Raw genomic sequence first — 68,234 nt, 5'->3', positions numbered from 1 at the left:
TCAGCATCCTAGTCTTGTAGGAGCACAACCAGCTCCAACAGTTCCACACAACTGCCAGATCCCTCCATCCTTCCCAAAATCTGGAGATGCTTTCAGAGTCCTATCCGGTGGGTGTTTCCCCCCACCTAGGGCTCCTGAGGTTCCCATTTACCTGCTGGTCTTTGCAAGTTAACTTGAGATATATTTTGAAGTTAAATAGGATTGTTTGATGTCAGGACCTGCCCCAGCTCTTGGGGGACCTCCAGGGAGTTTGGGAAGTCTTAGGAGGTCTGCTCACCCCAAAAAGGCCAGATCTCAGCTCTCCATTCAGCCCAAGAGGCAGCGAAGGTGCAGAAGAGCTTCATGGAAGTAGAAACTGCGGGAGGTTTCTGTGGCCATTGGCAGCCCACAGCCCTCAGCCCTGTGAAATCTGGGAGCATGTTCTTCCCCTGACACAGCTGGGGACAGGGACTCCTGCCAAACCCCCAAGCCATGGCAGGACAGGGAGGAGCTCCATCCCACACAGAACCATGCACTAGGAACACATCTGGATGCACTGGGAGCCCCGAGTGTCACATCCCCTGGTGGCACCTGCCCCAGGAGAAACTGAGCTGGGGGGCTGGGCAGGAGGAAGCTGGGAGCAAAGCCAGGGCCTTGGGGGACTGCTGAGAGCACCCAGAATCCACCCAGGACTCGGTCCTTGGCCACCAATTCCCTGCAGAACAGGGGGGCTGGAGCTGGAGCTTTCAGCCCGATTAAGTCACATTCAGCACTCCCACATGAATAAATAAATCATGTAAGAAGCATTAAGGCAGCTTAGTCTCCCCAGGAAATTGCCCTGGAGTTCTGCCTTTTGGGGGCTGAGGGATGCCCCCATGGATTGGGGGTGGGGATGGCTCAGCCATACAGCACAGGCAAGGGGGAAAGGGAGCTACAGGCAGGAGCATCCCTGGAGCATCCCTGCCAAGGGGTTTGCCCTGGGCAGGCACATCCTCTGCCTGCCCCATGTCTGGATCTGCACCAGATGCACATTCCCAGCCTGTCCCTTTGAATCCCATGCCGACACAGCGGCATCCAGCTGCCACTGTGCCCTGAGAGGGTGCAGAGTGCCGCCTGCCCAGCTGCCATCCATCCCAGCCTCACCAGGCAGCGCATCTCCCAGCCCGGCTGCACGCAGGGGACACAACTGATGAGCCTGGGTGCCCAATCCTGCCCTCAAAGAAGGGGTTCTCCCAGAAATCTAGCTTGCATCCCATTCCCAATGGGGTCTGAGACACTGCAGGAAGGTCCTGGGCAAAAGATCTCACAGAGAAGGAGGAAGAGGATGGGACAGACCTATGGAATGACTCCACACAGTGTCCTGGGGAGAGACCCGCGCGTCCTGGTCCCACTTACCTGGTACATGCACATCCTGGAATTAATCCCATTGGGCAGGTGAGCACCTTTGGATTTGCTTCCCGTATTCATGCCGAGCCCTCATGTCCGAGGGTGAGCACGGGGGGCACCGGGGGCCACCGTGCCCGGGCGTGGAGCCCCCTGCCCGCGCAGGGACTGCGGGAGGCAGCGGAAACTCCGGGGAATTCCCCATGGGATCCGCCCCAGTCACATCCCGGGGCCGGAGGGGCCAGAGGCGGCCCCAGCCAGGCACCCAGCGGGTCCCTGTGTGCTGACCCAGATCGCTCCGAGCACACCCCGAGGCTCCGAGGGCCCGTCCCCGGAGCGGGAGCGGAGGCTAAATCCGCGCATCCGCTAATCCGGGAGGCTGTTGGTGGGGCGGGCAGAGCGGCAGGGTGACCTGGCTTGCTCTCTCCAGAGCGGGGAGCAGAGGGACCGAGCCCCCAGCACAGGGAGGTGGTGCTGGGACTGGATGCACCCAACACCCGGGTACGTCTCAGCAAATCTCTCAGGAAGGTAGAAACTCATCCAGAGGAATCCCAGGAGCTCCTGGGAAGCACTGTTGGATGTTTTGCTCTCAGCATCTTGGGCAGAGGCAGGACCAGCCCAGCTCCGTGTATGGAGCAGCTGTTCCCAAGCTCTTTCCTCCATCCAGACAAGGCAGGGATACAGAGAGGTGGCCAGCCAACAGCCTAGGCTGTGTCCTAGCTCATGCTACCAGTTTTGACCCATTTCCCATCTCTCCAAGGTGCTCCAAACCCCAGCACCCAGGCAAGGAGGATCTCAGGTTGCAGCACGGCGGAGTTGGAACTGATACAAACATTCAGAGCCTCCCGCTTGCCTTGGCTGTTGCGTTCCTCCCACACCATACCCACAACGGAGCAGAGCAACAGCCCCTCAAAATCCCTGTTCCCCCAAGGCTCAGCCCTGGGACACTGTGCTGTCCCACAAGACCCCACAGGGATGGGTGGGCAGCTCAGATTCATCCTGCACAGCCCTGTGACACTGGGTTCATCCACCTCACCCTCTTCTGGCCTGAACATCTTTTTGGAAATCAAGTCCAGGCCTCTGGAGTACCTGGAGAGGGTTCTGCAGGTGGAGGAATCAGGAGCAGAGCACCAGAAATAGCCCCAAGGCAAGCCCTCATTCCCCAAGCCCTGGGCTGCTCACTGAGCACAGACCTCTGGCAGCCTCATTGTTCTCTGCCCCTCTGCTCCCTGAGATGTCCCAGTCCCCACCCTGCACCAGCTCTGCCTCCAGAGTCCCCTCTCAGGACCAAGATTCAGACACTGGGGAATGGGGCTGATGGAAAGGAGCCCTCTTGGCCGGGGAAGGGGCAGCAGTGGGGCTGCTCTGCACAGCGGGGAAGGAAAGTGATGAATGGTTAATGGGCTAATGCCCCCATCTAATGTGCCAGTGCGGGCTCAGCACTTCCTAATATCCCAAGCTGACTGGAGGCGGCAAGCCAGATGTGCTGCCTGAAATGAGCTATCTGCTCCCCAGGTGCTGTCCCCCAACAGACTGGCTGTCCCCATGGGGAGTGAAGGCTCTGCATCTACCTTGCTCTGACCCTGGGGTGTCCTTGGGGTGGTTTTGACCCTTCTCCAAATCCATTCCCCTGTGGACAGGGGGGATAGCACTCTTACCCCTCCTCACAGACCAGCAAGGGTACAGAGGAAAAGGGGAGATGTTCAAGCTGGTTGTGGCTTAGCCTGAGGGAACCTACAGGATTTGCTGTTGACATGAGGCGCGACACTCAAAGCAGCATCACCACTGTCACACCAAGCCAACCCTCCCAGAGCCATGAGCTGAACCCCACACCCAATCCCCCTCCTGTGCCTCAGGGCAGGCCCTGCTCATGCCAGGGGGCAGCTCCTCACCTGTGGGAGCGCCGAGTTCAGCTGCCTCTGGAGCTGGTCCCGCTCCCGGAGCGTCTCCTGCAGGCGGCTCTGGGTGACAGCGAGCGTCTCGCGCGTCTCCCGCAGGGTGTCCAGCAGCTTGTCCCTCTCGTCCAGCATGTTCACCATCAGCTGCTCGAAGTCAGCATCTGCCTCTGAGCCCTGGGGGGGGCCCAGGGGGTCCCCCTCGCTGATGGTGGGCATCACCTCGCACATCATGGCTGGGCTGGCTGGGGGAGGCTCCCGACGGGGCTGGGGGTGTGCTGAGCACAGCTCACATCACTCTGGGCTCCCGGGGGTCAGGGGAGCCAGCACGGGAGGGGACAATGGCGTGCTCAAGGAGGAGGACTCCCCATCCCTTCCTCCTGGGTGCTAAGCAGCAGCTGGCATCACTCCAGCAGGGTGCAGGGATGTCCTGGGCATCAACAGGGTCCTCGCAGTCACCAGTGGCCCACTGCTGGCTCCCGCTGTCACCTCTCCTGGGTCCTGTGTGTCACCTCTCCCGGGTCCTGTGTATCACCTCTCCAAGGTCCCGTGTGTCACCTCCCTGACGCCTTTCCGAGGGGCTGCAGCATCCACGACCCACAGGCTGTTCAGAGGGGGACAAAACAACCCTTGAGGATTTGTCCCAGTGGAGAGCCCAAGCCAAGAGCAGCACAGGGAGGGTCCAGGGAATGTTTGGGCTGCCTGGGCATGCTGAGGGGGGCTCTGGTGAGGATGGGCTGTTGTCCCTAAAGCTGGATGAGGTTTCACTGCTGATGTGGAAGTGTGTCTCTGTCGGGCATCACAGTTCTTCAAACACCCAGCAGTGGCCTGCGGCAGAGGGGACAGAGATCAGATCCCTCCTGCTGCCCCCAAAATGCCCAGAGACCTGCCCAGCCCTCTCTGCCCCCCATCAAACCCTTGAGAGCTGCACCAGGTGGGCTCAGCACCCACATGAATGGGCTGTGCCGGGTTGTACCTTATGCACCCACTACGCCGAGCCAAGGATGGTAACAAGCTGCAGGAAACAGCAACCCTGGCACCCCAAATCCTGCAACTGCCTTTGGCATTCACATATTCTGGGCCAGAATCCCATCCCAATCCCATTTGTGGAACTCCTGGCTGCGCAGGGCCCCTGTGGTCCCCAGTGTTCCCCAGCCTCAGGGAATCTGCAGAAAATCAGGCTCCAACCTGAGTTTGGCCCAAACCTGGCATGAAGTCACAGCAACAAATGAGTTGAATGATTGGATTAATGTTCCCCTCTCCTCTAGACAGATGTGCAGGGCCCAGCTGTTCAGTGACAACTGAACTCCAGCACATCCTCCCTTGGTCAAACTCTCCCAGGAGATGGAGGCAGCAGCATCCCCAAATTCCTGCGCAAGCACAAGCACCAGGAATGAGAGGCTGGAGGGGAGAGGCAGAGCTGGCATTTGGGCAATATATAGGCTGGCTTAAAGTATGGCTGGACCTGAGGACCCAGCCCAGGGGTGATGCTGGAACCCACAGCCCCACCTTCCCATTTGCAGCCCCAAACCATCCCAGACAAAGTGCCAGGTGGGGATTCACAGTCCTGTAGGGAAACTTCAGCCCTCTGCAGCCGGGTGAGAGTCCCCAGCAGCAAGGGTGAGTGTGACACTGCCACCCCAGCCACCAGGGTCACCGTCTGTGCCGGGGGACAAACCATGGGCAGGGCCCAAACTAAGCAGCAAAATGTGGCAGGCCCAGGTTGAGGAGTGCTGGTCTAGTGCTGCTTCCAAGGCAGGCCCCGCTCCAGTTTTAAACTTTCCAGATGAAACGCTCAAGGATAGGTCTGAATATTCTGAGTCTGTGGATGCATCTGAGGCTGTGGCTGCCCCATCCCTGGAAGTGTTCAAGGCCAAGTTGGACAGGGCTTGGACTGGATGAGCTTTAAGGTCCCTTCCAGCCCACACCAGCTGTGATTCTGTGTCACTTCCCCTTCAAACTCCCCCTCACACACACGGATAAAAAGGACCTCCACACAGGCCTGGGCCACAGCATCTTGTTCTGGCCCTTTGGGCTGGGATGAAAGCTCATGTGTCCAACAGCTCACTGGCACAGCAGGGACTTGCCCTGATGAAAGGTGACACCGGTGAAGAGGTGTCTTTGTCACACCAGACACTGCCAGGGTGGGGGAATGAGAACTCTGCTCTTTGGATGACATTGGCTCATCAGCTGAGGGGAAGTTTGACACAAAAAACTCTCTAAAAATAGAGAAGCTCTGGCAAAAGCAGCAGCCCCTCTCTGTGCATCCTGTGTGATGCTGAGAGCTGACACAGGGACATAGGACAGGGCTGTCCCACAAGTGGTGTTCTCCCCTCCCTTCACGGATTGGATCCTCAAATGGGATAAAACCTGTTGTGGACATGTAACACTGTCCTGAAGCTTTGAGGGTTGTTCACGCTCCATCCTGGACGTTAGGACTTGGATGATCAGGATAACTGTGGATTCGTGGGGTAACTGCACTGATTCCTGCAGCATCCCACAAAAACAAGGCTGGTGGAGGAAAAGGTGTGGAGTGAGGGACCATCCCAGCCCCTGCCCACCTTGGGTTGAGTTGGACATGAGCCTCATCCCTGTAATTAAGCAGTGAAAATGCTTTCCAGTTCTCCTGCCCCTAATGAACAGCTCCAGGAGTACTCACAGGCATGTGGCTGTCAGCTTTCCTGGGGAGAAGATATCCCAGACTCCAGGAAAATCCAGGGCCAAGAAGAGCAGAAACCAGTCCTACCCCAGGGCCAAGCCCTGTTAATTTGGCTGCAAAGCCTAAATGAGGTGACTTTCATGCCCCCTCCTCTGCTGTGCCTCAGCTTGAGGGATGAGCATGGAGAAGGAATATCCAGGCTGGGGAAAGTCTGGCAGTTCCTGAGCACGACTTGCATGGCAAAATGAGCTGCTGGTGGGGAACTGGGAGAAATTGGCAGATAAATTAAGAGATATTAATCAAGACCTGGAGGGAAGAGCCCTGCAAGCCCTCAGTGAAGGGAAATGCTGCAGGGAATGACCAAGACATAAATTTGACCAGAGCGATGATGGGATAGAAATTTATCCTAGCTACAAAGGTCTCCTTTACCATGAGGAGACTCTACAGATGCCAATTCCAGCAAGGCTGTGGTAGCTTCCTGCACCCCATGGAGGTCATCCAAGGGGCTGGACACACACAGTGCAAGAGCAGGCACAGATTAACAGCCAAGAGCTGCTTTTCTTTCTGCTTCTCCCACGGCTGAGCTCACACACGGGTCATTCTGGAGGGGTTTTGTTTCAGTGCAAACCTGCTCCTGCCCACAGTCGCATCCTGTTATCCCTGTGTGCTTGTGAGGGAGATGGGGAGATGAGCACAGCCAGTACCCAGCCTGGGGAGGGTGATCACAGCATCACAGGGATCTTACACAGCACTGGTGCTGGTCCAGGATGAACTCATCCCATTCCACTGGGCCCCAAAAGCCTCTGTGCCCTGTCCCGGAGGATGCTCAATGAAGCATCAAACTGTCCTGGACAAGGCAATGTTGGTGACCCAAAGCTCCTCTGTGCCCAGGGTTTGGGGCTGTCTCCACTGAGGAAGGTCACATTCCCACCTTGTCCCGGCCCCCAGGGACACACACAGAGGTGTAAGGCAGAAGCTCCTACAACCCCCTGCAGCTGGAGCGGCCCTTTGAGCAGGGTGAGACCTCCCACCACCGCAGGGAGCAGCCAAGGCTCCCCTGACCTGGCCTGAAACCCCCAGGCAGGTGGGGACGGCCAGCCCAGGGCCCTCGGGGCTCTCGGTGCCTCCCAGGATGCTGCTGCACCATGAGAATCCCTGAGCCGAAGGGTCCCCAGCAGGGAAGTCCAAGGGGATGCTCTGCCACTTCCAAGTGTGGCTCTGGACACAATCCAGCCCCATGTGCCCATCCTGGCTGGAGCCATGGCAAAGTCCAAGAGTGGAAAATTCCCTGCACTGCAGGGGGACTGTCCACATCCATGGACAGACACTGAGCTGCCTCCAGCATCCCCATCATGGATCCATTCCTTCAACAACCACAGGAACTCTCCTACCCCATGGATTTTTAAGTGATCATTTCTTGATTCAACCACTGCAGCTTTCACAGCAACACCACGAGCCCCAGGAGTGGCCCAGGCTCTGGGAAGGGCCAACACTCAGAGTCAGGGCAGCTGCAAAGAGTTTATTTGGGATGTCACGGAAGGAGCCAGGACCAGACTGGGTTTGATCCCTGCTGTCTTCAAGGCCTGTGGAGCAGGAAGTGAGTTCAGTAACCAACAGGCACAGGTGAGTGTGTAGGGATGTGCACACAGGGAAAGGGATACAGCAACACCCACATATCCAGGGATGTGCACACGAGCAGGAATGTGCAGGAAGTTCCTTTCCAGGGTCAACTCCCCTCATTTCCGTCCCACCTCAAACCTTGGGCTTTTCTCCATTCTCCAAAAGCAAGAGAATCTCACCCATTCCCAGGTGCCTCTCCCAGGAAGCCCAGCTGGAGGTGGCACACACGGGTTCTGTCCCTACCCAGCAAAGCTCAGCAGTTCCCAGGCGCACCCACACATGCCAGCGGTCACTTTGAAGGACCTTGCACGTGTCGGTGTGGGTGACACCCCACACACCCCCGCACTCTGCTGTGACTGCAGCACTAGCGAGGGCACACCCAGAGCAGCTCTTGGCTGCTGCAGGTCAGAGGGGCCTGAGCTCCCTCCCAATTAGTGCCTGTAAATCTCAGCCTTCCACAGGTCTCTGGGAGAACTCCCTAAATGCTCCTGCCTGGATTTAGAGGGCCTTAAATGCTGGGATAATCATCGGGTAGAGCTGTGAGGCTACGAGGAGACAGCTGGGAGCTGAGCAAACAGACACTGCACAGCTCCAGCCCTTGCTGGGTATTTTTAGTCCCGTGGGGCTGCCAGGCACAGGCTTGCTGGGAGCAGGTTTCTTGCCAGGGAAAATGTGCTTGCTTTATTATCCCTCCCCCCTCCACCCCAAAATGATTCTTACCCCCCTTTTCAGGAGGGCAAACGGCACAGTCACATGTTGCCTGCTCAGAGACGCCACTTCCCCACGATGATGCCCGGACATGGAGCAGCTGAAGGGGAGCAGAAGGGGTTTTTGCCCTGGAGCTGATGATTTGCTCAGCACAGCTCAGCTGTGAGTCAGGCTGCCCGTGGAATGCTGGGTCCCAGGGAGCACCCTGGCTTTCCCTTCCCAGCGAGGGTGAGAAGCACCCACCGCTTTACCCACACATGGAGGATGGAGACAGCCTTGTGTTTGCTCTCTGAACAGCTCCCATCCCAGCCCTGACAAGAGGAAGAGAAAAGTCCCGGTGGCTCTGTCAGCAGGACCATCACCCAGCAGGCAGCTGGCAAAGAGGCTTTAACACACTCCTTGGAGGCAACAAGCTCTCAGAGATTGATCATCCCATAAAAACGTCACTCTGATCTTTTCTGCTCCTGGAAAATCCTCGGCTGCCCAGCTTGGCCTCGGAAGCGCAGAGTTGGAGTGGCAGAGCCCACACCAGCATCCCTCACTGCCAGCTCCCTGGCACAGGAACAGCCTCCCCTCCACCCAACCAGCCAAACCTGGGGTCTAGCACCCACACTGACCCTTCCCTGCCAGATCCAGGAGGGACCAGAGTCTGATGCCCTTTTGCTGTTAGTTTTACTTTTCAGGAACTCTTTTTATGCATGATAATAAACGTGACCCCAGGACAGGCGGCAAGTGTCGTATCCTGGCATTCCCAGCAAGCTCATCCCAAACTCTGCCCCTGAAGACAGAGGCACATCCCAGGACAAGCCCTGCCCCCCCTCACTGAAGTCAGACACCACTTGGAAAAGCAGCCAGGACACGTTGAGACACCAATCCCCCCTTGCGTACCCCAGGGAAGGTCAGTAGCGACCCGCTGAGCAGTGGGATGGCAGAGTGGGAACATCCTCACCATCTCTTCCAAGCCACAGAGCCCGTTTCTCCTACCCACAGTGAGAGATGTGATAATCAGAAGTTGGAAAAAGGCAGATTAGTCCACACACAAGACAAAGGGGATGCTGAAGAGCCCAGGCTTGACAGTAGAAATCGCTGATTCAAGTGTAGGACCTGGAAATATTTGCCTGCAGCAAGTCTTGGAGCAGCCTTTGCCACATGCTCCGGCTGTGGGCTGGGATTCCCCCTCCCAGGAGCCCTGAGACCTCAGGAGAGGTGCTGTTCATGCACAATGTCCAAAGCAGACACTAGCTGAGTTCCACATGTGCCAGGAGCTACTTGGATCCCTCTGGACAGCCCCACAGCCCCCACGGGCCCCTCTCCATCCATCCTTCCTTCCCTCCCTCTGTCCCTGTGCCCAGACACAGACCCCTTTGCACACACTCCACAGGTTTCTTAGAGTTTTACAAGCCTGGACTGGAGCAGTCCTGTTGTGAGGTGAAGCATCCTGACTTCTCCATTCTGGGTGATACCTGGGGGAAAAAGCTGCTTTTCATGAAGAAAACAAAGCAGCAGATACAGCCTCATCACAGCTTTTCTCCCAAGTCCCCTCATTTATTCCCAGGATACCCTGTGGGCTCTTGGGACCTCCAGTCCCCTGAGAGGGACAAGAAAGATCCAGTTTTCCGTGGGGCCCATATGGTGACAGTGCTCCTGCATTCCTTAGGGCAGCCTCGCCGCTGGCAGGGAGGTGCACAGATGGTCCCTGGCTGGTGCCAGGGGCTGCCTGTGGCCAGGACACCCAGGGATAACAAGGGAAATGAGGCATTCTGGCTGGAAATAAGACGCCAGTTTTTAGCAGCAGAGGGTTGGATTCCCATTCCAAAAGGTGAGATGGATTTGCCAAGATCGGGGCTGAGAATGTAGTGAGAAAAGATGCAGCAGTGCCTCCTCTACTATCCAGGTCTGAGAGGTCTCCTGGGGTCCCCACACCTGAACCAGTGTGTCCTTTGCCCCCAAGGGGACAATGTCCAACTTGTCCCTTGTTGGAGATGCAGCAGTGGCAGAACAGGACATTTGGGCAGCATCTCCAGGGTTTGGAGCTGTCTCAGGTGTTATGAAGCCCTGGGTGCCCCTAAACAGGGACAGGGGACACTGCAAGCAATAAAAAGCAGCTACTCCCAATATCTTACCTTAAAGGACACATTTCTGCCCAAAGACTTGCTCCAAACCCTGAAGCAGTTCCCACTTCAACCCTTGCTCACTCAAGTTGCTAAACCAGAGGAGAATCTGTGAGGAAAAATGTTCAGATCTGACAGTTTCTTTGCAGAGAGCAGTAAACGCTAGCATTGTACTGGTATTTATACTTCCCAGTGGGAGGGGAGGCATTACACACCACTTCCAGAGGGTATTTTCAGACAGCCACCTGCTCCTCATTGTGCAGAGACACAATTGTTCCTCAGCAAAACCTTGTCAGACGAGGAGCCAAAATCTGCACCAGGCCCTGGGGGGGAGAAGGGATCTGAAACCCCAGGGCTGGCACCCAAACACAGTCACACAGACATCTGCAGGTACCCACAGGACTCTGTCACCTTGGGAGGTGTTGTGGGGGTCATGTCGGGGATCCTGACTCAGTTTCCCCGTTTCCAAAGTGGACCACGTGTCCTCCCCTGACCCCAGAGAAAGGCAGGATCTCAGGGTATTCCAGGGAGGAATGTGGCAGGGGCAGAACTGCTGGGCTAGAGCCACACCAACCTTCCGCCCTTGCACCTTGGGGTGATGTGACAGACAGAAATGGGTCTTGGAGGGCTCCAGCCTGGATGATCCCTCTGACAAGTGGGATCCCCAAGCCTGGCCAAGAGATTCTGCAAGCCCAGGCTCACCTTGAGGCTTCATCCCTGGGTTTGCAACAGCCAAAGGCATGGCTGGGAGGAGAGAGCACCACAGGTCTGAGGATGCTGCTGAAGCCCGAGGATCCCAGGAGCCCATGTGGTGGCACAGGGAATGTGGTTGCTGGAACACAAGCTGGATTACACTCTGTGGCACAGCTGCCCCAGCTGGCATGAGGGGTTCACCCAAACCAGCAAAAACACAAATCCCCCAAATCCTGTAATCACATCCATTCCAGTTACTGGCACCCAGCAGCATCACTGAAAGACAGGACTGTGGAAATCCTGGAGAAATCCCAATTCCTTTGGTGCACGAGAGGTTGGAAAGCACCATGTGCCCTGGAAGGGAGGAGATGGATGCACCTGATCTGTGAGACCAAGCTCACATCCCTCTTCTAGGATGTGGTCTGCACTCAGATCCATCCACAGGGACGAGGAAAGGTTTCAGCAGCCACCAAACCAACACAAACCCGCCACAATTCCAGTTACAACCATTTCCTTTTCCAGTTGCTGCTCTGCTGTGTGTAGACATGGCGCATCCATCCTTTTGTTCTGTAACTTTGCAGCCAAACCCCCTGTCCTTTGCTCTGTTAGGCCAAAGTCACAGAATCCCAGAAGCCCAGAATAGTTGGGGTTGGAAGGGATCTCTGAAGATCATCTAGTCCAAAATCCTTTCAAGGTAGGGTCAAAGCCCAAGCATGTGACACAGGGATATATGCAGGTGAGTTTGGAATGTCTCCAGGCAGGGAGACTCCACGCCCTCCCCAGGCAGGCGTTCTGGTGTTCTGCCCTCCTTCACGGAAAGAAGTTCTTCCTCCTCTTGAGGTGTTGAGAATCTTTGATTTCTCTCTCAAGGAAGGTTACTTTGAACAGCAGCAGAAGGAAATGCAATCCCTACAGAAGCAGCACATCGAGGTGAACCAGCCCCTGGGTGACTCTGCCAGGGAAGGCAGCACTGGGATCCATCCCAGCAGTCAGGCTGCTTTCCAGCCCAAGATGGATGCAGACTCCTCCGACAGGGAACAAAGCACAGGGAACTGATCCACAACCACTGGGAGAAAAATCTTGTGTTTGTCACAGAGGGGGCATCATTGCAAAGTCCCCTTACCTTTGGGAAAGTGAGGGTTTGTGCCTCAGTTTCCCCACAAGCAGGGCACAGCTTCAATCCTTGCTGAGACACAGAGGAATGGCTGGTGATTTTCCATGATTTCACTAGAGGTTTTGCCATGGGTACATTCCTCCTGACACTTCTGCTGAGGAGTTATCTCATCTGGGAGCCTGCCAGGCTGGAGCGGGGGGCCTCCCCCTCACTGCAAAACCAGTGCCTGCCCTGCTTTAGTCACACCCCGTGAGCACTTGTGGTGTTAATTTATTCAGCGACGAGGGAAGAGTCATCAGCTCCAAGGGGGCCTGAGGAAATCTGTGCCACGGGTGCCCCCCAGCTCTGCCAAATGCCCTAGAAGTGCCTCTTCACTCACCCAGCCCATGCCCAGGGCACAGGGGAGGCTGCTGCTTGTAAAGAAACCCCAGGGCAAACCTCGCATGCACCTGAGGAGCTTCCATGCCTGGTCTGCCCAAGATCAGGGTTTCCCCCACACCACCCATCCCACTGGAGTCTCTTCCACACCCTCAGCGGGCCCTCCCTGCCACCAGCCTCGGCAGAGACAACCACTCCCACACAACAGCTGCACCTCTGCCCAGCTCCCGGTGTAAAATTCGGCCACCAGCTCCATGACTGGTGAAAAGACAAAGTGGCTCAGTGAGCTCCCCGGGGCCCAGAGCAAAATCCCACTCCCTGCCCTGCTTGGGCAGGTCTCCAGAATTCTGCCACCACAGAGTCACGGAATGGTTTGCTTTGGAAGGAACCTTGAAAGCTCAAACCAGTTCCACCCCCTGTTGTGGGCAGGGACACCTTCCATGAGACCAGGATGCTCCAAGCCCTGTCCAACCTGGCCAACCATTCTTCACCAGACTCTAAATTAGGAGTGGGCTTGAGGAAGAGCCTAGGGAGGGAGTTTGGAGTCAGGGAAGAGGCAGATGGGGCTTTCAGTGAAGTTCGGGAAGTGTTAGAGAGTGTTAAGAGCCACAGTGGACAGAGCAGGGATGTGTCCAGTGCTGTTGGCTCCAGGTTGGACCATAGCAGGCTCAGGAACACATCCCTGCATCACACTTTGGGGTTTTGCAGGCACCACAACATGCAAGGGAACACCAATGGTCCTGGAGCACGACCCTGGCCCTGGGGAGGCCTCCAGAGCTCAGCAATTCACCACCAACCACCCCAACAGACAAACAGAGACAGGGCCCAAGACAGGGCCAGAGACAAGACTTTGCCCCAGGTTTCCCTTGTGCTCCTCATTCCACCTGCAGACAATCCAGGCAGGGCCCCCCTTTCCTCCATCCTCCCAAAGCACAAAAGGTTTTAGTCCTTCCTGTTCCAGAAGAGTGGTAACATCATGGCTTGGGCACTGGATGACCCCAGCCAGAGGTGACTGGGATGGTTTCAGTAACTCAGGTGATGTGGGGTGGGGAAGATTCCCCCTTGTTTTCATCCCTTCTGTTGCTCCTTGCCTATGCTAAGGGACTTTAGCAATTACTTAGTCCCTTTGCTGATAGCACAGCTAGTTCCTAAAGAGCTTTTGCCCAGATGCAGTGCTGGGCAGTGGGACATCAGTGGGATCAGTTCTGGACACTCAGGCTTTGAGGATGAGCAGATCCAGCACCAGGACAGCTCTGCAACAGCTGGCAAGGAAACCTCACAGGATTTACCAAAAGCATCTCCACTTCTACTGGGACATGTGGGTGCTCAGCTCCACACAGGACAAGGCAGGACCGCGGGGTTAAATCCCTGCCTGACTGAAACCTGCTCTTCCTTCTCAACACCCTCACATCACAGATAACCACAGCCCTCCCTTGCCAAGCCGGGCTCCTCTGGCACCCTGGCTGTCCCTCACTGGTTTGGAAGGGGTGGATGAATCCCAGCAAGGCGCAGGCAGAGATGCAGACAAACAGCCCCTTCCACCCCCAATCCAGGCTGGAATGACCCCAGTGCTGTTTCCACAGTACCCATGCTGGGGAGGGCCCAAGGCAGCGTCAGCTCCTGATGTCTCATCCCTGACAGCGACAGGACGTGGCAGCAGCAGCCATGTGGGGACATCTGAGGACAGTGACATTAAAGGGTGGCTGGGGGCAAGGCTCAGGCACTGGAGCCCTGTCTGCTCTGTCTAAATCCACATCGAGCAGAGTCACATCTTCAACCCACACTCTTCAGGTGCAAAGTGAGCCCCCAAAATGAGCCCCAGCCAAAGCCCACCTGGCACACTTGGCACATCCGGTACATCTGGCATAGGCAAAGCCACAGTGCTGCAGAAAGGACTCATCCTACTCCTGTCTGGCATTTTAAGCCTTGTTTCATGCAAAAAGGACTTTCTGGTGGAGTCTCTGTCCTGCACATCCCAACTCCTGATGCAGGGAAGCATGTGCCCAGTCACCGCACCAGCAAGGCAGAGGGCCTGGAGATGCTGTGCTTTAGAAAAAAAATCCAAGTTGTTCCTCTTTAGGAGAATTGTGGGATTAGCTCAGACCTTATTAAGCATCAGAGGAACCACAGAAAGCACCTCAAAAATAGCGTGCCATGGAAAACCTCCATCTGCAGCTCATTCCTCCTGGATGTAGGCCACAAGGAAGATATACATGATGTAAAAGTCCAGCTCCCTCCAGAAGTCCCAAGTACTGGAAAAGATCAGGAAGAATAAATCAAGGTTTGCATGAATGTGACAAGCTGTGCTGGATCTAGCAGGGAGTTCTAAGCAGAGCCACTGAGGGCTTCAGCCAGCATGGGATGAGCAGAGAAAGGGACCAGAGGAAACACCACGTCCCACCACTGCTCCCCTCTTTTGGGGATTGGAGAAAACAGAGAAAGCTTCCAATTGAGGGAAGCAACACCAAGTTGCTCCAGAAAGTGTGGGGAGAGTGGTGGTTTGCCGAGGGGTGGCAGCCCTCCCCCATTGCAGCAGAGCTCTCATCTGGGCATGTATCATCTCAAAATCCAGCACTGGGCATTCGTTCAACTCAATTTCTAACTTGCTCCCTCTCAAAATGTCAGCTCCGTGGAGCCCAGCTAATGCTTGGTGTCCCCAGGCACTGCCCTGCCTGGCATGAGAGCCCCAGGAGCTCTGCCCTTGTCCTCACTGTGCTCCCCACAGGCTCCCATGGCCATCCCAGTTCACCCAAGGGGGAGCCCCACCCATGGCATCATCGAGCCTGACCCCTGCTTCCATCCATCACTCCCAAAGGGCACCCAAAAACACTAAACCTGTTTCACCCTTTGGCCCAAAGCTCCTGGGAACAGCACTCTGCTACCCCCAGTACTCTGGGGGCTCCTGCATACGCTGAGTTCACAGGATCCCAGACTGGTTGGGGTGGGAAGAGACCTTTAAGCCCATCCTGTTCCACCCCTTGCCAAGGGACACCTCCCACTATACCATGTTGCTCCAAGCCCCATTCAACCCAGCACCAGGAACAATCCCCTGAACCACCCCAGGAGGTTAGAGCAGGATTTGGCCAATCCAAGAAACATCACCAGGAGAGGAGGGACACATGTGCAGCTCAGCAGGCTTTCAAAGGAATGAAATGTGGGTAATTAGACTGGTACACCACTGGTGGGAAGAGTTGCAGGTAGGGTGGTTTCCTACATAGTCCCTCTGTTTGCTTCTGTGGACACTCAGAAATGTGGGGGCCAAGACACCTTAAACTCCCTTGGGGGAGAATGAAGGAAAGGGGATATCCCAATGCCTTGGAAAACATCTGCTGCCTGAGCTGAGGATGTTGTGTGCTCTCTATTAAAAGCCAAGAGCATCAAAGCTCACAAGGCTTTGCAGCTGAGCAATGCTTTCCAGAGGGTTTAGTGACCATTTCTGCAGACAGCTTTAAATTCCTGGCTCTTTTACAACACAGTTTTGGACCCTGTGCACCCCCCAGTGCCTGTTCCTGAAGGTGTGGGAGCAGGCAGAGCCCAGCTCCAGCAGCACTGGCTGGGGGTGGTTCAGGCCGTCCCTGAGCCCCAGCACTCAGCAGGGCCAGGCTGTGCTGCTGCAGAGCTGCAGCCCCTCCAGGGCAGCACAGGCAGAAAACCCAGCATGTGTCAGGACTGGTGCAATGCTCACCCGAGCAGAAGTGGCTCCCTGCCCAGCCTTGTGTGCCCTCCTCCCACCTCCCCAAGTTCAGAGCTGCCTCGCAGGCACCAGCCCACCTGAGGTGACCTTCACCTGTCGTGCAAATCCGGGGACATTCTCTGAGTGATGCTCACATGTGAACACCTGATAGACAGAGTTCCCTGACCTTGCCTCCTCTGGGTAAATGCACCAATTTATCTTCACCAGCTCTGGAGGGTGCCTGGTCTGGACAGCTACAATCACTTCCCTGCCGAAACACAGCGATTCCAGGCCAGCTCACCTGAGTGATGATTGATGCTGGGTTCCACCTTGACACCACCATGAGAGGACCTTCAGCCCATGCAGACACAGCAGCAACACTGCCCTGGTGCAGGAATGCACCCAGTGCAGGCGCTCAGAAGGATGGAATTCACCCTGCATCGTACCGGTTTGTAACTGGAGGTGGGATTTTTGTGCCTTGCCCTTTGCAAAGTGTTTGGCCCTGCTGAAGAACATGGTGGACTCTGAGAACGTGATGGACTCTGAAGAAGGCGGTGGACTCTGGTCTTGACAGGCAAAGCACTCCCGGAAGCCCTGGGAATGCACATTAACACCCACCCTGCAGACCTCCCATCCTCATGGCACAGCGTGAGGTGCTGTCCAAAGGCCCTTTCTCCTCTCCAACATCACAACCACAGTTGTTGGTCACCATCGTTCAGCTCAGCAGAGCCACCTTCACCTGCCTGGCCCTGCTCAGAGCTGACAGGGAGCTCCAGGACTGGGCTCACGTTCAGCAGTGCTTGGCATCCTTACAGGCCATAAAGCCTCTCCCAGAGTGCTCCCACCCTGGATGCAGAGTGAACCTGAACAGAATTCATCTCTCCCTACAGCCAAAAGCCACCTTCCTCCCAGGCACTGGATACCTTTGGCACCTTTGCATGTCCAAATCCTTCCACGCATAGAGCAGGGATGGATCTGAGCCCACCTTGCTCCTTGCTCTCAGGGACTTCTGAAGAGCATCAGCCAGTTCTGAAGGCTGAAATGAGATGAGGGCCTAAATATTCCAGGGTTGAGGTGGAATCTAGTTCCTGAAGCTCAAGAACCAAACACCCTCCCAAACTGGGTCTCACCATCTTCTCTGCCCTTTGCAAAGTATGTGCCTCCTCCAGCTGTGTCTGGTCCGGGAAACACGGGACAGGGCAAGGCAAGAGGGTTTCTGGGTCAGTCTGAGTCTCCTGAGGGGAAACAGATGGGTTTTCTGGTGGGGACTGTTGTCCTGAAAAGCAATTACACATAAAGACATCCCCAACAGACTCTCCTCTGCTCTGGCCCAGAGCCCAAGTCATCCTGGGTTCGGATTTTAATTAGTCCCGTTTTGGTATCTGCTCTCTCTTCCCTACAGATAATGATTTAATTATTACAGACATGTCTTCAAATTAGCAGCTCCTTCAGTGGATTATTCAGATCTCCTCAATTACAGCGCCCAACTCACCACCATCACAAGAGAGGCTGGGGAGGACAAAGGAAGCCCAAAATGCGTCCTGGAAAGAGGAACCACGCAAGCACCCATACAAGCAGCGGCCACTGCCAAGCCCTTCTCCATTGATCCAGGTCTCTCTCACAGCTGGACAGAAAACCTCGCTCCAAACCACATCCAAAGAGCTGCATCATGTGTGACCACGGCCCCATCTTCCCACCAGGCCTTCGTACTCAGCAGAGCACAAGCAAGGTGAAAAGGACGCAGGATGACCTGGGACGTGGAGCCACCTCTGTGCATCCCCCTCTAATGGAATCACAAATTTTGGGGATCCCCCAGCAGAAGGGACACTGTGGGGACCTGGTGAGGACCCACTGCCAGACTCCAAGTGCCCTTGTGCCAGGTGTCACCCAGTAAGCTCCTCACCTTGGGAGGGACCACAAGTGAGGTGTGATCAGGGAACAGGGACCTGGAGGTAGGAATGGCAAGTCCAGTCTCCTCCAGCAGTGGGCCTGGGGTTTGTCCAGGCCACTGACCTGAGGGATGCTGGTTGAAGAGAAATCAGCAGAACAGGCTGTCAAAATAAACACCAGAGGTAAATGCAAAGTGAAGGAAGGGGGAAATCCTCACAGTGCAGCTCTGGAGCAGATTTGGTGCCAAGGAGCAGGAATTCACCTGCACAGGAGAGAAGTCCCCAGCTGAACTGCCAGGCAGACATGTTGCTCCCTCACTGTGAGGTGTGGGCAGAGCATCTCCAGGCTACACGAATTCCCAGCGAACTCTCCTCCCCAGCCTGGCACAGACTCAGAGTATTCTGAGTTGGAAGGGGAGATCCCTGTGCCCAGGCTGCGCTGGGACAGGAAGGGACACACTCAAGAGATGCCCCATCCCTTGCTGCAAAGGGCAACAAGCTCCAAGGACATCCCAAGAAGCACCTTGGTCCACTGACACACTTGAGCTCCTGACTCCACATCGTGCTTCTCCCAGGACCCCCAAGATTTCCCTCACCAGCACTGCCACAATCCCCACATTACTACCAATGGAACCAGATTTTGCAGAAGCCTCTGGGAAAGCTCAACTGCCTCTCCCTGCTGTAGCATGGGCAGGAGCAGAAAATCTCCTCTGGCTCCCCTGTCACTGCAGTTTACACTCCAGGAGATCAGCTTAACGCAGCTGCAGCTCCTGCTGCTGCAGGAAAAGCCCTTGAGCACAGCCACATGTGAGTCTGCACCTGCAAACACAGCCCAGGCCTCCCAGATCCCGGGCTAACCCTGCATTTGTGAGGCTGGACCCTCCTCTGGATCCCTTCCTGAGCTCAGCAATAGCAGCTGCACAGCACAAATAGCCTGGTGCTGTGGCCTGTTATCCCAGCTCATGGGCTGGGGGATACAGCCCTGCTGTCCCTCATATTCCTGGTGGGATTCACAGCCCTGTTCTCCGGGCAATAAGCACCAGCCCTGCACCACTGGCCCCATGTCCCACATCCCTCTGGGGTGTCCCCTGGCTCTGTCCTCTCAAACGGTCATCACAAACCTTTGAGCCTTCCAAGCTCTCCACTCCATCAGAGACCAACACCCTCAAGAGCAAGCAGGGGGAGAGAAAAGGCCAAGATGCAACAAGGCTTTTTGGTTTAATTTCCTTAAGAAACCAGGTTACAGAAGATGGGAGTGGAAGCGACACACAAAAAAAAAACCAAAAGGATTTTCATTAACCTGATCAAACTTCCTGGAATATGATAACAGAGGCAATAACAAACACCTCCCCTCTGGCCAAGGACAAAGAACGGCTTCCTAGTTATGAAGACGATGAAGAAAATTGGAGTAGAACAAAGGAAATTACTCAAAAAGGGCTGAAATGTCAGCTATTATTAAAAAGCCTTCACCTGGAGAGAAATAATGAGTGCTAAGAACAGGGATATGATGGGGGAAGCTGAACAGACAAAACAAGTTGGGTAGCAACCACTTGAGAATGGCTCTGAAAGCCACGCTGGTGACTGCAGGGGTGGGCTGACCTCCAGAGCTGTGCCTGGGGTGACCTGTGAGGAATTTGGGGTCCTAGGAGGCTGTGCCTGTCAGGAGGGTGATAGCACTGCCGGTGACAGCAGCCCCGGGATAACCCCCATCCCCGACGAGCGAGTCCCAAAGAGACACGGTTAAATCCCGCCGGATTTCGAAGCATCCTTCCAGAGGCGCTGATCCCGCTCTTCTGTCACCCCTACCACGCCGTTCCTGCTGTGCCCGCTCGAGGACAGGGACAGGGACGCTCCTGCTTCCCTCTGGGGCACCTGCAGCGCCAGCAGCATGGCCGGGGATGCAGCCGCCGGAATCCCGAATGGAAAAGCAGCTGGCATCCCCCAGGAGGGGAAAGCTATCCCTGTGAGCCCCCAGGAACCCCCCCCCGCCGCTCAGCCGGGGCGGCCGCGGCCCCGCACGGCCTCGGCGCTGCTGGGAGGGAGGGGAGCGTCGGGGCTGTGTCACTGTCACTGTCACTGTCACGCAGCACTGCGGGGCCGCTCTCTCCCGCTCCCAGCCACGGCAGCTCCATCCCCGCCGGGAGCTCGGGCCGGAGCCGCGCTGCCCCCGCTCTCCCGGCGCGGACACAAAGCCGTCCCTGCGGCCATCCCGCTGATCCCTCCGGCATTGTCACAGCTGCCGCGCCGGGAATTCTGCAGCAGGAGCCGCTCGCATTCCCGGCGGCATCCTCCTCCCTTGGCATCTCCCTCCAACGCCTTCCAAGCGCTGCGTTTGTGGACGGACACACGGCTCCGCCCCGGGCACGGCTCCGGCTCCCCCAGCCCAGCCTTGCTCTGCCCACATTCACACCCACGGTGTGCCCAGAGTCCTCCGAATCTGACAAGATTCGCTTTTTGGGAAGCAAGGAGTGAGAGTCAAACCTCACACATTTCCTGCCAGAGTAAGGTCGAGGGCAGCAGGGACTTGGGAGCTGTGCCTGCACAGAGGTTGGACTTCTTCAAACCCAGATCGTCACCTTCAGAAGAAAATACAGAGGCAGTACAGGAATCCCGGTGGCCACTGTCACCTTCAGCATCCTCTTCCCACCACGAGTCTGGACCAGCTCTCCCCTGCCAGCCTGCTCTTGTTACTGGTCTCATCAGCACCTGTCCTGGGCTTGGAAGTCTCCTCATATTTACAGAAGTTTTGGGTACCACCATGTGCACTCAGCAGCTGCATCAGGATGATCAGCCTCAATTCATGCCAGGGGAACAGATGGGGCAAAAGGAAACCATGAAGGTCCAGCTGCCCCGGGGACTGGTTAAACTGCGTGCTCACAAGCAGATTCTGATCATGGTTTAGTGGCTATGGTGGCATAAGTCTAAAGTTGGACTTGATGATCTTGGAAGTCTTTTCCAACCTTAATGATTCTACGAGTCTTTGATTCCATGATTTGGGGATATATCCTGCAAATTCTCACTTTGGGGGAACACACTCAGGCAAATGTCCCGCTCACGAGTGACAACACAGGACCTGATCAATGTCACTCTCCTGGTGTGCATTCTCCACCTGCACCAACAGAAAAGAGACAAAGCTCCAGGTAGCAGCAGCATGGAAAGATCCTTCTGCTTCCTTCCCCACACCAGTGTTTTGGCAATTTGAGGCACCCCAGGGCAGTCCATGAGGAGTCAAGAGCCCTTGGAAGGAGAAAGTCTAAGCACTGAGTGAGGGAGGACCTGACTCACCTTGGTCTGACAGACCAGGGTGGCTCTTCCTCATGTGTTACTACATTGTTCCCAGGCCAGAGGAGTGACAGCCCACTGCCCCTCCCTGGCATCTCCAGTGGTTGGATTTCCTTCGATTTACAGTGGAGAAAGGAAGAAATCAAGCAGCCAGTGTCTGCCAGCTGGTGGGGCTGGTGACTGGTTTCCTCTCCTCTCCAGCTTTGAAAACAAGCATTATTTTCTTTGCAAGACTGGGAGAACTATCAGTGCTTGTATCCATGGCCTGACCACGTTGCAGCAGGGTGTAGGGCTCCCAGGGAGCAGCCAGCCGTGAGTGCTTTCCTCACTGCTGCATTCCAGCCCCCTCATGAACTTCCCAGCAGCAAACAGGGCAATCACATGGAGGTGGAGACAGGAAAACCCAAATACCTTCAATCCAAGGTCTCCTAAAGAAACACATCCCTTGAGAGCATCACTCCTGTTTTACAGCTCGGGACCTCCCAGCTGTGCTGAACTTCCATTTGCACATCCATCACATCCAGCTTTGCTCCCGAATCCCTGTCAGTGCCACAAAGCCAGTTGGTCACTTTCCCCCAAGATCACAGCATGTGACACCAGCCCTTGGCTTCATTCATAGTTCACATGATGAGCTCTCCCTGCTCTGCCACAAGCCAGTGGGGTCAGGAGGCTGAAAGCTGCTGAAGACAAGAGACTGCTGCCTGCACACGAGTCTGCCCAGTGCCCTGTGTGAACTGGAAACACCAGCAAGCCCTCTGCATTCACCCACTGAACAGTGAATCAGCTCTCAAAGCAAAATAGTTGATCACCTTTTCTGTATTCCACATCCCAAAGCCAGATGTGAAAAGGTAAACTGTGTATTTATGAAGAGGACAGAACAGATTCCCAGGACACACACAAAGAGTTAACAGAGGGCTTTGAAGGTGTTTTGCTTGATGCTACATGAAGTCCCCCAAACTCATCCTTTCCTCAATGAGATGGGCCCTCAGTGGCCACCAGAGAAGGTGCCATCACTTCCCTCCTGGACCCCATACCCCTTATTAAGAACACACCTCCCAACACAGAGAGTAAAGGTAATAAATGTACATTTAACCTCAAATTGACGCAGCTGCTGCGTTACCTAAAGGCCAGATCTGGAGGGCAGAGTGTGACCCTTGGGAGTGCAGCAGGTGTCCTGCAGTGAGCCATGAGCAGTATCTCAGGCAGGAATGGAGGCTGTGCAATAGCCAAGTCATTGGAGAATTCAAGCGCTGGTATTTTTAGGCAGCAGGAGGACATGTGGGAGAGCTCTCCTCATGCAGGCTGATGCCATTTGCTGTAGGGCACTCGGAATGAGATTTATTGACAATGTGTGATTTGAAAGCAACACCGGTGCTCCCGTAGAGCCAGGCACTGATCAGCAGTGCGGGGCTCATGGCAGCCTCAGTTTAGGAGACAAAATTTCTCTACGAACGTGTATACATGAAGGACACATGTAACAAAAGCCATTTCTGCTTGCAGGGATGCTCTGAGTGCCAACTCCAAAAATTGCCACTGTGAAAGTTTGCTAACTAAACCAACTAAAAGCAGATGAACAAAAGCAGGAAAAAATGCTCTTTTTTAATATGGCAGCCCAAAGTGTTGGCTGTAATCCAGTGATTACCACCCAGCTCTTGATGCTGGGGAGAAGATTCTCTCTCCATCAAACACAGGCTGCTCTCTGGGTGGCACATCTGGATGTCAGGTAACAGCAGCAAAGCAAACGCTTTCTGGATCTGGGATCCAAGGGAAGACAGCTCAGGTCAGAAGAGATGTGCCTTCTGGCTCTAATTAAAACCTGATGGGTTAAAATGAGTAAAGCCACGTTATTGAGCACATGGTGCATGGAGAGCCCAAGCCCTCGGAAGGGTTCTGGGAGGAGGCTCTCCCAGGGATGCTGGCAGTGACCTGAGACTCCATCCCATGTCCCAGTAAAGGGACATCTGCTTCCAGGTGCTGTGATGCTGGGGAGGAACATGAACAGCAGCTCTCCACAGACATATGGGAATCTCCAGAACTTGCATCCATCCACTCTCTAGCACAGCCAGGTTTTCCAATCAGCAAAGCTTGAAAATTTGGGTTGGTCAACACCCCCATTGATCCTTCAGGGGCTTTGGTTTGCTGCTCCTCTACCCCACATGGCCTCCTCAACCCTCCCAGCCTGCCTTAGCCCAAATTGCTGGCAGATACAGCCCTGGCTGGAAGAGATGTGGAGATCGGCTTCCCTTTGCCCTTCTGGCAGTGCATCCAGGCTGGACATTGCCTCCACTGATGCTTCAGTCCCACAGCAACCTGGAGGAATGGAATCTCTGCTGCAGCCAGCATTTCTGCACAGGGACACAGCCAACAGTGATTCCATCCTCAGCTGGGTGGGAGACACGTCACCAGCACGCTGGGTTGGCAAAGGCTCCAGCAGCACTATGTCCCAGTGACTCCCACCCTGGCAGATCCCAGTCCGTGGCCAGAAACCGGCTGTGGCCACACCAGAATGCCCCAGGGAAATATTCCCTTCTGCAGATACAGGAAAAAAGCAGGACTTGGCTGTGTCACTCTCACACTTCACTCCCACCACCCCTTCCCAAGAGTAGGAGCTCAGCTTCACAGCATGCCAGGGAAAGCAAACACAGGAGGGAAAGATCCAGGAGCACCAGAGCCACTACATCCTGCAGAGAAACCATCCCAGACACCGGAGCCCTTCCTGAGCCTTGAAACAACACCATGCCCAAAAGAGCCCTGAAACAGCTCCCTGCACTCCCCAAATCCAAGTGTCACCCAGGCACACCCCAGCTAAACTGGTTACTCCTCGGAAGGGCACAGAGCCTTCCACCACCCCAGGACACAGGGCTCAGGTCTATCCCCAAGGACAGAGGATGAGAGGGTACAGAGCCTGTGTCCCCTAGGAGATTTGAGGAGCCTGAGTGGGCTCACAGGACACAGAGCCTCCAAGGTGGTTCCTGAGAGCTCCATCTGCAAACAGGAGCATCATCCCCCGATGTCTCCCAGGGAAACCACACCCGCACATGCCACTTGGTGTTATGTGGGGCAGCATGGGACCAGAATAACTCCTCTCCTGGCTGATCAGCATGTGAATAAATCAGCCACAGCCAAAAATAACCTCTGGACATTTTTTGACTCCTTCCTGGAAAACAGTTTGGGGGAGATGCTTGAAAGAAGCCCAGATCTACTTAGTTACAGCTGCCAGACACTGAATTACAGGGCAGATTAAGTGGATTATGGATTTTGTACAAGCCCATCTTTCCCCGCTGTGCCCGCAGCCCCTGGCACTGGGAATGTCTGCATGGGGAGCAGTTCTAGGCACCACCACCAAGCATATTTAACTCGTGATCAAGAGCCTGAGATCAGGTTAGTGACACCCATGATAATGCCACAACGAGGCTATAAACACGTTCCCAACACTGCAACCAGAAAGGCCAGGCTTTGGCAGGAGAAAATCCATGTGAGGATGTGAGGATGCTCTGCACTGAGACTCTGAAAAGGTGAGAGTTGGGCTGGGGCCAGACATCCTCTTCTCCCAGGCTCCAGCCATCCCATATTCAACCCAGCTCCTTCCTCTGGACTATGGACCGCCCGGGCACCCCACGGCTGCAGAGTGTTTGCCCTGTCCGGGCACATCACATCATGATGTGGCATGGGGGGAATCTGGAATTGCAGAGAGAATTCCACCAAGTATCTCCACCAGGAAAGGGTGGAAATGAGAAGTTTAAATACACCTGGCCCATGGGCAGCAATTCCGGGAGGGGGCCCCTTCCCTGCCGTGTCATGCTGCCCTGGCGAGGGATGCTGCCCTCTCTGGAGGGCGGGATGTGGAATCCAGGCAGGAAGAGCCTCCTTCCTTCCCTCCCTGCCGCACACCCCCGCGGCCCCGATCCCGCTATTTAAAGCACTCGGCCACGCTGAGAACGCTTCACCTCCCCACGGAGGAGCCGGGCCCGGGTCTCCGCGCTCCCTGGCACGGCTCTGCCTCCGGGGCCACCGGCACCAGGGGCTCAGCACGGCAGCAGCTGCAGGCAAGAGGCACCATGCAGCAAAAATCCCCGGGAACTGCCCTCTCCTGGAAGCCGCTCGACACGGACAGGAGGATGGGGAAACGAGCTCTCATCTGCCACTTGTTTTCTTTTTTTAATTTTTGGATGCAATTAGAGGCAGCCACTCAGCCGGCACCTCCTCGCGCTTGCTAAGAGAAGCGTGGCAGGAACTGAAAACCAGGAGCAGAAACAAAAAAATCTGCATTTCAGATAAATTCCAGCCTTGTCAGTCCTGCAGGATTACAGAGCTGGAGACAGCGACCCACGAGCTGCTTAAAACATCAGGGTGAAGATTCAAGCTAAGGAAGGGCAACGTGGAGGACACAAGGTCAGTCCCCTCCTGGCCAGTGGCTTTTGGAGAAGGTTTGACACCCAGCCCCCAGATGCTCCTGTGGGATGGGAATCGCTGCTCTGCCAGTGCTGCCCGTGGCTGAGAGGCAGCAAGGCTGCTCAAGGCAGTTTTGCACAAAAATATGAGAGAGATGAGCAGCCACTTCATTCATAAAACCACAGAATCACAGCATGGCTTGGGCTGGAAGGGGACCTTAAAGCTCAGCTCATTCCCACGCCCTGCCATGGGCAGGGACACCTCCTACTAATCCCAGGTTGCTCCAAGCCCTGTCCAACCTGGCCATGGACACTTCCAGGGATTCAGGGGCAGCCACAGCTTCTCTGGGGAATCTGTGCCAGGGCCTCACCACCCTCACAGGGAGGAATTCTTTCCCAATATCCAATCTAAATCTCTCTTCTTTCAATGTGAACCCTCTTGTCCTGTCACTCCATTTCTTTATGCAGTGTCCCTCTCCAGTTTCCTTGTAGCTCCTTCACACACTCCACACAACCTCTTCTCCAGGCTGAACTGCCCCAGCTTTCTCAGCCTGATTCCTCAGGACATCCTCACCCTACAGATGAACTTGGCTTTTACCCTGTCCCCACAAGGGTTTCAACATGCCTGACCACACAACAAACAGAAATAAAATCCAATTATATCACCACAACTTTTTTTAGCAAAGAGCCTTGAATCATTTTCCACAACTTCTGCTCCAGATGGGCCCAAGCACAGACCTGTCCCCCAACACTGCAGTTGTTCCATGTGATATTTTCCCTCCTCCCTCCCAAATGCCAGCCAGTGTGAGCACTCCCACACAGGCACCCACCTCCAAGCCTTTCGTCTGTTCAAAGAGGAGGCCTTTAAGCACTGAAAATTCCCAACCACATTCTCCAGGAGCCTGGGCAAGGCTTGGGCCCATCTGCAGGGCCCATGGCAGAGCCCTCAGCCTGGGTTAGGTCTGTCACCCCACACCTGGTGCTTGGCATGTCCCAAAAATCAGCTGTAAGGAGGGCGCTGTCATTCACACCTCTCTGAAAGGGAAGCTGGGCAATGAATTCAACAGCCTCCTCCTCCAGTTAATACTAAGAAACCCCACAGCTCAGTTTTGGGAGCTATCTGGGAAACCTCTGGCTCACCAAAGCATTCTTTAGGAGGAAATAATTGTGAATTAAGGTTTCAAGGTTAGGTAAGAATACAGTATCTTTCTGCTTTGCTGGAAACCCTGAAATGGCACTCCCCAAGCAGAGGATAGACATTCATGTCAATGTCTCTCCATATGCACAGAGTGGAGCCCTCCAGAGGTATTCCCAGTTGGGCCCCAATTTGAGTTCAGCTCCCTCTGAGGCTCCAAGAATGCCTCTCCCAGCTCCAGTGTGAACTTTCAGCTTCAGCACAGTGTCAGGCTCTTTCTCAGCACTAACTCAGGACCTCCTCATCCTCACCCAGCACAGCAGGACTCACCAACTCACACCCAGCCTCCGCCTCATCCCTGTCCTTATTCCCAGCCCCCAGTGGGAGCTGCCCCAAAGGATAAGACGTGCAAAAAGGTCCCTCCAAAGAGGCAGATGAGAAGGGTTTCAGCAGGAGATTTATCCCTGGGTGTTTTCTGAGACAGCTGAGACAGGCAAGAACCCAAATCTCCAGCATGGTCAGTCCCTCCACATCTGCACTGGAGCTGCTGCCAAGCACAGCTAGACCAAGCCATCGGTGCAGAGCAAGATGCACTCACTGCGAAGACACAAAGCTGCACAGGGATGAGATGTTTAATCCCACATCTGCCAAGCTGAGCTGGCCATTCCAGAAAGCCAAATCTGTCCATCAGTCCCACCACTGGTGTCTCAGGAACCCACCAGTTCAGAGGCATCCCCACCCTACTGCTGGTGACATGGGTCCCAGACAGCCTCTGGTTTGACTCCTGGGAAAGAGCTGCAGGAGGAGCAAGCACTGAAAGCTGGGAAGGCACCTGTGCACCTGAGCACCACAGGGTGCCAGGGACATGGCAGCAGGGATCTGTGCTGATGGCTCCCTGACAAATCTCCAGGGCAGTCCCTAGAGACCAGTCCTGCTCCCCAACCAGCTCACACAGGGAGCAGCACACCGTGATGTCCCCAAGAGCACAGGTACTTGAGACTCTCAGACCATCAGAGACACAAAGACACCAACTTTCCATCTCCTGCTGCGTGGGCAGCACCACGACCAAGAAACTCCCAAACCACAAAGGCACATTCTTCCAGGTCCCAAACTCTTATATCACGCTTGCCTCTGGACCAGCTCCTGCTCACACAGTGGACTGGTGGTATCAAACCCACCAGGAGAACCTCATTCCAGCATCCAGCAGATGGTGGCAAACGAGCAAAAATGAACATTTTGCCAACCCTGACTTGGCCAAAACCAGGGCCTCCCCAGAAGGGTTTGCACAGCTTTAACAAAACCCAGCTCCCTAAGCCAATTGCTGCTCTAATGATGCAATTTAGGGGATAAACAAGTCCTTCAAGGCTGGTTATTCAGGAGCAAATAGTGCTGTCCAGAGGCAGCTTGCTGCAGCCGTGATGACACCAGCTAACAGAAGCTGGGAACAAGTGTGGGCACAGCTGGAGCTAGCCAGGCTGGACGGATGCTCTGCTGGTCTGGCCCTGAGCACACAGGCCAATGTTCAGGCTGAACCAGGTCCATGAGGATCTTCCCAGTTTCGAGCTAGTCCAGCTTGGCAGGCATTTACCTGGTGCTGAGCTCCAGGAGCATCTGCATGGCAGCATCCCCACGAGACAGTCCAGCCCAGAGCTTGGAGCCAGGCAGATGCTCAGTGGGGCTGACACAGAGCTCGGCGCTGGGTAGATGCTCCAGGGCTGGAGGCAGCACTGAGGAAGGCGGGAGGAGACAGCGCTGGGAAATCAGAGGAGCAGGAGAAGGCCATGGTAGGACCAGGCTCACCAGCACCCCTGCCCTCCCCTCAGTGTAAGGTAGAAGCTGGGGGAGGGGATGCAAAGGGACAGCTTGGGAGCATATGGGGGGCTGCCAGGGTCATAGAGCAGCTGAAAATCAAGGCCCCCTCTCTACCCGCTTCTGGATTAAGGAATCACTGTCCCCTCCCTGCCCCCCATACCATGCGGCCTCGGGGATGTGCCCACCCCTTCTCTGCCCTGCCTGCACACCCAGTGGGCATGGGGCAGCACATCTCCCCGGCTCTGCCCCCGGTACGCAGCCAGTGAACTGAGGGGAGCAACCCTGGCTCAAATGCTCGGTCTGAGGGTAAAGCCAGGGCACAGCAAGACCCCCTCCAACCCAGCTCCAGGTGAGAATGACACCCCCCAGCTCAGACTCAACCCAAGGGAAATGGGGGAGCTCTCCTTGACTCAGACACCCCCTCCAAGGGGTAACGGGGTGGGAGATGAAGCCCCCCCGGAGCGAGCCAGCCCCTTCCGGGGGGGACAGAGCATCCCCCGGGGCACGGCAGGGCTAAGCATCCCCACTGCGGCCCCGCCCGAGGGGCAATGGGGAGCATCCTCGGGGCGGGGGAAGAGAGCATCGCATCGCCGGGGATAGGCAAAAATCAGCAGAGCCCCTCGAGTCCAGCCCCACCGGGGGCGCTGACCATCCCCACGGGGTGGCCGAGCATCCTCTCGGGGGGCAGCAGAGCATCCCTGCGGGATGCAATACGGGTAGAGCCTTCCGAGTCCGGCCCCACCGGGGGGCTGAGCACCCCCCGGGCAGCCCCCCGGGGGTCATGGGGGCAGAGCTCCTCCCGGGCGGCCCCGCGCGGGGCTGAGCATCCCCCGTGGGCAGCGCGGCCCCGCCCGCACTCACCGCCCGCCGAAGCCGCTGGAAGCCGCCGCTGCCGCCGCTGCCGCCCCGCCCTGCCCCGCCCACTGCGTCACCGTCCCCGCCTGGACACGCCCCCGGACACGCCCCCGAGCGGCCACGCCCCAGCGGAGGGGGCTGGGGGTCAGGGAGGGGTCTGCGGCCGGCGGTCCTGTCGGGGACAGGAGCTTCCCTGGGGGCAGGGTCCCCCTGGAAAGGGGAGGAATCCCCACTGTGGGCGTTAAAAGACTTTCAGGAGCGACAGGAGACCCCCCCAGGGCAACTCTCCTTGAGGGCAGAAACCTCCTTGGGGGGCAGGAATTCCCCCGGGAGGACAGAAAACTCTGAGGTAGGGCAGAAATGCCCCTGTGAGAGCAGGAAACTCTCTTGTGGGGAAGGTTCCTCCCTGGGGGAGGTACAGGAATCCTCCTGGAATGGGCAGAGGAGTCTCCTGGGGGCAGGAACCTCTTCAGGGTTTAAAAGCCCCTATAGGGGCAGGACTCCCCAGGGGTCTTGTCCAGCCGCGGAGGGAAGGAGGCAGAAGCAGACCTGGGCAGTGGCATGTCCCAAGCCCTGGGTGCCCCTTCCCCCCCATCATGTGGGGAGCAGCAATGGGGCCAGGCAGTGACCTTCAGACTCGGCCACAGCGCCCTCCTCACCCTGCAAGGTTCAGTTCTGAGCCCTGAGGGGAACGACATGTGTCACCTCGGGCTCCTGTCAAGGATAGTCTTCAGCATTACAAATGGGATTTGGGACAGAGAGTACCCTGGAACTTCAGCAGCAGCAGCCAAAAGCCCAACCTGCTCCATCATCCTCCCCTGCACAGGGGCATCCTTAACAAACAAATAATTTGGGGGCCTTGGAAGCACAGCCCCTGGCACAGCCTTTGGGATCCCTCAGCAGTCCTCACCCAGCCTACCAACGAGGACCCCCTTTCTGTGACCCCACTGGGAACAACTGGGATCAGTAGCACTATCACAGAACAGCACCTTCCTCTCTCCAGGAAGGACATCGAGCTCATCCTCAGGATTTTTGCTGGAGGACCCTGGGGAGGTCTCTCATAAATGCCTCCAACCCACAGGAGGAGGGAGTGTGCTGGATCCACCCGCCAGCCAGACTCAGGAACAACTGCTTCAATCCCAAGAACATTTCATCTGTTTTCCACATGCCAGTTTTCTAAGCCAAGACAAGCTTCACTTTTTTAAAATAATACTGTAATACAGTTCTCAAATAACAAGGGTGAATAGGATAATCCAAGGAAAACATTTTCAAGTAAAGAGGTGGGTGCAGCCAGCAGCACCAGGATCTGGTTTATTGACTACCATCCACATTAATTCTTATCCATTGCCTTAAGAACAGATGGATTAGGAATAATCATTCTGTCAAGGAATGGCCTTTCCTGCCTGGGATGATCAGAAGTTTTCCCAATCAAATGTGTTCCTTGCTGATAAAATGCTCTTTGTGTATTTAAGAAACGCTGAGAGAAACTGGGTCAGGCAGGGAGGTTATGGACATACCAGCTCCCGGTCATGCCTAGGAAGCAGAAGGAATGCGGATTTCTTGGATTTGTCCATATTCCATGCTTTATCCTGCTCTGGGGAGGTCCAAGAGCTGACACTACAGCAGTGAAAACATCTCACTGTCGTTCCAATCCTCTCCTGAAATTTTGTAGGAAAGGGGCACAAGTGGGAGTGCAGCACTCTGGAGTGTTTAGAGCCATTGAAGGAGAATGGGGCAGGGCTGGGCTCTTCAGTCATTCTGCAAACCCCAAAGGAGGGGAACAGGATTCCACCAGTCCGCCCAGTTTACCCCAGCAGTGGGCAGGACTCCCAGCCAGCTCCTGGCAGTGCTCAAATCCCCATGTGTGCAGGGCACAAGCCCTCAGGTGGACACAGGCCTTGAAATCACCATCAGACCCTGGGCTGCCAGTCACAATTTCCCTTTGCAGATTCCCTGGAGTCAAATCCTCCCCTATGGGATGACACCACTCCTTCAGTAAGCTCCAAGCACTCATTTCAGCCCTAAAATAAGCAAATACAGTTTACAGCTGGTGGCTACCCATTGCTGCTCCCACCACAGAGGTGTGGGTGGCACTGAAAGCCCGTGGTGTGGGCTGTGCTTGGGCACTGCTCAGTGGGTGTCTCCTGGGAGTGTTCCAAATCCTCTGAAATCATCAGGATAAACCCCTCCAACACTGTCTTTTTAGTGTCAGTTGTCGCTGTTAGGGACACGAAAGAACTACACTCAGGTTGAGAGATGAGCAGAGGAAAATAGAGAGTTTATTATGATTTGGGGTTTAAATAAGATTTGGGATTTGATCAAGGATTGGGAGATGAGAGGAATACCTCTCTGATCCCAGTAGTCAATTCAACAGTCCATCACAGAGAGATATGGGAAAACAATTTACTTTGTTTATGTTAAATGTGTGAGAAACTCCAGTCCAAGAATGTAAACAATCAGAAGGCTGAAAATCAGAGGGACAGTCAATGGCATTATTTTACCCTTGGCCAGGGTGTGTCTGGTCAACAGAGTTCCAGCCTCCACAAAGACAGAAATACAGAACTTTTTCACCTGATTATACATTTTTAGAAAAAAAAACAACAAATAAACCCAAAACAAACAAACAAACAAAACCAAAACAAAACCAAGAAAACAAAAACAAAAAACTAAAAAACCCCAACCAACCAACCAAAAAACCCCACAAACCAAAACAACAACAAAACCTCAAAAAACACTTCATTTGTTCTAAATTCCATAATTCTCTTATAAATCTCTTTCATTTAATACTATTCTCTTCTCTACTGGTTACTGATTTCTCACTTCTTATGTTAATTAGTCCAACTTTTTAGTCTTTTTAGTATCTTTGGAAAGTAGGAACTTTTGACACATAGATGGAGTCTTAGTTTGCCTCTTCTTTATCTCCAGGTTTCTGCAAAATGTCCTTGCAGACATTTGAATGACATTGAAAGACAAAATGAATAAATTCAACATTCGAGATGTCCAACCTCACCAATATGTTCTTCTCTCCCAGGCTTTGTTCACTGAAGTACATCAGTCCTAGTTTATCAAAACTTCAATTTCAGTACTTTCCCCAATCCATGTTCCTACGGAAGTGGCTCATGGCAACTTTGCTAAATGCTAGGAAAGAGTAATTAAAAATTAACACACTAATTATAATTTTATATATATATATATAGGTTATCATTAATTAAAGCAATTTATTTAAAAATTAATTTAAACCGTAAAAAGTATTTATTTTAAATAATAAAATTATTATTTTAAAGTTTCATTGTTTCCAGCAGGGGGGTGTGTCAGTCGGGGCAATTATCTCAGAGTTCCTCCTCACTGGGAGCACTGGGGGAGCCTGCAATCACCCCAGAACCCTTTTTACCGGGACGCCAATTGCCTCAGCGACCCTCCCTACAGGGAGGATGGGGGGAAACCCCTCAGAACCTCGCCTTACTGGGATGACTGGGAAGGGCAATTATCTCAGAGCCCCTCGTTACTGGCAGGACTGGAGGGCAAAGAGAGGACAGTTACCTCCTCTCCTCTCCTCTCCTCTCCTCTCCTCTCCTCTCCTCTCCTCTCCTCTCCTCTCCTCTCCTCTCCTCTCCTCTCCTCTCCTCTCCTCTCCTCTCCTCTCCTCTCCTCTCCTCTCCTCTCCTCTCCTCTCCTCTCCTCTCCTCTCCTCTCCTCTCCTCTCCTCTCCTCTCCTCTCCTCTCCTCTCCTCTCCTCTCCTCTCCTCTCCTCTCCTCTCCTCTCCTCTCCTCTCCTCTCCTCTCCTCTCCTCTCCTCTCCTCTCCTCTCCTCTCCTCTCCTCTCCTCTCCTCTCCTCTCCTCTCCTCTCCTCTCCTCTCCTCTCCTCTCCTCTCCTCTCCTCTCCTCTCCTCTCCTCTCCTCTCCTCTCCTCTCCTCTCCTCTCCTCTCCTCTCCTCTCCTCTCCTCTCCTCTCCTCTCCTCTCCTCTCCTCTCCTCTCCTCTCCTCTCCTCTCCTCTCCTCTCCTCTCCTCTCCTCTCCTCTCCTCTCCTCTCCTCCTCTCCTCTCCTCTCCTCTCCTCTCCTCTCCTCTCCTCTCCTCTCCTCTCCTCTCCTCTCCTCTCCTCTCCTCTCCTCTCCTCTCCTCTCCTCTCCTCTCCTCTCCTCTCCTCTCCTCTCCTCTCCTCTCCTCTCCTCTCCTCTCCTCTCCTCTCCTCTCCTCTCCTCTCAGGACCTGGGGGCAATTCCCTCAGAGAACCATGTTCCTGGGAGAACTGGGGACCCACTTACTCGGAGGCCCTCGTTACTGGGAGCACTGGGGAGCCAGCATCCTTAAAGGCCTTTGTGACTGGGAGGACCAGAGTGCCGTTCGCCTCAGGGACCCTCAGTACTGGGAGCATTGGTGTGTGTGGGGGGTCCCCTCAAGCGCCCTGGTTACTGGGAGGAGGCAGTTACCTCACAGCCCCTCAGTACTGGAGGGACTCCCCATTACTGAGACTGGGGCAGGGGAAAAGCCCCTCAGGGCCCCTGTTATTGGGAGAACTGGGAGGGGGCAATCCCTCAAACACCCCCATTACTGGGAGGGGGCAGTTACTTCACAGATCTTCATTACTAGGGCCGATCGCCTTAGGGATCCCTGTTACTGGGAGGACTTGAACGGGGGGAACCCCCTGGAGCGCTCTTGTTACTGAGAAGACCGTGGAGAGAGCGAGAAACCCTCAGGGATGCTCAGTACTGGGAGGACTGGGGGGGGGGGGGGGGCGGGAATCACCTCCGGGGTTCCCGGTACCGGGAGCACTGCGGGAGGGATCCCCTCAGCGCTGGGAGGACCGGGGGAGTTACGTCACACCCCGATGACGTCAGAGCGGCGCGCGGTGTCGCGGGTTGACGCGCGCGGGGCGGGCGCTGTGGCGCTGTCCCCGCTGTCCCCGCGGGGCCTGGCCGGACATGGCCCCGCGCGGCCGCCCCGCCGCCGCCGCCATGCCCCGCAGGGGCGCCCGCAAACGCCTCAAGTTTCGCGCCGACGACGTGTGCTCCGAGCGGGGTGAGAGCCGGGCGGGGCCGGGCTGGGCCTGGGCTGCGGCTGAGCGGGGCCGGGGCTGATGAGGGGAGCGGGGACTGTGAGGGAAGGCGGGGCTGAGGTGAGCCGGGCCGAGCTCGGCCCTGCTGGTGCGGGCCGGAGAGGAGGCCTGGGCCTGCATTAGGGCCCGAGGGAGGAGGTAGTTGAAGGGTGAGCTTGGCCTGAGTGAGGGGCATGAGTGGAAAGACGACGGTCCAGTCTCGACTAGGAGTGAGCTGGGCCCTGTCGGGTTTGTGCAGGCAAAGAGCTGCCTCCAGGACGGATCCCCCAGCGGGGTTCTGGACGGATGTGTGGAAATGAGACCTCTTTGCCTGTGGAGGAGGAGCCTGGGACCAGAGGATCAGCCAGGCTCGAGTTGGGCCCTGTGAGGGAGAATGGGATTACATTGGCTGAGGTGGTGGGAGAAGGAGAATTGCACTGGGCTGGGCAGGGGTGTGGGTCTTCTGAGCCTGGTGGACGGATAGTCTGGAGTAGAGACTTGCTGGGGACTCCTGGCCTGCACCTCTCCGCTGAGGCTCATTTTCCTGCTTGTGCATCTCCTTCTCGAGCCTCTGCTCCTCTGGGGACTGTACCCTTTAGGCATCGTGACCCTTAGCTCTTCTGTCCCCTCCCCATAACCCCTAATTCCCTCTGACCCCTGTTTCTCCCTCTCTGCAGTGACGGTGGCAGATTATGCCAACTCAGACCCAGCTGTTGTGAAGTCTGGACGGGTGAAGAAAGCTGTGGCCAACGCAGTGCAGCAGGAAGGTGGGTCTACCCTGGGGCCCCAGCCTGCTCCATGCTGCCTTCACGTTTTGGTGACCTCTGCATGTGTGACATGGGAAATTCCTCTTCCTTAAACTGAGAAAATGCGTCTCCTTAGTGCTGAAAATGAGCCTGTGCTACTCTGTAGACAATCTGGTGTTAAGGATTTAGACAGAAGTTTTGCAGAAAGCTGCTGCAAGAATTGCTGAGTCTTTGTTAGTGCCTGAAGATGGAGAGGTTTGGGTGTCATTTCCTGCTTGAAGCAGAAAATAACATGATAAAAGTCTTTATTACTTTGTTACCACATATAAAACTGTAGATAACTTTATTAGCGGGTGAAGTTCTTTGCAGGGGGAGTAAGGTTGTGATAGTTCTGCCAAACATGTTGCAAGGAGGTCATGGGAGGGTGTTGCTGTTTATTTGGTGAATTCTGTAAACAAGGAGTTTTCCTGGAAAGGTAGTGCAGTATTTTGTTATCAACTTCCTCCCCGTCTGGGAGCTTTCTGAACAAGCACGCCCCACTTGCGTGAGAAATGGTGATGTTTAGGCCTTTTAAATGTAACTGGTCACACATGTCAGAGGTGGATGTTGTGTTGACAGTGATGACTGAACTTTTCATAAAGGGAAACTCTTGGTTTGCTGCTGAAATCTTGCATTGTTGGAGACAGTATGCACTTAGCATGAGTGTCTTGTCAGGGGCAGTGGTGCTGTGAACATCCTCTTCAGCTGCTGCTTCTCAAGCTTTTAAGATCAGGGCACCTCCCTTTTCTGTGGCCTCCTTTGTTTGGGGCTTCCCTCCTGTTCCAGCTCCTGTTCACCCATCTGTGTTCTGTCTCCTTGAGGCAAAGTCCAGCACTTCAGCATCATGCTGGCAAACTGCTGGTGTTCTGTGCTCCCTGCCCTCAGCATCATCTGCTTCCTGTTTATCCCCTTTCCTGCTGTGTTTCTGGCTCACCTCCACCTCATCCTGGTGACTCCAGGTCACAGCAGTTCCCTGCCCACCCTTTCCCAGGTTTTTGTAGTGCAGTCTCAGGGGTTTCCCCTCGGGATCTCTCCTCCCCAGCCCCAGGGCTGTGCTCCAGCCTTATCTGGTGCAGCCATGACCTGCTGCAGCCTTATCTGTCCCAGCCTTATCTCTGCATCGTGGGGTGCCACGCGTGGAGACAGGAGCTCCAACCTTTGGCCTTGTTGCCCTCCAGAAGCTTGGCTCAGAGTAAACCCCTTGCTGGGTGTGGCTGCAGCGGGTGGAGAGCTCCCCACAGCGAGCGTCCTGTCGGAGCTTCACCAGCAGGGGAGCCATGGCCAGGAGGAATTTTTCTGGGCTTTTTTCCTTCCCATTCTAATGCCTTAAATGGGAGGATTACAACAGTGAGGTGAAAAGAGGGTGCCTCTGTTCAGTGGACTCAGTGGACTCAGCTGTTGACTCAGAGGTCGACTTTTTCTTAGCAGAGTGGCATGGACTCTTCTTCTAAACCCCACTCTGGGTCCCTGTCAGTTTTGTCCTCTCTTGCTTGGCTGTATTTGATGTCTTAACTCACTGTCATTTGTGTTGCCACCTATTTCACTCTCATTTTACCTATAAAAGGTTATGTGGAGAGGGCAATAGGATTTGACAAGGGGGGAAATAACTGTCATGAATACATCCAGGTGCCAGGAAAGCATCCAGTTTACAGAACAAACTCTAGTGAGGTAGAAGTAGTTTAGCAAAGCACTGAGGTGTGTCTAGTCAGTGGATACAGTTAAGCCCTGTCTGAGGACTGTCTTTCCATCTGCGGTCTTTTCATTTTAAGACCTTGTTCGGTGGTTAGAAATGAGAATATTTTTCCCCTGAGTTTATGTTCAGTTTCTTCTTGTTGTTTGTTTTTCTGCTACTCTGTCCCTGTGATTCAAACAGCACATTTTGCTCTTCAGTGGCTCTGGTGACTGCAGTGACTGGAACTGGGATGTGTAAAACCTTCCTGGGCTTCAGCTTGTGCTGGGTAGAAAAGCTTGAAAGCTGTAACCTCTGACCTCATGGTCGTATTCTATTCTTCACCCAGCTTGTTTGGTTGAAATTCAGCTCTTGAATGAATTTCATAGCCTGTTTGCAAAGCCTTTGTGCTGCTGTGGTAGTGCTGGTCTCTCTGGCTGTACCTCACATAGCTGTAATGTAGGACCACACCTTTCTTTTTCCAAGACTGTCATTACTGACTCACATGTGGATTTTTCTGCCCTAATGAGCCCTCAGCTTACAGATAGAGTTTTAAAAAAAATATTTCTGAACAGGGATATGTCTAAACCTGACCCCAGATACAGAAAAAAAACAACCACATACTCCAGCTGACTCAACTGGCTGTTTTCCTTGCTAGGTCAGAGTCTTTCCCTTCACTAAATTCCAGGTTAAGTGGAACTCCTGTGCTCTTGGCACTGAGTTCCAGCCCTGGTAGATTGTGTCATTGGCCACAGGATGTTTGTCCTGCTGCAAAGGGAGTGAGTCTTCTTCATGCTCATAAAACAGTTCCAGAGGAGGTGCTGGCTCCAGGCTGAACATGGCCATGCAAGACAACTCTGCTGTTCAGGGAAACCAGTTGCCCCTTAGAAAGAGCCTGTTGTTTTATTTGGGGTATTAAATAGCTTCAGCTAAACCAGTGGGATCTGCATAATGTGCTGGTAATCATCCTCATTGTTCATTCTTTAAAACAAGCAGCTGAATAATTATGTTTCCCATTCAGTCATCCCTGCTAATCTTTCCCTGACAAGGTAATCCTTGAGCTCAGGATTTACTTCCTTGTGTCACTCACCAGAATGCTTTAAGGCAGTGGTTCCACTGAAGCATCTCCTGAACTTGGATCACCTTTTCCTCTCTGCTGTTGCACTTACTGTCGTTTTTCATTCCAGTAAAATCCTTGTGTGGTTTGGAAGCTTCCTGTGTCCCTACTGAGGAAGTTCTCTCCGTGTCAGGAGAGTCCTGTGACAGCAGCGATGAGATGGATACCAAGGACAGCATCAATGGGAGGGCTGCCTCGAGGAAAAAGAAAAGCAAAAGGCACAAAGGTGTGGTCATCTGCCTTTCTGGGGCTCTGTGGGCTCCTGCTGCATGTTCTGCATGGGGGATGCTCATGCTGGGGATTTACAGGATGGTCATGGGCTCTTGGAGCATTCTGGAATTTGTGTGTGCACAAAGAAATGCCAAGGGTTTAGTCACTTGTAAATCTGCTGGCACTTGGTCACAGGAGCTGTATTTGCACAAAGGCAGAGCCTGAGAGCTTCTTGTGTTTAGCAAATGTCCCTCAGCCTTGGAAAACAAACACTGCTATTCCAAAATTGTGCAACTTTGCCGCTGGCTGTGTGTCTGTGTGAAGGTGGGGTGGTGGCAGCAGGTTTGCTTTGGGGTTAAAGTGCTGCTGTCCATGATGCAGTTGTTGGCAAAACACAAGCTCTGCTTTCAGTGTGTTTCCAAGACTGTGGTTTGTTACAAATGGGTTTAAAGGGCTCTTTTTCCAGCAAGGAAGTGTGTTTGATCATAGTGGTATCATAATACATTAATTCAAGGGAGGTGTATCCTTCAGCAATTAAACTTTGTGTAACTCCATAGAAATCCATTGACAATGCAGTGTAAGCAGCAAACAGCTCTGCAGGACTGGGGAGCCCTGCAGAAGTTTCTAGTAACAAGTTGTTTTCAGGTTGAGAAGCAAATTTTAACCAGTTTTCTTGAGCTTAATAGCAATTTGTGTAGCACGTGATCATCCACCACAGACTGAAGGTGGACAGCGCTTCCTCTGGGAAGGGAGTTAAAAGAATTAAACCTCTTTTATTAAGGCATCCTTCAGAATTCTGGCAAAATAATATCTGAGTGGCTGGAGCTAGGAGTCTGGGAAGACAATATTCTGTTCTATCACAGCCTTGTCTTGTTTCTGCTACATGTTTAGGGAGGAAAAAACAGTGATAGAATAGTGATGCTTCTGGCTGCCCTCTTGAGTTCAGCAGTGTGGAGTTTGATGGCTTCTTGAGCCAGAGCTGGCCCAGCATAGTGGGTGTAGCAGCCTTTTGTGGGTATGGCTGCAATAAATCTGAAGTGCTGTGGGGAAATGATCATGTCCAGAGCTTTCTTTGGCAAGTATCACGTGAGGTTAAGAACTGCCCTTTGTATTAACCTGCTGTCTCAGGGTTCGATCTGGCACCCTCAAGTTCCCAAATACTTCTTTCATGCCAGAGACCTCACAGCAGCTTTTCCTGTTAGCACTGTGCATGAGTTGTGTTTTCCTTTTCTGTTCTTAACCTTCCTAATGCTCAGTATTGTTCACCTACTTATATTCTTTACTCCTAAAGTTGGAGCAGTGTCTGTGGAAAAACATGTGGTGTAAACTACAAAACACTCCAGGAATGAGAGGACTGTGAGCCCTCAGTTCTGGCTGAGCAGTTCTGACAGCTGAGAGGAAGAGCAGGCCATTCTCTCCATCTGAATTACATTAAAAATTCCCATCCAAGAAGCTTTAATGAAATAAAGAGATTTAAGAAAAGCAGCTGATTGCCAGATACAGAACAGAATTTCCCTCCCTGACAGAGCTCCTACCGAAATATTGTGACCACTGGAACAAAGAATTGACAAGCCTGGCAGTATCAAAGATCAGGGTCTTCAAGTGTGAAGCAATTTTAGTGACCTGTTGAATGTGCCCTTTTGATTAAAAATGCAGGAGCTTGACCCTATTTTACATAGAGTTGCCTCTTCATTTTACATCCAATTTTTAGTTCTCAACCTCAGTGTGGTATTTCAGCTGTGACAGGGTCAGGCATTGAAACAGGGTCAAGAAAAGCTTTATGATTTCCATCCTTGCACTCAGGACTCACTTGGACAAGATGCTGAACAAAATGACCTAATTCTGTGTGCTTTGAGCTGAGCTGCTGGATTAGAAACCTCCAGAGAACTCTTTCAGCCTGAATTCCTTTATGAATCTGCCACTTTGCTCACTTGTGCAGCAGGGATAACAGTGGGAGGTGCCCAGCACAGGGGAGGTGTCGTGGTTGTGTGGTCACTGATGGGAATGGGGAGCAGGGCCACGGAGGTTGTGCACACTGGGGCTTGGGCTGACTCTGTGTGTGTAAGTCAGCAGCCCAGTGTGCAACACGTGTCTCTGGGTGGGAGTTGGTGCAAATGTGATGCCCTGTGCTAATACACCCTCACTGCCTTTAGAAGACGCTGAAGGGGGAGGAGGAGGAGAGGAATATCCCATTGACATCTGGCTGCTCCTGGCGTCCTACATCCGCCCTGAGGACATTGTTCGCTTCTCTCTGATCTGCAAGAAAGCTTGGACTGTCACTTGCACTGCTGCCTTTTGGACCAGGCTCTACAGAAGGTGACACTCTAGAGGATTTTTAAACTGGTTGTGGGAGGTTTCAGTAGAGAGCAGTTCTCTGCAGAGCTGGAAATAAGGGAATAATTCCCTATAGGCCTGGGCCCTGTGTTTGCACATTGACGTGGTGATGTGGGCTTCTCTTGACAAGGGGTTGTGCAATATTCTTCTCCCTCAAGACAAGCTGGGAGAGCTGGGGTTGTTCAGCCTGGTGAAGAGAAGGCTTGGGGAAGACTTCCCTGTGGCCTTCCAGTACCTTAAGGGGGCTTACAGAAGGGAGGCAGAGGGACTTCTTATATGAGTGGGTGGTGACAGGACAAGGAGCAATGGTTTTAAACTGAGAACAGGGTTATATTGGATGTTAGGAAAAAAATCCTGGCTGTGAAGGTGCTGAGGTCCTGGCACAGACTTCCAGGAGAAACTGGGGCTGTCCTATCCCTGACAGTGTCTGTGGCCAGGTTGGAGCACCCTGGGATAGTGGACGGTGTCCCTGCCTATGGCAGGGGGTGGAATGAGCTGAGCTTTAAGGTTCCTTCCAAGCCCAACCATTTTAAGATTCTAATATCACATCTGCTTTGGGTTGGGAAATGGATCTTTGTGATGTGTTCCTGTATGTTCCCTGTAAAATCTCAGAGGTTTGTGTCCTTTTCTGCTTGGCGTGGCCCAACACTTGTATATATCAACCTCTCCAAGTATGTATGGCATGGTCAGTGCTGAAAAGCAAACATGGACAACTTGCCCTGCCTCAGGCTCTGGTCACAGCCGCCTCCCTGTAATTGGGCCATTTTGGAGCTGTATAGTGACAGGAGTAAGTGAAAGCAAGGAGGGCAAAGGAGTGGTCAACACTTGATACAAATCCTTCTGTCCCGGTGCATGCCACTGGGTTAATTCTTCAGGAGAGAACAGTTTCTTTACACAGCTCTGCCTGTTGCCCAGGAGGCACAAGCAGCTGGGACACGGAGTGGAGAGCAGCTGTGGTCATCCTCGGCCCTGGTTTTTAGTGTGACTGTCCCTAGCAAAGGCTCCTTTGGAATGTGATCAAGGAATAGCCCTTGAGTGCAGGCGTTCAGGCTGCTCAGGCAGTGCTGAGAGCTGCAGTCAGCTCAGCTGGGGGTCCCTGGCAACCTGCAGCCTGCAGCTACATCCCCTGCTGGTCTCTAGGCAAACTAGGAATTATTGGGAATTGTAGCAGGATGTGTGGGCTGGAAGCCTGCCTGGTGCAGGTCAGGGCTTTGAGGCTGCCATGTGATGTCCTGTCAGCAGCAGAACCCCCTCTCAGCCCTCAGGGTTTACCAGAGTCCTGTGGTCAGTGAGATGGGGAGTTTTCCTGTTACAGGGCTCTGTCCCTGCCCTGGCTGTGCCCTGGAATTGACACCTTTCCTGGGGGTTCTGCAGGCACTACAGCCTGGACGCGTACCTGCCACTGCGCCTGCGCCCGGAGTCCATGGAGAAGCTGCACTGCCTGCGCGCCTGCGTCATCCGCTCCCTGTTCCACATGTACGAGCCCTTCGCTGCCCGCCTTTCCAGGAACCCCGCCATCCCAGACAGTACTCCCAGCACTTTAAAGAATTCCAGAGTAAGTAGCGTTACTCAGGAGCTGCGATTTTTCTGAGGTGTTGCTGTTTCTGTTTGGTTTTTTTTCTTTCTAGAAGAAAAACAGATGTTGTGGAGATGGTCACCAGTGAACCTGGGTAGAGGGATGGTCACTAACTGGGTATTCTCAGTGGGATTTGTAAAAGTGGGCTGGTTACTTGTACTTATGGAGTTATTCGTTGGAGTAACTTCTGCCTAAGTCCTACGCTACACTCTTCTAACCAGTAAAAGGGCCCTGGTTTCACTGGATGTCAGAACTGCCAGGGATGTTTGCAGCACTCCCCTCTTCTGAACGAGGCTCCATAGGATCATCTTTTATGTTTTGCTGTATTCTTACACTATCTGCCAGAGTGCATCTTCTCTCTGTAACAGGCCTCTGGAGAGCTCAGGAGTGACACTGTTGCCAGGAGTTGTGTCACTCTGCTTTCCTGCAGGTCATCCATGGTCTGGTGTATGGGTGAGGCAGGGTGGTGATGCTGGGGTGAGCATGGCAAATGTGCAGAGCCGGTGTCTGCTTTGGGACTGGGCTGCACACAATTGTGTCAGGCTGCGAAGGGTTTGTCTGTGGTGTGGACAGGTGCTGTCTCAGCTTGGAGCACTTGCATATCATTGCTCTTTAATTGCTGTTGACCATTAAGTCTGAAATGCCTTTGTGTCTCTTCTTTGGTTTTAACTTGCAACTGGCCAATGCTCTGTGAGCGGCTTAAGCAGCGATGTGAATTCTCCACCCTCCAAATCCAAGGTCAAAACCTGTCGAATGAGGTTTGTGGAGCCAAACTGAAGTGGGTTTCGTTGAGTTATTCCTTCTTTTCTATTCAAAATAGAGGAGCCTCATCTATCTGTACGTGACATCCCACCTTTCTTCCTTCCTCTCCCTATCACAGGCTGTCATAGGCTCAGGGAGCATCCAGCAGCACACAGGAGGTGGTGCTGCAGCACAGGGAAAAGCACATGGCTCTGTGTGATCTGATCTCTGCATCCAGAGCTCCTCCTTTTCTTCCTGAGTCCCCAGGCTGGGGATCTTCATTCTTACCAACTGAAAAAGCAAGACACTTCCAGGAAATTCCAGTAATCTTGAGCCCAAGCTCCCACTGCTTGTGGCTGTAGGAACTGGAACCCTGAGGCGGTGCTGACAGGGTTGGCATTTTGGGAGAATTCTGGTGACATCATAACGGCTTTGGTGCCCACTGCTAGTGCTTCTCCTGTACTAACAGTTGGAGCAGGATCCTTTAAGTGCAGTCAGCTTTTAAAAAAGGAAATTAAATGGGAACTGAGACTTTGTCAGAGCAGTAGAGGTTTGACCTAACCCCTTGCAGCATGAAAGAGCCATCCTGAGTCTGGTCTTGCTGTACTATTGCACTGCAGGACTCTGAGCTCCACCTGTGGGACTGTGCACAGAAATTCCTCAGCAGAGAGGGTTTGGAGGAGGACCTGGCACTGCCTCCCCATGTTCTGGCTTTCCTGGGCTTTGGTTGTACCTTTATGGGTTGCTGACACTAACAGCAGCGCCTGCCTAAACTGCATGTGGCTAGAGGAGAGCCCAGCCCTGGGTGTGATCCAACCTAGCTTTTCCTCTTTAATTTCCTTTTTTCTTTCCCTAGCCTAGCTTGTGTGGGACACTGGAGCCGTTATGGTGTCAGCAGAGGTGTTTGCCCTTTAAAGACACCCCATTATTTTGGGCGGAGCGGCAGCCGCACGGCGCGTCTGAAGGGCAGGACGGCTGACCCGAGGACGACATCCTCTGCCCCTTAGGAGGTACTGACCTTTTGTACTTCACTACTTGCCATGACCAAACAGGTTGCTAGACCAGCCTGTCTCTGCAGGTGAACTACAAATGCCACTGATGGTGGAGTTAAACTCAGCAGCATCTGCTGCTTATCTCAATTGAAAGATCTGGAGAATGTTCTTATTGGAAAAAACCTGAGGGCTGCTTCCTCTCAGGTGGAGGTTATTCCATGCATGTTTCTGAGCTTTACTCCACAGAGCTTTGTTGTTCACCACATGAAGATTGTGGAGAGAAAGGTCCTTTAAGGACTCTTGTTTATGGATATGGCTCAGAGTGGAAGTTGAGAGTCTTCTATCCCCTTTGGTCTCTTCAGAGCCTCTGTGGTGGAGGGTGGCTCTGGCTTCATTTTATTAGGATCATTCCATCCTGGAATGAAGTTACGTGTACTTTGCTCTGCAACCCAGTCAGGCCTTCTCTCTTCAGGAGAGACTGTGTATGGATCATAGGGAGTTCTCTACCCACATTATTCCTCCTTTTTCTGCTGACACTGATGAAAGATAAGACCAGCTGTGGTGGGCTGGCATCTGTGGTGTGGAAAAGCTTTGAGGGATGGCTGGACTGACTTGCCAGGTTCTTTCCTTGGCTGTTGAAGGCTGATTGCTTGTACTGTGACTGGTAGGCAGGGATTTCCCTCCTACAGGATTTCTTCTGAGCCTCTCGCTCTAGAACAAGCTCCTGGGCTGGAGCCTGTGGCCCACACAGTGATAACCAAGTGAAATTGGAGCAGTCCTGGTGTATGTCTGTGCAGGAGGGCAGTGCTGGTGACTTCTGAGGCTGTTTGAGGCTAGTTTCTCATTTTCTTTTGAAAAGAGACAGAAGGTTAGTCAGACTGTGCTCTCCTGGCAGTGTTTTGGACTTGAAGCGATGACAGTGCTGGTGATGGCAAGGTCAGGGTCTCCATTTGACACTACAGTGGCTTAGGAACTTCTTCATCACCTCACAGCTCATGTACTGGTCTTTGTATTTCCCTCTAGATCCTTTCGTTTTCGATCCTTATTCTGTTCTCCGTTGTTCCTTGCTTTAACCTTGTTTGGAAATGCAGTTTAATGGGAGATGCTGGTGGGTGGAGGGAATGGGTGAATCTACACCACTCATCCCAGCCCTAGGAAAGGGACAAATGGCATGACAGGATTTTGCTGTTTGGCACTTCAATGACTACTTGTTGCATGAGGAGTTGGCCAGCTTTTAACTGGGAGATCTACAGTGCTGAGAGGGTTCTTTGAACATAATTAGTTTGAATAAGTGGCTTCTAATTGCTCCAATGTAATTGTTTTTGCAATTGGAAGCCTTTATGATCTGTTAAAACTTATTTAAAGTGGTGCTTCCAAGGGTTTCACAATTTTCTGTTTCTTTTTTCCACCTCAGTGTCTGCTTTTCTGGTGCAAAAAGATTGTAGGGAACAGACAAGAAGCAATGTGGGAATTCAACTTCAAGTTCAAAAAGCAGGTATGAAAGAACCAGATCAGCTGTGACTTTTGTTTGAAGCAGAAATTATTTTTCTGGGGGGTAGAAGGGAAGTGGAAGCTTTTTGTCCATTCAGACAGTAAATGCAAACTGATTCCCATGGTAAAGTAAAGCACGTTGTGGAACTACACTGTTTTCAGTCTCTGTTACCAAGACATTTAGAATCCCACATTTTTATTTCCTCCTTTGGTATCCTTTCCCTGCTATAAATGTGGATTTTTTTTACACCAATTAATCTCACCTTTGGGTCATCACTACTGTTTGTTACCAAAACCCAGACTGACTGCAGTGGCCAAAACATTGACCAAAATCTGAAACTTCTTGTTATGCCATTGCCAGGATTTCTGAGAGAAGTGAAGACAGCCAGCACTTCAGGGAAAGCCTCCAGTAGTGAGTCTTGGGAGAAGCCAGTAATTTCAGGCAACCTTGGGAATTGTGCAGCTTTCCTCTCTAAAGAAATGGTCCTGAAAATTGCCTATCCTGAGTGATGGCATTTTGTTGTTAATGTGACACTTTGCCCAAACACCTGGGGAGGAGAAGAGACCCTGCCAGGCCACACTAGGGAGGAGCAGCCAAACCTAGCAGAGGTTCCTGCTTTGCTAAATTGGCATCTCTTTCTTTCAAGTCTCCCAGATTTAAGAGCAAGTGTTGCAAAGGTCTCCAGCCCCCAATCCAGTATGAGGAAGTGCACACAAACCCAGATCAGGATTGCTGCCTGCTGCAGATCACTACCTTCAACTTCATCTTTGTGCCAATCGTCATGGGCATGACCTTCACCTTGGTGAGTGGGAGAAAGCTGCCAGGCTTTGCAGATGAGGTTCCTGTAAGGACATGAAGAGGGCACCTGGAATCTCCTGTGCTGGAATCAGGGATCATAGAGCCCAACTCCTGGCCCTGCACAGGACAACCCCAAGAATCCCACCCAGTGCCTCTCTTGGGCTGTATAAATCCTGCTCTATCAGGAAACCATTTCTGGGAATGGTATGGTTAATGAAGAGAGGAAATGCTCAGAATCTCAGTTTAGCTTCTCCATTTCCATTGGCTCTTCCCTGTTTGGTGCAGTGAATAGAGAAGATGTAGAGAATCTGTCAGGAGCTGTGGTTGTTCAGTGTCTGGGGGCAGGTCAGTTACCAGAACTGCAACAGATACAGGAGACAGGGAGCTGCACAAGTGGAGGCCTGCCCCCACAGGAAAATATCTCTTTATAGCAATAAATTCTGAGAGTAAAATCCCACATGAGCAAACTCTTTGAATGTGTGTTTGGTCCCTGATTGGGAGTCAGGGTTTCAGAAGTGGCCAGTGCTCAGGAGCGGTTCAGTCTGGCCTCACTTAGGAGTTGGGCAGTGACTCCCAGAGTTCTCCTAACAGCCACTTGCTTCCAGGTTCACTTAGGATCAGACTCATAAAATTACTTAGATTGGAAAAGACCTTTAAGATCAAGTCCCAGCACTGCCATGTTCACCCCTAACCCATGTCCCAAGTGTCACATCTGCAGGCCTTTTGAACACTACAAGGGATGATGACTTCACCACTGCCCAGGCAGTTCCAGTGTTCTTAGTGTTCTTTTACAGCCCTTACGGCTTCCAGCATGATTATTTTGGGCTGCCAGCCAGAGAACCAGTTTGGATCCAGTGCTATAGCCTTGAGAGTGTTCCTGTGAAACACCTTAGACTTGTACAATTCAGAGGAATTTATAAAGCCTAGAAATGTTGTGTTAAGAGCTCTCTTGGTCACTATGACTTCCTGAAGCAGCTCTGGTCTCCTCTCTTGCAGTTCTCCATCTCGGTGAGCACAGACATGCGGCACCACCGTGTGCGCCTGGTGTTCCAGGACACGCCCCTGCGCAATGGGAAGAAGCCACGCGTGGAGCAGGGGCTGCAGGTGGTACTGGACCCTGTGCACAGTGTCAGGCTCCTGGATTGGTGGCACCCACAGTACCCTTTCTCCCCAAAGGCTTAGTGCTGTCCTGAGGCTGCGGGAGCCCACAGGGGACTGAATCTGGCCGGCTGAAGAGAATTTCTAGGAACCAGGAAATCGTATTTTTATTTCGGAAATAAATTCTGCAGTCTTCTTGCAAGTGGTTGAAGCTGCTGAGCTAGTTTGTATGTATATATATAATTTCTGGTCAGTAATGAGCAGAGCTGAGTGTAAAGCAGAAACTATTTGTAAACACACTTTTATGTAAAATTGACATTTTATGATTTGAAAGGAGCTCCCTGGAACTGTTCATTTAAAATCCTTTTGGTGCTAATCAAAGTGGTCCTGTGTTCTCTTGTTCAGGAAGAAGCAGGAGGTTTGGCTTTCCAAGAGCTTTCCATTTTGCTTTACAGGAACAACTTTCAAAAAAATCCATGTTTGTTTTATTGCAGCAGGATTGCATTCATGCACAGTGTGATATTAGAGTGTCTGAGAAGCAGTGAGCAAGACAGCAGTGATCAACAATAATCTTAATTCCCAGCCCAGCAGATCCAAGTTTAAGGAAAGAAAAAGGCATAAATGATCGAACAAAGGAATTACTTCAAAGAGGAATTGTAAGGCAAAAGTCTCACTTGAATGTAAAACTACCCAAGTTCTCACACTGGTGTTTTTCTTTGAAAAGAAGAGCTAAACTTTTAAAACCAGAAGGTGCTTTTCAGAGAACATTAACAGGGAGGGAGAGGATGGGATAAACTAAAATAACTGAAGCAGTGATGAAGGACTTGACTCTGTGTCTTTTCAAAGAGCAGTGTGAATTTTTTTTTCTGTTGAAAGCCCCCAGGCAGCCACTGATACGGTTTTTGACTAAACAAATTGATTTCTGTGAGGAAGAAGCAACCCTGAAACTTCCTGTGTCTCTGGGCTGCCTGAGAAGTGAGGGGTGCAGGGACTGGGCCTCTCAGTAGTATGGTCTGACCAGAATGAACTGGGCTGGAGGTTTAATTGAACACATGGCTCCTGGGGAGGTGCAGAGGAGGAAGTGCTGCAGGGCAGGGGAGCAGCTGTGCAAATACAGACCCTGGACTGAGCTTTGCTGCCTGTCACATATCAGCTCCTCAGTCCTACTGCACATCACATCCGGTCCCAAGCAGGAGGAACAGCGTTTTGTCTGTGTAGAACATTCAGTGAAGCTCCTGAAGGAGAGGGACTTCTGCCATCTCCGTTTGGACTCGGTGGTCTTTGTGGGTCCCTTCCAGCTCAGAATATCCCGTGATTCTGTGACCCCACATGTCTCTGGTGTAGCTGCTCAGGAGTTTCTTGCATGTGCCTCTGCCACTCTGTAAGTCACCACTAAGGACATCTGTCCCAACCTTGGATCTGTGTTGGAGGCTCCTCATCTTGACTTCAAACACATTTGGGACAGCTCCTGCCTCACAGTTCCCCGTTCCACCACTGCTGAAGTTCTGTTGATGCCACCAGGTAAGTTTTGAAGTTAAATTGGTTTAGTAGAGATAAAAGGCAAGAAAAATGTGCGTTCCCTGTGCTCTTGGAGCTGCCATGAGAGCAGAGCCTGGCCTGGGCTGTGGTAGAGGAGAGGCAGGACAGGGTTGGGGCTGGAGCTGTGTGTAATGGCAGCAGGGGCTCCATCCCCAAGGAAGCTGCGCCAGGCAGTGGGGAACAACAATCTTGGTTTTGCTATGGGGTTAGGCACCACTGAACTGAGGGACAGATGGTGAAGCTCAGGCAGTGAAACGTGGTCAGGCCGCAGTTTCTGGTTGTCTTGGAGGGAGGTGGCAGCTTACTCAGAGCCTGGTTCTGATTTCTTCAGGCTGTTTTCTGCTACATTCCCTGAAGACTCCCTCAGTGATGATGCCAAGGCTATGTGCCTGGTGATTGCTGGTTATGCAGGGTCTGGAGGGTGGGAGAAGAGAGTTTGGTTCCTGGCTCAGGCTGATGGCAGGAGCATGGAGCAGGCTGGTGTCTGTGTGAGGCTGTGCCCTTACCTGTGGGGAGCTGTTCCAGCTGAGCGGGGCTGGAAACGGCAGCCTGGACCCTGCCTTGGCTCCTGTGCAGAGCTACAGGACAGCTCCTAGGGCTGTGTGTTCCTGCCATCTGGCAAAGCAGGAATACCTTCTGATCAGGGGGCAGAGGTTCTTGGCAGCTCCCAGAATTCCTTGGCTGATCCCAAGCGGTGCAGCCAGAGCAGGCGGCACAGGCTCTGACAGCAAGAAGCAGGTGGATGGGATGTTTCCTGCTTCCAACAGACTTGCTGGATTCAAATATGGATATTTAGATACAGACAGATGCCCCTAAGCCAGAGGTACCCACCCCAGGCCAGGCTTTTTCTAGGCTGGAATGTATAAAATGTACAAGAACGATTCTCAGTCTTTTAGTTTACAAAGCTCCTGGTGATCCTGGTGCTGGAGCTGTGCTGATCAGCAGTGCTGGCAGGAATTGGGAACATGTTCTGATCCATGTTGGGAGGCTGGGGAGTGGCAGGACTGCTGTAGAGGAGGCATTCTGCCTCTCTGTAGAGCTGCAAGTGCAGGTGTTCCCCTTGGTCCTTACCCAGAGCATCAGACCCTAAACCCTGGGCTGAGGTTTGCTCAGTGAGGGAGTGACACCAAAGCTCAGTCCCGAGCAGGGGATTCCCACCCTGGCCCCCAAGCTCAGCCTCTCTTGAAGCTTGATTGCCAAAAAAGTCCTCGGGAGTGTCCGCCACGGTGGGATGCAGTGAGTGCATCTGCAGGAGTGGCTGTGGTTTGGTGTCACCCGTCTCTGTAGGACATGGCTCAGAGGGGTCCTCGGTGGTGTGGAAATGGAGCCCCAGATCAGCATCATGATGGCTCTCCCTGTGCTCTCCCTGCTGTGTGAGGCCCTGTTCTACCTTTGCTTTGTACTGCTGCTGAATAATGGAAGGGCTGTAAACAGATCCTGCCTGGCTCTGGTTTCCTAGGGGAAACAGGAAGACTTGGCCATCACTCTCACCCTCCTCCTGTCCTTGTCAGGGATTCAGTGTCCAACAGGAGCTGAGCTGGGTAAGGTGAGGCCTGGGGGCTTGGGGAAGGGGGCTGGGCCTGCTGTAGGTCCCCTTGTACCTATCCCATTCCAGTCCTTCTGCTCTGGCCCCAACTGGGGGAACTGGTCCTCCCTGGCCCCCTGAGCTGGGTGTGCCTCTGCAGCCACAGGGCCCTCTCAGAGCAGCCTTTGCACATGGCACTTCTCTTTCTTCTTCAGCTTATTCTGAAAGCAAGCAAAAATGTGCCTTTTAGCCTCATTTCAGCCACCTCCCTGTTTCTCAAATATTTCGGTGAGCAGAACGTGTTTGGGCTTGGGGCCAGAGGGAGGTTTGAGAGCAGCTTTGGGTGCCAGGCTCTGGTTGGTTCCAGGCACTGGGGCTGTGCTGTGGCCCTCACAGGGGGGCAGGTGGAGGGACCCTGTTTTGGCACCCAAACACCATTTGGGACTTGCTCCATAGCACAAAGGGATGGCTGGATGAACTGGCTCAGGCTGGGCTTGTGGCAACTGCTTTGAGGGCAAGAGGACCTCAGGATGTTTGCCTGGGCACCAGGAGCTGTGTCCTAGCTGTGGATTCCTTTCCTGCTCCAGGCAGGCTCGTGGATGTGCCTGGAGAGGGCCAAATCCTGCCCTAGTACTGCACCCTGAAGTGGCCTGTGGGGATCAACAGGGAATTTGGTGGCTCTGCTGCTCCCCTTGGCAGTGCTGGCTGTTCTGTGGCAGAGCTGCTGCACCCCGAGCGCTGGGGACCCAGGGCTCTGCTGGGTGTCACAGCCCACTTCCTTCCTGCGGAGGCAGGAAGGACCAGGTTTCCTTCTTGTGCAGGGGTGGGGTCAGGGGCAGCTGTGGTGAGAAAAGCTCTCCCCCTCCTGCAGCTGCCACCAAACCACACGGTCCTTCCCACCCTGGGCCACTGAGCAGCAAAGCTCTGCTGGGCTGCACTGTCCTGGCTCCCTTGGCCCTCCTGGAGTCCTCCAGCCCCTGCCCAGGGGCTGCCTCTGCTCCAGTGCAGGTGGGGTGTCCCCACTGAGCCCCTGGGACCCCACTGGGACAGTCAGCATAGGAATGTAAGGATTTAAACCCAAACAATGTAGGAAAAGTGAAAGCCAGCAGATCCAGGAGCCTGGGAATGTCTCTTCCACCTTCCCAGCACCATCACCTGCTTCCTGCCCTACCTTACCTCTCTCTCACAGAGGTGTCCCAGGCTCCGTGTGCTCCCACGGGGAGCAACTGGGGCTGGAAGTCGTCATGGGGGATTTGTAGAAGACAGCCTGGCAAGAGACGTGAGCCCTCCCTGAAGGTAGGAGAGGTCCAGGCTGGCAAGGAGGGAAGTGGGATCCACGCTTCTGTGTGAATAAATAGGGTGGGGGGAAGGGAAGGGAAGGGAAGGGAAGGGAAGGGAAGGGAAGGGAAGGGAAGGGAAGGGAAGGGAAGGGAAGGGAAGGGAAGGGAAGGGAAGGGAAGGGAAGGGAAGGGAAGGGAAGGGAAGGGAAGGGAAGGGAAGGGAAGGGAAGGGAAGGGAAGGGAAGGGAAGGGAAGGGAAGGGAAGGGAAGGGATTTCCTCTCCACTGGGATGCTGTGGGTGAGTTGCCATGTGTGAAGGAGCTGATCTGGTTGGGAGCTGGGGACAAGTGATGCCGTTGGTGACTCGTGGATGCTCCAGAGCCATGTTCCTGCTCTGGGTCTGGAGGAGGGAAGCAGTGGGAGAAAAGGCTTGGATGGTGGAGGAACAAACCGGGCCACAGAAGGGCCCCATGTGGCCCACAATGGTTCATTGGGATCAGAAGGGGCTTCATTCCCAGCCCAGCTGTGATGCCCAATCCTCCAGTGAGAAGCTGGAGTGTGTGGGGAAGCTGTGATGCCCTGGGGCTACATCCTGGGTGGGATCCAGGTTCTGTCCTCGGGCTCTGGAGCCCCGGAGGTTTTTGCCACCTCAGCACAAGAGCTGGAAGATAAATGGGCAAAAAGCTGTGCCAGCTCCGTGTCGCCAGCTCCTGGCTCGGTAAAGCGGCAAGTTCGTGCCAGAGTTTGGGATGCTGAGGCTTGGCAAGAGCCCCAGCAGGGCTTGGTGCTGCCTGGGGGACTGGAGCTGCCTGCGAGGATGGAGTCGGTGGGACACGGCTGATGCTATCCTGGGATGCCCATCTGTGAGGCTGCCACAGTTCCCACGGTGGACTGGGAGCCCTTGGCCCGTCCCACCTGGGTCCCCGCCAGCCAGGCCGGTTCTCCGAAGCTTCTGGGGCAGAGGCTGCCAGTGGACGCTCCTCCTCTGCGGGAGGCAGGCAAGGACTCGGGGTGGGGCTTTGACGGGCGAGAATCCACTCTGGCCAGCCCGGGGAAGTTGCCGGGGCCGAGCACCCTGGAGAGGCGAGGCTGCCGCCCACCCGTGAGTCTCTGCCCTTGGCGGGTGCATCCAGAGGGTGCCTGGGGACCCGGGGGTGAGGGTAGGGGGCTGGGCTGGGAGTTCCCCAGTTGTCAGCAGTGGGGACAGGATTGGTGTAAGTGTCCCTCCCTGCAGGGACCCTCTGTGCTGTGGCACACCTGAGCTGACCGAAAGCTTTGGCCCCCGGAGCCTTGTGCTGCTGGAACAGGGCATTTCCCCTCCTCTGTCCCTGTGGGACAACCCCTGGAGCAGAGACACCCACGGAGAGTGGGGCCAGACCTTTGTCTGACTCCCAGGGGGCCCAGGAGCCCCCATTCCACACAGCCCTGAATGGCCACAATTTGCCCATGAGGGACGTTGTGCTGCCACAGTTTGCAGTGTCCCCCATCCATTTCTGGTGCTGGGGTCTATCCCACCCCTTTCCATCCTGGGGACCCCCAGGGTATGGCACTGAGCTGTGCTGCAGGAGAGCTGTTTACTCTGCTGTGATGTAGCCTTTGTCTGTGCCTCAGTTTCCCCCAGCATGGAAGGCCGTTCCTGGCAGTGGGAAGGAAGCCCTTGCTGTTCTTCCTCCTCGTGCAAGCAGCCTTGCTCTCCCCAGTGCTGGCGGAAGCAGCTGGAGCTGTCTGCACACCGGGAATTTCCTCGGAGCCTGCTGGGACTGAGGCTGGAAATGGACTATTCCCTCCCCCTGCCCTGCACTGAGGCTGGGGAGGACTTTGGCTCCAAGCAAGTGGCTTTCAGCTCCTCCTGGCCAATGTCCCCGTGGCGGGGTGGTTTTTGGGGACATCTGCAGTGGGATGCTGAGCTGTGGCGAAGGTGCATGAGGTCCTTGGAGCAGAGTGGGGGGACAGGGATAATCTGTGGAGGCACTTTGAGCTGCAGCAGGAGGATGCTGCACCCCTTGTTGTGCCCACTTACCTGGGCTGCTTTGTTCCTCCATGGTGGCAGAAATCCAAAGCCAATTAGGGTGCTAATTATGGGGCTGCACTCGTTACCTTCTGTTCTGTGCCTGTGAACCCTGTTCCCCATGGGCTGCCTGCTCCCTGGGTGAAGTTGCTGCCTGTGAGAGCTGGGATGCTGAGCAGCATCTTGTTTTCTATGCAGGATGGGCCATTGGCAGTCAGATATTCTCCAGCAGCCAGGAAAATCTTTGGCCACCCAGAGTGGCAAAATGCCCAGCCTGGCATGTGGCCAAGCCTAGCCCATCCCAGCTCACCCCGCAGATAGATCCGAGAGGTCAGAGTCTGGAAATCCACGGCCAGGGTGGTGTCAGCGTGTGATGTTCCCGTGGCTCAGACAGATCCCTAATGCTCCCCTCTGAGCTGGTGAGGTCCCCCATGTCTCCAGAGCTGTAAGGGATGGAGAGGCCCCACTCTCAGTTGGGACCCGGACAGAAATTTTGAGCAGCTCCAAGTAGCTTGTTTCTGCCGGGAGTCACTACTGCCCTGCCTGGGAGCACAGCCCTCTGGCTCCAAATGTTTATCTCCAAGGAAGGAGCTGTGTCCCTGGGCGGGGTCAGTGCTCCAAGGACAGAGTGGCTGTGGATCGGATCAGGGGCACCTGATCGGCGCCAGCCTCTTGAAGAGCTGCCAGCCCTTCCAAAGGACTCCTGTGCACAAAAACTGGAGGGTTCTCCTTAAAATAAGCCCAGCACACGCTCCGGAGCAGTGGCCTCAGAGGAGCTGTTGGGGCAGGAAGGTGTTTAGGGTGCAGTCCTGGACAGCCCAGCCTTGGTTTGGGAAGGCTTAGGAGGGCTTTTCCTCCACAGTTGCATTCAAAGCTGCTTTGACCAAGCCAAGGCACTGTGAGCAGTTTGGATGGGGCTGAGAGTCAGGCTGGCCACTTGCCTGGGCTTAGCTGCTCCTCTTTAGGGCAGCACTGTCATATTCATAATGGAAAAACCCCAGGCAAACACAGGAGCCTTTTAGCTTCCTGCCACACCTCTGCTACAAGGTAAAATATCTCAAGTTCACTGCAACTTCCTTGAAGGTGACACTGTCCCCTCAGGGACGCCTTTCTTGTCCTACCAAGTAGGGGTTGGGGCTGAGACAGGGTGAGCTGGTGCCTGCCTGGAGGAAGATGGGGAGCTGCTTCCTCCTGACAGTGCTGGAAGAGCAGCCTGGGCCCATTTGAGACCTGAGTGTTTCCCAGAGCTTGGTGACAAGTCCTGGGGTGTTGGTGACTGGTCCTGGGGTGTCCCCACAACCTGAAAGTTTTTCCTGAGGCACTGTCACCTGTATTCCTTCCGCCTCCAACTCCAGGTTGCTGCTTGGAGTGTCCCAGGGCCGCTGAGGTGTCCTTGGGCTGGTTTGGGGGGATTCTGTACCTGGCAGATTTTGTCCTGGTCAGGTTGGGATGTCCCTGTCCCTACCTGCCCAAAGCGGACAGTGCACAAGTGTCCCCTGATGCCCCGTGGCTGCTCCTAGGTGTGCACCTGTGGGTGTTTGGGGCAGGGGGGCAGTCCCAGGGGTGTATCCTGTCCCATCCAGGAGGTGTTAGCTTTCCCAAAGTTGTGCCCTGACATGTCCCCTCTCCCCAGGCCTCAGCCAATAGGGGCCATGCGATGCTCTCTGAAACGCTCCCTCACGGTTCTGCTCGCTGCCTCTTTCCTCCTCCTCCTCCTCCATGGGGGCAGCCGGCAGAAACAGGATCCCCTGGAGGTGAGTCCCCAACCAGTGATGTCCCACTGGAGAGGTCACTGGAGCATCCTCTATTCCTTCCTGCCCCACATGGGCCCCCACCTCAGCTCTGCTCTCTTCCCTGCCCCATGTCACCCCCAACCCCCAGCTCTGTCTTCTCCTCTCCTTAGGGTTCCCCTGGGTAGCTGTACCCCCCTGATCCAGGAGTTGGGAGGGCAGGACAGGGGCTCCCCTTCGCTTCTGGGTCCCCCTGTTGTCATCTGCCCTTACTGCGTGGTGCTCTTGGATGTGACCTGGTTGTCTGTGGCTCCCATGCAGGTGGAGCTCAGGGGCCTGGCTCCTGACACGATCCTGCAGCTGCTGCATCCGGAGGGAGCCCAGCACATCTTCAGGGACACAGTCAAGCTCTCTACACTCCACAACGTCTCATACCAGATCCTTGCTGGCTTCCTGGCTCCCCAAAGAAGTGAGTGGTCCTGGACCCTCTGGGTGTGCACATCTGGGTGTGCACAGCTGCATGTCCCAGCACGGACCTGCCCCCTCAGTGCTGCTGGGGCAGGGAGGGGCTGTGTCCAGCCTTTTTGGGTGGGGACCTGCCCACAACTTCCTCCAAAACCTCCACAACCTTCACTGCTCACTCTTGGGATGGAGGAGTTGGAGAAGCTCCACGTGCTCCATGCAGGGTCCATGTTTCTGCGCCTTGGGACTGGAGTGACCACAGGTGTTTTGGGCTTTTCAGACTTCCCTGGGGAGGGTTGCTGAGATCCCCTCTCCCTGGGGTTGAGGTTCCAGTGGAGATGGTGAGCTGGACCACTGGGACAACCCCACAGTGTGGGAGAAGTGGGCCAAGCTCTTGGACAGGTGCACCAAGAAGCAATTCCCATGCAAACCCTGTGTGAAGGAGCTGAGGGCAACCTGTGAGGCTGTGCTGTCCTGACTGGCAGGAAGAGAAGCTGAACCAAGGCAGCCAGTGCTGGGCCATGGGGCGGACAGAAGGTACCTGATCCCAGTGCGGGTGCATCTCCATAAGGTGTGGAGTGGGTAATGCTTCCAGGATGTGCAGCCATACCAATAAGCCATTCCTGCCCTATAGACTCTCTCTGTACTGTTACTTGCCTGGGCTTGGTTTTTTGAAGGTGTTTTTCAGGAATATTTCTTCAGAGGAGCCCCTGCCTCCTCAGCCTGCCTCTTGCTGCCATTTGAGTCAATTTTGGGTCCCTCCTGAGACGCTGAAGGCTTCAGCTTCAGGAAGGACCCACCAGCCGTAGACATGAGGTTACAAACAGCACTGACCCTGCAGGCTGGCCATGGGAAAAGGTTTTTGGAGCCCTTTCATTACATCTTGCAGGGAAGAACATCACTGTGGTGATCCCAGGTCATCCCTCTACCTGTTCATGCTTTTCCTTTGCCTTGCAGAATTCCTGGCAGTGGGAATGGCATCTGTGCAGAGGCCGCGTGGTTTCTACCTCCTGGCCACACTCCAGTCCCTCTTCAGCCAGTCCACAGAGGAGGAACTACAGGAGATGGTGGTGGTGGTGCACCTGGCTGACACTGATCCTGGCTGGAACGTGCGTGTTGCTGCCATCATCGCCCAGAAGTTTGCTCGTCACATCCTCCTGGGCCAGCTCCTGCTCATCCACATTCCCCCCAAGTTCTACCCCACCCTGGAAGGCCTGAAGAGGAACTTCAACGATGCAGAGGAGCGGGTGAGGTTCCGCTCCAAGCAGAATGTAGACTACGCCTTCCTGCTCAGCTTCGCTGCCAACCTCTCCTCCTACTATCTGATGATCGAGGACGATGTGTGGAGTGCCAGGTCCTTCCTAACAGCCATCCGCAGGGCACTGGCTTCCCAGGAGGGCTCCAACTGGGCCACCCTCGAATTCTCCAAGCTGGGCTACATTGGAAAGCTCTACCGCTCCAGTGACCTTCCTCGCCTGGCTTGCTTCCTCCTCCTCTTCTATCAGGAAATGCCCTGTGACTGGCTGCTGGTCCACTTCCGCCAACTGCTCACCCAGAAGGATGCGATCCACTTCAAGCCATCCCTCTTCCAGCACATGGGCCTCTACTCCTCCTTCCAGGGCACCGTCAACCGCCTGGAGGATGAGGATTTCCAGGCTGATGCCTTGGACCTCCCGGACAACCCGCCAGCATCCCTGTACACCAACATGTCAATCTTCAAGAACTACGAGCCCCTCAAGGCCTACGGCTCAACACAGGGGTACTTTTGGGGCAAAGACCCAGCAGCTGGCAGTACTTTTTCCATTGTGTTCCAGCAGCCAGCCCAAGTCAGCCGTGTCCGGGTGCGCACAGGCTCCGTGGAGCACCCAGGCGATTTCCTGCGTGCAGGGCTGCTGGAGCTGGGCCGGCACCAGGACCGCAGCCAGGACTGCTCCTCCTACATCCCCGTGGGTTCCTTTGAGAAGGGGACCCTGGATCAGCGGGGTTTGGAGAGTGTCCTGCCCGGGCCCGTGGAGTGTGTGAGGATCCGGGTGACCCAGGACCAAAGTGAGTGGCTCATCATCCAGAGCATCGACATCTGGACCACAGCAGGCACTTGAGCACACCACCTCTGGCAGGATGTCAAAGCGGCTGGATTTGGTTCTAGGAGGTCCTTCATTTTTCTGGATAAGAAATGAAGTCATTGACTCCTACTGCCCCAACTGCTGTGGGTTGTGGGTGGGTCTGGGAAGGGGGCCCATCAGGATGTGCCTGCTGGGGGATGTCCCACTAAGGGGGCACAGGAAGGTGAAAGGGCTTGGGAATTAAAGGCTGGGCAGTAGGAAAACCTTTCCTCCCGGGGAGTATGATGCTAATCAGCTAATTAACAAACCAGGTAATTGATCAGGCAGTGGTATTTTTTGCAGCCCCTCTGCAAAGCCTACCTGCTTTAAGTTTTCTAACTTTTTCCAAAACTCTTGATTTTTAACTCCCTCCTCTGTGATCCCATTTCCTAGCTGCTCCTGGAGGGCTCAGGGGAAGGTCTGGGGGTGCTGCTCACCAAACTCCTCACCCTGCAGGCTCAGCAGGTTCGTGGCAGCAGCAAGCTCGCACTGATGCCCAGCCATTTCCTGGTGCCCATCGGGGGCCACCAGATGGACCCATCGGCCTGGCCCTGGGCAGCGCCTCCCACCAGCGCTGCTTGTTCCCGCCCTCGAAGGGAAAAAATCAGTTCCCTGGGACCTCACCTAGTGTCCGTGTGGGATTCACACAGAGAGGGAAAGACAGGCAAGATGGGGCTTCTACAGCGGGGAGGAAGGCCCAGAATTGAGCATCAGGGAACAAAGATGAGCCAAGGAAAATGTGACCTCTAGTATAATGTGAAGCTCTGGGTCCTTTTTAGTCCAGTGAGGTGCTGAAGGGTAACTGGGTTACCCACAGGCTCCCAAAAACTGCTGTTTGGGTTTGTCTGCTAGGGTCATCTTGGAGGGCTGGATGCTCAACTAGCAGCTGCTGGCCCCAGCACACAGGGCAGTGACTGGCACCTCTCGCAGTTAGCCTTTTAGCAACCATTTCTCAGCTTCCTGCAAAGGAAGAATTCCAGTCTGTTCAGCTTTCCCACGGGATAGCCCAGAGAAGTTAAGTCACTAACCTGTGCCAGACAGGACTCTGGTCTGCCCATGTTCCAGGCCTGGCTCTCCTGGAGCAGGACAGTTGCTGTCAGCAGGGAGCAGTGCCAGGGACACTCCTGCAGTGCCATAACCATACCTCTGGCTTGAGGTGGCATCAGCTCACCTGCTGGCACTGGGAGGCAGATGGAGAGCCCCAGACCTAGTATGATGGGGTTCTTCCCCTAAAAAAAAGCCACTCAGTAGATCTTTGTCTGCGTTTAATACAGAGGTGCTACACTGTAAACTCCAGATGTTCTCAGTGGGATCAATACACACTGCAGAACCACTGCAGCTTCCTCCACACAGCCCAAGTCCTGTCAGAGCTCTTGGAGTGTTCTGAATGGCACAAATGTCCACTTCCCAGGGCCCTGACAGATGTTTCCAGTGCTCCAGGAGAGCCTTTGCCCCAGTTCTGTTGGACAGAAATGCCACTGCCCACCCTGGGAGAACACCAAGAGTCACCAGTGTGGGTACAAATGGAGAAGTTTCACCTCATCTTTTATCTACTGGTAAAGCACAAAAAGATAGAAATGTAAATCAGCTTTTTACCTGTTGGACTCTTACTGATGTATGTACTAACAGGTTTCGTGATATTCACCTGCCTAGAAGCAAGCTGCAGTGTCAGTTATGCTGGTGTAAACCTGGACAGACTCCAGAGGTATGGAAATCTCTCCATTTACATCAGGATAAGCAGAAGCAGCAGTACCCACTGGCAGAAACCCCCTCCTCTTTGTTCCTGTGCTGCGCACGTGGCTCAGTACCACAATGCCCAGGGACCATCAGTGCACATTGGAGGAGGAGAAGGAGGTGGCTGCTGCATCCTGGAGAAGCATCACCTAATTTATCTCACACCAAAATTCTCCCACTATTTTTATCCCAGGAAGACTCAGCCAGCTCCCAGTGCTCTCTTCCCAGCCCCTGTCCCTGCTGGAGTGGGCTGATGGGAGTCCTGTGTTCAGCCAAACTCCACATGGCAGCCATAGCCCAGGGGCCAGCGTGGCTGGGCAGGGGAAGGGCAGGGGACGCAATCAGAGAAGCTTTTGGGGCTGCTGCTCCCTCTGGAGACGGTGAATCAGGGAGGGTTGGAGGTTCCATTCCAACGCTGGGGTGTCCTGATGTGGTGGAGCCCAGCAGGGCCTAGCTCAGCATCTTGTGCCGGTCGAACACAGTCTTCCTCTGCTCCTGCACCTGCCGCTTCCAGCGCTGCTGCGCTCCCTCCACCCGCTCCAGCACTGTGTTGGCCCTGGCACCAGCCAGGGTGGGCACTGCGGCCAAGGAGCGAGTGTCCTGCAAGGAAAGGAATGGGGCTGGAGACCAGGCAGTGCCCAGCCCAAGCACAGAGGGAGACAGCTGACTTGGGGAAAAACTGCACCTGAAAGAGCAGTTCAAGGTTTGAGATGTTCTGATGAAAAACCTCCTTTTCAGAGCTCCTCTACACCAGCCCCCAAGTCCTTGCTCTTGGGCGTCACCCACGACTCCAGATAAAAGTCCCCAGAACTGCATGAAGGGTAGAGCTCTGCTGGAAATCTCCTCTTGGTGTCTGCAAGGAGCCACAGTGCCAAAGGGAACCACATCCCCCTGTTAAAACCAGGCTGATGATGGATGGAGATCCATCATGGCACAGGAACAATGCTTATCCCAGAGGACTTAGTCCAGCATACTGGAGTGATATAAACCTCACCTAACACCAGGCATTTACCATGTGCACCTGGGTCTAGATCTGAATTACCTCTGCACAGCAGGGTGCAAACCCATGAATTTGGGATACAATTCATCTCCTCCTGCAGGACCTCCTTTTCAGCAGAGGGAGGCAATGGATGGACTGTGAACTCTGGAGCAGCTGCTCCTCACTTACCTGACTATGAAGGAATTGGGCCAAATAGTTTATACTCACAACAAAGTACAAATAGGACAGTCCAACCTAGTACTGCCACTGCATGAATTTTATGCAGCAAGAAATTTCCTCCCCCAAAACTGGTGTCTGACAAAGAGAGGAAGAGGGAGAGAGTGGCTCTTTCTTTGTTACTGGATCCTAATCATTTTGCCCATGGTTTGTATGTCAGCATCCCACAAAAAGATGGCGTTTGAATGAAATTATGCTCTGTCTAGATGTTTCAGCCAACACTTAAGCTCATCTTTCCCTGGAAGCTCAGCATCACAAAACTCCACCTGGGGCACTGCACAAACAGAATCTGTTTGACTTTTTGTTCCTTCTAGATGGACAAATGAAATTCAGGCCAGTTGCTACAAAGCCCCCTCTCCCTCTGAGGGCAGGACATGCCTTGGGCTCATTACACAGAGCTTTGAATATTCCTTGTGCTTCTGAATGATCTGCAGAGATCTGAGTCTAAATGTTCACCTGTCTAAGTGCCCCCAAAGCAGCAGTGCTGGTCCCTCACTGGATGAGAGGAGACAAGCAGGAGGTCACTGTTTCCCTGTCCCCCATTCTCCTGTCCCCCTCTGCATCCCCTGCCCCCTCACCTCACTGTCCTCCTCGTTGTGCAGGGGCTGGGTGTAGGGGTCTGGTTTGCGGATCAGGGGGTCCACGAGCACCAGGAACGCCATGTAGAGCAGCAGGGCCCCCACCACTGACAGGTAGATGATGATGATCACCTGCAGTTGAGGACAGCACAGGGGGAAAGGATAAGCAGTGTAGATAAGCACCACAGGGATCAGGAAGGTCCTTTGCAGCTGCCTCTGATGTGTGATCTCTTGTTCTCATTTAGCTCACAAGAGTCTCTTGCTCTTGCCAGGAGGCTGAGGTTGTGCCATCACTGCACAAACTGTGCTGATGCTCTCACTGTGCCAACTAAGGGCATGTTCTGCACATAAGGAACAATGAGATGGGGCCCTTGTCAGGGATGCTTGGCACTGTCACAAATCCCCAGCAAGAAGACTGGGCTCCCACACAGCTCTTCACTACCAGGAATGCCCCTGCCTCAGATATGAAATCACAGAAGTCACAGAAATCACAGAATCCCAAATCACTGAGGTAGGAAAAGATGTCTGAGATCATGGAGTCCAATCTGTGACAATTCCCACCTTGTCACCCAGAGCCCAGAGCACTCAGTGCCACATCCAATTGTTCCTTGAACACCTCCAGGTGCAGTGACTCCACCACCTCCCTGGGCAGCTCCTTCCAGTATCCAACACCCTTTTAGTGAACAAATTCTTCCTAATGTCCAACCTAAACTCCCCTGGTGCATCTTAAGACCATCTTATCTTGTCACTGGCTGCCTGGGAGAAGAGGCCAACCCCCACCTGGCTACAGCCTCTTTTCAGAGAGTTGTAGAGTGAGCCTGTGGCACTGGCACCACGTATTCACTGTGACAGTTTTCTCTTTCTGGGCCCTTCTCCTGGAACCTACCAATGTGACAATGCCTGGGCTGCTGGGGCACAGCAGGGGACAGGGCACAGGCAGTGACTGCAGTCACCCTGGGCTGCTGTGGCATGTCAGGCAGTAGGGTACAGGCAGGGGACTGAGCTCAGGTACCTTGATGGTGGTGGTGCTGCGCTCCTCGTACTTGCACTCACAGAGCAGGCAGTAGGCCTCCACGTCATTCCCGGGCACTGGCATGGGCTCCACGACGTGCAGACAGTTGCTGCAGCACAAACAAACTACAATCAGCAGCAGCACAAGGTGAAACCAGTGCTCTGTGCAAGGACACTAGGGTGACTTTGTCCCAGCTTTCCTGTCAGGCTGATAACACTGATCTGGTGTTAAGAGCACCCCTCACCGCCTAGCTGGCCCAAAGTCCCCAGGACAGACTGTCCCAGCGCCTTTTGTAGGGATCCAGTTCAGGTGGAAAGGATTGGAGGGCATACCCTACCAAGAGTGGTGGGTTAACATATCATCCCAGATTCCTCAATTTCTGTTTAAAAACCCTGGCCTGGGTTGAACATCACCCACCAAAGCAGCTCCCTCTGCAGACAAACATACAGGCAGGGAATCCCTTCCTCAGCAGCAGCTGGGAACTCCAGAGTTTGGCTGTCATGGGCCGACGCCTGCGACTGCTCCCACTCACTCACCAGTCCTTCTGGGACACATTCTTGTTGTAGATGTGCCCGCTGATGTTGCGGTACGGGGGGCAGATGCACTTGCAGCGAATGTCCTCAGAGCTCTGCAGGGCACAGGAGCCATGTGAAGGAGGGAACACAGCTCTGTCCCCTCACACCCCGCCTCTGCTGTGCCCCACACATGGCTCATGTCACCCACCTTGCTGGCCTGTGCTGGGGGACACAGGACACAGCCCAGAAGCACCAGCAACAGCACGGGGCCCGCAGAGTTCCAGGAGCTCTGGGCAAACATCCTGTGAGCCTGAGGGAACAAAACCTACATCCAGGATAGAGCATCTCAGCTGAAAGCAGCCACAATGAGGTAGTCAGAGATTTTTTTTTTTTGGCCCACTTGCCTCTGTTTTGCCCAGGAAGAAGAAATTTGTTCCTGAATCACAGCTGATACCAGCCAGGAACTCTTGGAAACACTTAAGACAGATCTCAAGTACACTCCTGTCAGAAAAGCTTCAACCCTGTACAACCACACATCCAAACCACCCCACCCCTGCAAAAATATTGATTTCCTTACAATTGGACTTGCACAAAACCTCCCGTTCCTCTCTTACTACCCTGGAGCCCAGCAACAGATATTTTGGTGCTGACAGTTTTGCTCAGTAAAAGACACAGAACTGACCTAAAGCAGTACACTGGGGGCTCCCTGCTGCACTGTCATGAATGGTAAATCATTCATCTTCTGACACTCAAAGTCTTGCTGCTGAAGGGAATTACATATTTTCCTGTCATGAGCTATGGGAAAGGGATAGAATATTCCTAAGTATTCCAAACCAATTCCTAAACCTCCTTTATATCAAGACACCTGTTCAATAAATCCCCATTTTAAAGTTACTTCAAGACGGTAGCTTGGTGAATTCATTAATGCCTTTTGCTACATATCACAGAATGGTTTGGGCTGGAAGTGACCTTAAAGATCAACTCCTTCCAACCCCCGTGTGTGCGTGTTCCGGAGACATGTACTTCCACAAATCTGTAAGAATATGAATTTATTCCCTCTGCCACAAAAGGCAAGTTGGCCTTGGCCAGGCTGGCGTTCACCGTCAGAGAGAAAAGGTGGAGCAGGTGTTGGGGACCTTGGGACAGCATGGAAGAGCTGCTTCAGCAGGGGAAGGGAATTCACACCTTCGTTAATCAGCTCCCAGGTAATCCCACAGCTTACTCCAGGTACTTGTACTCCATCTCCTGACCTGATTCCATTGGGATTTAAATCACTGCAATATTCCGTCACCCTTTGCTTTATCTTATGTCAACACCTTAAATTCACATAATGGATTACAAACACCAAGTTCCTTTCTTCTTTATCTAAACAAAACACCAGCAACTTCTAACAAGACCTCCAAAATGCATTCCAGTCCTATCACCTCATCCCTTGATCTATTAAGCTTTTGCACCACAGTTTCAAAAGTCTCTGCAAACAATGGTCCTGTCCTCTCCAGGGCAACTCCCCTGTACATCAGGGCTTGAGATCATCACACATCTGGGGAACAGGACTGATCTGAGCTGCCCAGTGCATGTTCCCCATTTTAAGTGGGTCTGGACTTTTGTCTCAATTTTTAACATAGCAATGGGGCATGTACCTGGAATTCAGTTCTAGCCTTTCAGCCCAGTTCAGAATATCTGAACTGAACGTATGATATCATGAATGTCACTATTAATTATAGTAAGGGAAAACATGTGATCTGTTACACCATAAACAAAAACTTAGAACCTGGGCAGAATTCACGCACCATGAACTGCAGAACACCCTCAGCCTCACAAAGGATTATTAAGGCATATTCATCTCCAAATTTGACAGCAAAGGGACACATGCACACGTGCCTTAGAGCTATTTTTTCCAGACCACCTGCCCACCCCACAGCAGCAATGTAGCCAAAAGCAGCCGCATCTCGACCAAAACCCACTATTGCAGTAAGCACAGCAGTGGGTATGTGGTTGAGGTGAAATTTTCAGGGGCTGTAACTGTGTGGCAGCTCCCAGGATGAGCCTCTACAAAAGGCTGTCCAGAGCACCGCTGCACACAACCACACCGTGCTCCTTCTCCCTGGGAGTGCCCAATAATCACCTCATCTTTCAATCTCCCCATCCCTGGGAGCGTCCAAGGCCAGGCTGCACGGGGCTTGGAGGAGCCCGGTCTCGTAGAAGGAGTCCTTGCCCATGGCAGCGGTTGGGCCTGGATGAGCTTTACAGTTCCTTCCCACCCAAACCATTCTGGGATTGATTCTGTGAACATCACCTGGAGCCCTTCTAAGACTCCGGCCCGTTTCCCTTCCCGGATCTGTATTCGAATCACCTCCGACACCGGCCCGGACCCAAGGCAGGGCCGGACCCCTCAATTCCCGCCCAAGGCCCGGATGCTCCCTCAGCCCTCCAGGGGCTTCCATCCCAGCCGGGATGCCTCCGGCAGTGCAGGCCGCCGTCGCCCCCCGAGCCCCGGGTCCCGCACAGCCCCGCCCCGGCTGCGGGGAGCGGAGCAGGGCCAGGCCTGGACCCGAGGCCCCGCAGGCCCCCGGCCATACCGGCCCCACATCCTGCCCCTTACCTGCCCCTCGCTCCGGCCCAAGCGCGGCCCCGCCCTGCAGACCCCACCCCGGCCCTTCCCGCGCGCCCATTGGCTATGGGGCAGGAAGCTAAGTGACAGACAGCATTGCTGGCCAATCGAAGGACAGGCGGCCCAGCCGGTAGCTCAGGGCGGGCGCGCTCTCTGCAGAGCTGCGGGGACGCGGTGGCGTCCGGGGCGTCGGGAGTTGCCCTTGCCGAGGGGGCCTTCGGCGGACATGACCCGGGCAGCTCCCGCCTGGCTGCCCGTGCGGGGCAGCGCCGCCCCGTCCTGGGGCTGAGCCGCGAGATAGCTCCGCTCCTTCTCAGCCCCTTCTCACTTCACACACCCGTTCTCCCCTCATGGCCCCTTCTCCCCTCATAGTCCCACTCCCCCGTAATGGTCCCTCTCTTCGCTCACGGACCCCGTTCGCCCCTCACACACTGCTCTCCCCTCACGGCCCCACTCTCCCGTCATGGCCCCTCTTCCAGTCCCCGTTCCCCTCTCACACCCCGCTCTCCCGTCATGGCCCTGCTCTCCCCTCACACCGATGGTGGTCCTGTGTCTATCAGAGGGAAAAGCCCGGGCCGCTGTGCTGCCCTTGCTTCTGTTTTTGGCTGATTTATGGTTGTAGATGATATCAGTGATCCTTCAGGTTCAAAGGCTTCGGTCTTCCCATGAACCTCTTGTATTTGAGACTTGTGATTCATTTAAAAAGCCTCGTCCTTGTGCCAAGAGGAACATGGTACCTTTCCAAGGCCACAGGGTCTGGGGTTTGCCCAGAGAACATTCCTGAGATGTGATTCTTGTAGTACCTCGGGTTTGCCCCACTTTCTGTGTCTGTACCCTTCATGTGTGCAAATACCCCCAAGCCTCAGCTTTGCTCCAGTGGCAGCTCCCAGGAGGTTCCGTTCACAGCTGGAGGGATTGAGGGTGTCAGGAAAATTCCACAAACACCAGAGGTTTATGTCCAAAAAGGAGACAGAGGAGTCTTGCACCTTTATTCGAATAAAGGGAGAGTCGAGTGGGGCATGCGCCCGCGGGGTTTTATCTCTCCAAGTTTTGGAGGGCGCAGCCTCCTTTTATCCTAAACTCCCGGGCGCACGTTGCCTCTTCTTTCCCTGTTCGCTGAGGTACCAGGAAGGTTCAGCCTTCCTGAACCGCCTACCACGTATTCACCCCGAAGCCGTTGTTTTTACCCCAAAGTTCAGGCTTGTACAGACACTTGTCGGTTTCAGGGGCTAGGCTGGCTGGGCTCTGCAACGAACCTGCTGCCCAAAGTTAGTAGACACATTAAGACCCATTTCAGAGACGTTAACACCCATCCATTAATCAAATTAATCCATTTCATTGATCAAATTCTTTGTAAAGACATTAGCTTTCCTCTCAAGGGGCTTACCTGCTTCTCTGGCACTTTGCTGCTTTACCTGGTGGAGATTTACCTGGTCTGTGCTGATGGATAAAGTCAGGACCTTTTTTTTTTTTTTCAGGTAAAAAATCCCTTGATAGAAAAAAAAGAGACCCAAACCCCTGGCTTAACTTCTAGAAATAGATTCACAAAATCAAATAGGTTGGAAAAGACCTCTGAGATCATCAAGTCCAACCTGTGCCTGACCTCCACCTTGTCATCCGGTCCAGAGCACTCAGTGCCATGTCCAGGCGTTCCTTGGACACGTCCAGGAATAGGGACTCTACTATCTTGGAGTTCCTGGGCAGCCTCTTCCAGTGCCTGACCACCCTTTCCTTGGAGAAATTCTTCTTGATGTCCAACCTGAACCTTTTCTGGTACAACTTGATGGTGTTTCCTCTTGTCTTGTCCCTGTTCCCCGGCAGCAGAGCCTGACCCCGCACCAGCTGCCCCCTCCTGTCAGGGAGCTGTGCAGAGCCAGAAGGTTCCCCCTGAGCCTCCTTTTCTCCAGGCTGAGCCCCCCCAGCTTCCTCAGCTGCTTCTGGCATTCCAGCCCCTTCCACAGCTCCATTCCCAGCTCCGTTCCTAGCTCTGGACTCTCTCTAGCCCCTCTATGTCCTTCCTGAACCCACCTGCCATGGACCTCTTGTGGGAGGGTGTTTCCAGTTCTGACAGAGTTTGCTCCTGATATAGCGAATTTGTAACTAAATTTAAACAGATTATAATTTGCTGTGTAATCCAGTGTGTTAAAAAGAGACAAAAATAGGACCTTGCTCATTTGTTTAAGACTGATAAGCAGAAACCAGTGCTCAAAAAACTGGGAAAAGCTAGATTTGTAGTTTAGGCTATGCCCAGGAGCCTTGGAGGACAGCGAGAGACCAAGAGAGCCTGCGCACAGATGGAGTTCATCCAGCGGACACCTGAGGAAGACTATGTTACTTCATCCAGAGGCCCCTGCCCAAGACCACCAGGAGACAGTGTGCAAGCACACACCAACAAAAAGCTGATTAACATACGAAACGAGAGTAGGCAGGGATAGGTTCTGAATATGTATAGGCGATGTTAAAACTACCATAAAAATGTATGAGTTCAGTGGATTT

General features: G+C 53.9%; 4 protein-coding genes across 16 annotated transcripts in view; 2 read left to right on the top strand and 2 right to left on the bottom strand.

Annotated features, from left to right (window-relative positions):
* The window catches only part of PPFIA4 (PTPRF interacting protein alpha 4), a 41,333-nt gene extending 30,255 nt beyond the window's left edge, over positions 1-11,078 (bottom strand). The window contains exons 1-2 of the mRNA XM_066203873.1: positions 11,058-11,078; positions 3,255-4,085 (exon numbers count right to left, since the gene is read on the bottom strand). Coding sequence (XP_066059970.1) covers positions 3,255-3,491 — 237 coding nt within the window. The 5' untranslated portion in view covers positions 3,492-4,085; positions 11,058-11,078. The remainder of the gene's footprint in view (positions 1-3,254; positions 4,086-11,057) is intronic.
* A 23,380-nt stretch (positions 11,079-34,458) lies between these two features.
* TMEM183A (transmembrane protein 183A) lies at positions 34,459-47,759 on the top strand. 3 transcript variants are annotated; one of them, XM_066204103.1, is made up of 8 exons: positions 34,459-34,598; positions 35,292-35,381; positions 38,256-38,411; positions 40,552-40,711; positions 42,104-42,284; positions 45,453-45,533; positions 46,177-46,332; positions 47,325-47,759. In XM_066204103.1, the coding sequence occupies exons 1-8, from the start codon at positions 34,502-34,504 to the stop codon at positions 47,508-47,510; spliced, it is 1,107 nt and encodes a 368-aa protein (XP_066060200.1). In that variant the 5' UTR covers positions 34,459-34,501; the 3' UTR covers positions 47,511-47,759. The 3 variants fall into 3 exon arrangements, with proteins under 3 accessions (XP_066060200.1, XP_066060201.1, XP_066060199.1); XM_066204102.1 differs by having other exon boundaries at positions 34,462-34,598; positions 40,549-40,711; XM_066204104.1 differs by lacking the exon at positions 46,177-46,332 and having other exon boundaries at positions 40,549-40,711.
* An 86-nt stretch (positions 47,760-47,845) lies between these two features.
* Positions 47,846-64,021, top strand: LOC136301205 (alpha-1,6-mannosyl-glycoprotein 4-beta-N-acetylglucosaminyltransferase-like). Of its 10 annotated transcripts, none has more exons than XM_066204096.1 (5): positions 47,846-48,947; positions 50,425-50,506; positions 51,680-51,786; positions 55,412-55,977; positions 56,928-64,021. In XM_066204096.1, the coding sequence occupies exons 4-5, from the start codon at positions 55,431-55,433 to the stop codon at positions 58,067-58,069; spliced, it is 1,689 nt and encodes a 562-aa protein (XP_066060193.1). In that variant the 5' UTR covers positions 47,846-48,947; positions 50,425-50,506; positions 51,680-51,786; positions 55,412-55,430; the 3' UTR covers positions 58,070-64,021. The 10 variants fall into 10 exon arrangements, with proteins under 10 accessions (XP_066060193.1, XP_066060192.1, XP_066060191.1 ...); XM_066204095.1 differs by having other exon boundaries at positions 50,425-50,511; XM_066204094.1 differs by lacking the exon at positions 50,425-50,506.
* Positions 60,257-63,428, bottom strand: TMEM9 (transmembrane protein 9). Of its 2 annotated transcripts, none has more exons than XM_066204106.1 (5): positions 63,311-63,428; positions 63,149-63,278; positions 62,613-62,721; positions 61,601-61,732; positions 60,257-60,406 (listed from the first exon to the last, which is right to left on the bottom strand). In XM_066204106.1, exons 1-5 carry the CDS (start codon positions 63,426-63,428, stop codon positions 60,257-60,259), a joined length of 639 nt encoding a protein of 212 aa, XP_066060203.1. The 2 variants fall into 2 exon arrangements, with proteins under 2 accessions (XP_066060203.1, XP_066060202.1); XM_066204105.1 differs by having other exon boundaries at positions 63,149-63,240; positions 63,336-63,428.
* Positions 64,022-68,234: the final 4,213 nt, after the last annotated feature.

This window comes from Chamaea fasciata, unplaced genomic scaffold, assembly GCF_029207755.1.
Source record: "Chamaea fasciata isolate MVZ Bird 193981 ecotype frontalis unplaced genomic scaffold, bChaFas1.0.hap1 SCAF_25, whole genome shotgun sequence".
Classification (NCBI taxonomy): domain Eukaryota; kingdom Metazoa; phylum Chordata; class Aves; order Passeriformes; family Sylviidae; genus Chamaea; species Chamaea fasciata.
Note: the sequence above shows the minus strand (reverse complement) of the source record. Positions and strands in the feature narration are given on the sequence as shown.

Coding starts and splice junctions, on each gene's coding strand:
- TMEM183A (XM_066204102.1), top strand. CDS start 34,502: ATGGCCCCGCGCGGCCGCCCCGCCGCCGCCGCCATGCCCCGCAGGGGC. Junction 35,382..38,255: donor CAACGCAGTGCAGCAGGAAG/GTGGGTCTACCC, acceptor TTTTCATTCCAG/TAAAATCCTTGTGTGGTTTG. Junction 45,534..46,176: donor ACTTCAAGTTCAAAAAGCAG/GTATGAAAGAAC, acceptor CTTTCTTTCAAG/TCTCCCAGATTTAAGAGCAA.
- TMEM9 (XM_066204106.1), bottom strand. CDS start 63,428: ATGTTTGCCCAGAGCTCCTGGAACTCTGCGGGCCCCGTGCTGTTGCTG. Junction 62,722..63,148: donor AATGTGTCCCAGAAGGACTG/GTGAGTGAGTGG, acceptor TTTGTGCTGCAG/CAACTGTCTGCACGTCGTGG. Junction 61,733..62,612: donor GCAGCACCACCACCATCAAG/GTACCTGAGCTC, acceptor CCTCAACTGCAG/GTGATCATCATCATCTACCT.
- LOC136301205 (XM_066204092.1), top strand. CDS start 52,520: ATGCTGAGGCTTGGCAAGAGCCCCAGCAGGGCTTGGTGCTGCCTGGGG. Junction 52,873..55,411: donor GGCGAGGCTGCCGCCCACCC/GTGAGTCTCTGC, acceptor CCCTCTCCCCAG/GCCTCAGCCAATAGGGGCCA. Junction 55,978..56,927: donor CTTCCTGGCTCCCCAAAGAA/GTGAGTGGTCCT, acceptor TTTGCCTTGCAG/AATTCCTGGCAGTGGGAATG.